We start from the raw sequence: 56,253 nt of genomic DNA, 5'->3' as shown, positions 1-56,253 counted from the left end.
ATAACTCATTGAGTTGAAATCATTTGCTGACAGTTTCGTCCCCCCCAGTTCAAAAATCCCATCTGCGCCCCTGCATTACACAAATGTAATAAACAGTCTAAAAATGAATAAATAGTTTAAAGGTAAAAGATAAAGTGGCAATTGATGTAAATTATGTGTTATTGTCCATTTAGGTTGCCTATTGCTGTGGGAAAGAAAACTGTTCTTTAGTCTGTTTTTCCGTGATTTGTGTGACCTGTAGAATTTTCCTGAAGACAAACAAAATTTTGGCTATTTTAACATGCCAAGATTGTAAAGAAATGGCAAAACAAACAAAAATGACAATATGACGGACAAATACATCTAAAATATTTAATACTTTCAGCACAAAAAAAGTTTTTCAGACATGTACTGTGTCTCCGAAGAGAAATGTGCTCACATTAATAAAAAGGCAAACAATCATAATACCTCTTTGCATGCTGATGTCAAAATAAATATTTGTTTACAGTTTACAACACATGGGAGTCTCACAAACTTAAATACGTATAAATATTGTTTGATACAAAAGATAGGAAACAACTGAATATCAGGAATATCAAGACTTTGCATTTTCTTTAAAGCATCACATAGTGTTTACGTCTGAAATGTTAATCTGATGAATAGGATCCTCCCCCCAAAAAAGATTTTTAATACTTTCAATTGTTGCTTTTGTTTGAGTTGAAGTTGATGGTGCAGCCCGGCGGTATGAGAGGTGCTTTTACTGCTGTTAAAGTCTCACAAATTACTGTAATAAAAGGCTTAACAAGTCAGGCATCTGAAACAATATCTCATTATCTGATACATCATTAGGTCCTCCGTGTGGTTGCCTGTGTTGGAGTTAATTCATCCCAATGCAAGCAGCATCAGAGTGTAACATTTCTGTCCCTGAGTGGATTCAAGACCTGCGGGGCTCGAGTCCATGAGAGAGCTGAGTTAGCGTCCTTTGGTTGTCGATCACGTTGAGCTGACGAACGTAAGTCCGAACTTCTGGGTGGTTCTTGCTGGCCAGAGGAGAATCTGGACCTGGTTAAATTGAAAAAATTAGTAAAAATGTTATAACTAATTCTGTGAAAACTGGAGTCCAATTTAAACGCATTATTTGATATTTTATCTAAATTCTTCTTTTTTTAAGAGAGATTTTATTGATTTTTATCAAAACAAAAACATAAACAACATATAAGTGCTCTCTATGTTCACAGATATCACAAAAGATAGGAAAATAAACCACCATCCAAACCAAAATGACTTCAAGGAGCTCACGACTGACCTCACTCCAAAAAAATAAATTAAGTAAGAAAGGCAGCAAAAAAATAAAAGGGGTTTCAGTCACAGTCACCCCCAGCTGTCGTATCGAAGTAAAATTAGAAATTATACAAATACACAAGACAATAACAGGGTGGATGACATTAATAAGAATAAGAATTAATTATGAATTGATTAAATGAAAAAGACAGATAAAGAGTAAAATTCAATTTCATATACCTAAATAAATTAAATGAAACCATCAGTACAATATATATATACATACACACATATATATACACATTCAAATACATATATATACACATAAATCTAAATTCTAAAATAAACTTTTGGCATTCACACTCACTGAACGGTTGGCTCCGACAGTATCTCACGATCTTCACTGTGTTTGCGATCATCCGCTGAAAGACAAAGAGCTATAATCAGCAACAGATGTCTACTGAATGGATTAAAAAAAAAGATTTACACCAACTGTTAAAATCAATTATTTGTACAATCTTCCGAGTCTCACCATTTTCTCAAAATTGACCAAATAGTCGATAAATGTCTTGTTGCCCTCATGAGTGAATGTCATGTCTGGAGAAAAACAAGTTTAGAAGGTTAAAGCTGTCGAAGAAGCAATTCAACAACAGAACAACTGTGTAGTAAAAGCTCAAATTATGTTGAATTAAAGTGCATTTCTCCACAAAACCACATTTGTCGAGTTTCCTGTAATTCTATTAACCAATCTAGATTGTTTTGGGTGGAGTTGCCAAGAATAATACATTTGAAAAAATGAACACAGGGTCTCTGCAGGTTTCCACAAGTCAAATTTAAGACTTTTAAAGACTTTCTAAGACCATAATGAATACAATTTAAGAACCATTTCACACCCATATAGTCAAAAAAGTACAAAAGACATGAAGGAAAATCGGAGGCCCGGAATTACTTGCAAAGTATATAAATTTATTCACAGCTCTCACTTTGAAGTTTAAGAGCTGATATCTAGACATTTTCCATGTTCTTTTTGATAATGATTTTGGTTATTATCAAGAAAACCATGGAAAATTTTCTTGATAATAACCCAAATCATTATCAAAAAGAACATGGAAAATGTCTAGATATCAGCACTTAAATTAAACTCTAGTGAGTTATTTTTGTTGTTATCATTATATTTGTCCAAACAAATGTACCTTTAGTCGTACCAGGCATTAAAATGAGAAAGAAATTGAAGAAAACAAAGGTGGTCTAATCATTTTTTCCATGACTGTAGATATAGAAAACAGAATAAAGAATATAAAGAATAAGACATATGCATAAATTCTGTACACATCATATACATTATATACATAAATTTCTACTATTTGGCATTTTTGTGTTTGTTTGTTTTCCTGAGAGTACTTTGCATGATCCTGCACCTAAGCCATCTAGATTCATAAAAAGCATTACAGGTAAGAGGCAATATCTGTATATTTTATTGAGGGTGAACTGTGCCTTTAAAAACAAACGGCCATCAAATAAACCGCTCTGACCTTTGATCAGCAGCGGCATGAAGGGAATGATGGGAGGCTCCAGCTTGGCAACTGTCAGTCGGTACGCCCGGTGGTTCCTGGACGGGTCCTGTGGAAACAATCACACTGTTCTGAGATCTGCCGTCGCCGTGTTAAACCGATCCATCACAGCGGCGCCTGAGGATGACGCTGCTAAACCCACACTGGACCAGCTGACAGTGCAAGATGAGCTGAGTTTGCTCATAAGTCACTGAGTACTGCACTATAGCTATAACCCTTATGCCAAATGTGTATTTGTTTTTTTCACTGTTCATTTCATTGTCACTCACACCTTAATGTATTGTAATATATTGTCACCTGCTTACTTGTGCATTAAAAGTTTTTTTTTAAATCTGTAAATTTTACTTTTTTCTATTTTCTATTCTTAACAGGGCGATATGGACCAAAAGTCATATCCCGATACATTTAGGCTGAATATCGATATACGATATATATCCCGATATTTTTATCGCGAAGTGAAAGTAAATGCAAAACAACAGGAGTATCTTTTTTTTTTTTAAATCAAAGCTCCATAATAAATAGGCCAATCTTTTTCTGAAATAAACATATTTATATGAGAAAAGAATAACAAACATTACAAAATAACTAAATATGACAAACCCTAGTAAGGTCAGCATTTCTATATATAAAGAAATAATTTTTTTTAACTATATCGATATATGCGATATAGTCTAATTCCATATCACATTTAAAAATATATCGATATATTTCTTATATCGATATATCGCCCAGCCCTACTTAGTTGTAGTAACTGTAGCAAAACCAAATTTCCCTCCGTGGATCGATAAAGTATTTCTGATTCTGAACCTTTGAAGCAGTGGAAGATGTTACACTTACACACACCTTGATAAAGATTTTGGTTATTATCAAGAAAACCATATAAAATGTCTAGATATCAGCTCTTAAATTAAATTCTTATCAGCTATTTTTGTTGTTATCATTATATTTGTCCAAACAAACGTACCTTTAGTTGTACCAAGCATTAAAATGAACAAGGAATTGAAGAAAACAAGGGGGGTCTAATCATTTTTTCCATGACTGTATATACAATAGGTTTCAATATCAAAATATACCCTGATTTATTGGGAGAAACCAAAATAAATCTAAAATAAATCCAAAATAAATCTAAAATAAATTTAAACTCACCATGAAGTTTTCAAATTCCCCGTAGAACTTCTTAAATTTGCTGGGAAGTTTCTGTGGAAACAGATGATAGTTAACGTTAACTTGTAGTTAAGGATAAGAATGATTTTGACAGAGAAGGTACCCACCTCCCAGGTCTGATTCAGCCTGCACACCGCTGGGTTACTCAGTCCCATCACGATCGCAAAGAAAGCGTTCAGATTCCTGTAATCCTTGCAGCTTTGGTAGAAAATATGAAAAGATATTTTAGAGTTGTGAATACACTCAAATAAATGCAAAATAAAATCTGCAAGTTGAGTCAAATGCTGTGTCTCACACACTTTGAATTTTTTTGCACTGTAACCTGCCTTACTGCTCAAACAAAAGCTACAAAAAACTTTTTAAAAATATATTTTTTACATAAACATGAATTACATCAAATTATTTTTAGCTGAATTTAACAAATTCTAATTTTAACTTTAACGTGAAATCCCTTATGTATTTCAATTAACTTAACAGTCTGTTCTTATTTATTAAACTAGACTAAGATTAATATAACTTGGCTCCCACATGTACTAACACTTGCTATTTAAGTGCATCCATGCTGACAAGTTTGGCATAATAATGTGCACTCTGAGTACCAGTGGTGAAAGGTAACTAAGTGCATTTACTCAAGTACTGTACTTAGGAGCAAATATCATACTTTTTACTCCACTACATTTAGCTGCCAGCTTTAGTTACTTTTCAGATTCAACATGAAAAAATACCATAACTTTAAACGGATTACACGTTTATAAAGTAAACCACATAAAAGTATAGTAAGTAGTTAAAATTGTCCTATCTGGATAACAGTAAAATGCTGCTTAAATAAATGCATCAATACAAATAATCTGATTTAGAATATCTTTAACAATCTGAGTGTGGCTATTCTGCATAACAAGTACTTTTACTTATACTTTAAGTACATTTTGTTGCTGATACTTTTGTACTTTTACTGAAGTAAGTTTTGAATGCAGGACTTTGACTTGTAGTTGAGTAACTTCACAGTGCGGTACTAGTACTTTTACTTTAAGTAAGGGATCTGAATACTTCTCCCACCACTTTGAGTACTCAGATAATGAACTCATAACGGTCAAAAAGTTGAGTGTGGCGGGCTGAACACTTCTCACACTCAGAGGTCACCATCTTGGATAATAGGTTTTCAAATCTGACTAATTTAGAGGCTAGTTAGGCAACAAGTATGATTGGGGCTCAATTCTTACTTTAAATTAAGTTGTTTAGTTGGTTATAGGACATTGTAATATGTAGGCATGTAGTTCTTTTAAAATACATGTTTACAGTGAAATACAAGCATAATTGGTTTGCCCTAAGATTTTCCAATTGTTCATATGTATGTTTTTTTGAAAAGGACTACTCAAATGTAATTTTTGACTAATTGAAAGCCCTGGCACACAGTTTACTGCATGGAAGTGAGCTAACAGAAGTATCTGAATTGAGACACAGGACAAGTAGAGCAGAAATGAAAGAGAAACTAGGTCCACTAACTGTGCAGCAATCTTGATGAATTTCTTGAGAAGCTGCACCCTCTTGCTGAGCTGGGAACACAGACACATCTCTGTGATCACCCAGAACTGAATCTCATTGAACCTCCTCAGGAACAGGTCCAGGTTCACGGTGGTTTTCTTGAGGTTTTGCCTCCCAAATGTGTGGTAGATGAGTTCATGCTGTTGGACAACAAAGAGAAACATTTCTTGTGGAAAGGAAACTAAACCAAATTATCTTTACTTTGTGTTGTAGCTATAAAACAGGTGGACTGGTAATGAATGTGTCATGGCACCTGGTCTCACAGTCATACCTCATGAACACAGTGGAAAAGCTCCCAGTCATAGGAGGTCATGTGGTACGCCACGTCCTTAGAGCTCATTAACTCAAAGCTGGACAACAGCCCTGTGGAGGGACCCTCCTGCTCGGGTAAAGGGGTCTAGAAAATAAAAAATAACAGCCTTTTACAGGTGCATCTCAATACATTAGAATATCATGGAAAAGTCCATTTCCAGTAGTTCAAGTCAAACAGCCCCAACCAAGTATTGAGTCATATAGATGGACAAACTTTTCAAAGGTCAACATTTACATATTAAACATACTTTTTAAGTTGGTCTTTTGTAATATTCACTGTTTTTTTGAGACACTGAATTTTAGGTCTTCATTAAATGTAAGCCATAATCATGATAATTAGAAGAAATTAAATAAATTTAATTTACATTCTGTGTGTAATGGATCTATATAATGTGTTATTTCCACTTTTTGAATTGAATTACTGACATGAATAAACTTTTCTATGATATTCTAATTTATTGAGATGCAGCTGTATATTTGATTATCATTGCATCTACTGTTTCAGGAATTCATGTTGTGTAATGTACAAAAATGATGCTAAGATCAACACAGGCATTTGACATTTTGTGACATAAAAACAAGCCAAAATTCATTAAAATATATATATTAAAAAAAAGAAATGCTAAGACCAGAAGGCAGTTAAGCTTCTTAAAAGAGTAAATACAGTCGTTTGAAAACATTCACATGTAAAGATCTAAAAAAAAAAAAAAAAGGTTTCTTAAAAGCTATAGTTTATGAATTAATGGGAAATCATGGTATGTGTTTAGAGAAACAGATTTCAGGGTTGTACAGCCAGTCATCAGGTTTCAGGGAAGGCTTTTATATGATGACAATGTGCTGTGTAATTAGAGATTAACCCACCAAAGAATCCAGCTGATCCCTCCGGCAGGCAAACAGCCGTCCGTTTATGCTGAGAGTGGAGAACACTGAAACATCATTGGGCTTGAAGATTACTTTCTCTGAAAAACACAAAAAACATAACAAACAAGAGTTAGAAAATATTTGACTTTGTATTTGTCATTATACAGAAAATGTTTCACGCCCTGAATTTAATGTTATGTTAGATCCTTCTATAAAACAACAAGAGGATTACAACCAAATCACATGACAAAGTGAGGACTCGTGCTTTGGTGAGGATAGAAAAATCTCAGTAACTATTCAACGGATTAATAATGTTCTAGATATTCATGGTTCCCAGCAGATGAATCTTACAGACTTTGATGATCCGATTACTTTTCATCCAGTGCCACTATCAGGTCAAAATGTCCAACTTTGTACCATTTGTTAAACTAATCTCAAAACTAAGACATTCCCAGCAACATTAGCTTATGAAAGAGGATTAGGAACAGGTAGGGAACATTTTTTTATAAAGTCACCTTTTTGAGTTTGGTAAGCTACAACCTGATTTTTCTCAATACGTCTAATATATGTCTAAAAAATTCACATAAATTATATCAAAACAGATTTTCCCAAAACAATACTTTACAATAGTAAACTGTCATGCTATGTATATATATATATATATATATTTTAAACTATTTTTCCAAAATTTTGTGCAAACAGAATACAGACAGTACCGCAGCAATAAATAGGTACTCCAATGTAAAATACAATTGTGAAAAAAAAAAAAAAAAAATTGAATTGTGTACGGTACACCCAAGTTACAATTATTATTATCATTATTATTAGTTATAATATCATATACTTTATAGCCTCCTAATTAGGCTGGTTAAAGTAATTAATACAGAGAAAATACAGAAAAACTAAACAAACCGACAAAAATATACTTAAAAAACAAACAGCAACAAACAATCAAACTTAAATGTGGGTACGAGTAGACTATTGCGGTATTATCATTGTTTTCACTAATCACAGCGTATCAAGTGCAAGACAAGTTATCACCTCCTTGTGTGAGGTATGTGTCCCATTTTCCGCAGAAGACATCAGTCACATTTTGCAGTCTTCGCCTACATGTCATACATTCCATACTTTGAATGTTTTTAATCATGGCCACCCATTGGTGAATAGTGTGAGGTTCCCTACATAGTAATCGCCTTGTTATGGCCTTTTTACAAGCTGCCATAAAGATTTTCAAAAGATATCTGTCATTTTTTCCATATTCCCCAGATAGAAGGATAGGCAGGTGAATTCTCTGATAGTTCTTTGTACACTCTCCCAAAAGGGTTTAAGAGCTGGACAGCCCCAGAATAAAGTCATGGAAAAAATTATTAGACCACCCTTTTTCTTCAATTTGTTGTTTATTTTAATGCCTGCTACAACTAGAGGTACATTTGTTTGGACAAATATAATGATAACAACAAAATAACTCATGAGTTTAATTTAAGAGATGATATCTAGACATTTCCATAGTTTTCTTGATAATGATTTTGGTTATTATGAAGAAAACCATGATCTTAAATTTAACTATTAACGCTATTTTTGTTTTCATCATAAAATTTGTCCAAACAAATGTACCTTTAGTTGTAGCAGGCATTAAAATGAACAAGAAAATGAAGAAAACAAGGGTGTTCTAATAATTTTTCCATGACTGTATATATTATATTATGTGTGTATATTGTATATACTTTGTATACAAATTGTATATTTGTTTTAGCTCTTTATTCTTATTTAATTTAATTTATTATCTCATAATTAATATTTTAATATAATATATATATATATACATATATATATATATATAATATAATATTAATATTTTCACACTGGAGTCTCTGTAACGAAAGCAATTTCCCCCTGGAGATTATGAAAGTAATTCTGATTCCGATTCTGATTCTGATTATCCTGTACATATTATATTATTAGTTTGACTTGAGCTCTCTCTTGCTTTACTGTATGTAAAAGCGAGCGGCAGCCTTTCCTTGCCAAGCTAAAGTCCACTGGTTTGAGATACAGTATACAAGCTGTATGATGATAATAATATCTGTTTACTGGACTTTGATAAGGAAAGTGCGAGGTCAGGTGTGAGTTTGGAGCGTTCTGGCAGAGACGATGGAACATCAGCACAGTTCGGAGCAGCCGCTGACACCAACAGCCTCGTGTTGAAAACTGAGCTCAGGTTTTTCTCGAGCGGCTTTAAAAGCCATTCTTTAGCACCTACTGCAGCTGCCATTCACAGCCCACAAAAGGAAGATAATTCCTCACTAAATCACCCAGGGATTCATTAGTATATCACTCCGCTCGGGCTCTCCCTCGTGCCGATTCCAATCATTTGATTAACATGTAGCTGCCGCCGCTCTCACCTCCCGACGAACTGAGGTTGACCAGGAGCAGGTCCTCCGCTGACCCCAGCTTGTCGGCCACAGCACCGATGACCTCCCTGACTGAGGCAGCCACGGGGACGCGGATCGTTGTGTAGGTGTGGTCGCAGCAGTAGACTTTGAACAGAACTGAAGGCATGAATCAGAGCAAATATGGGACTGTCAGCAGGAAGGAAAGAAGGAGCGGAAAACAGTGCTGGAAAGTTGGAGGCAGTCGGATTAATGCAATAGTTCCAGGGTCACTGGGTAAATGTGAGAGGCCATGGGATGATTCACAAGGAAAAACATTCAAATAATCATTGTCCTACATAGTTTTACCTAAATGAAACAACACACAACTTTATTTTAAGAAGTCTTGCAGCAAAAAGGCTTCACCAGGTTAAAGCTTCCATTCAATGAGGACTGACCTTGATAAACCTTATGCAAACAAATATGTACACGTGTGTGAAAGCGAAAGCAGTAAAGTATGCCGGTGAGTCATCTTCTCGTGTTCAAAAATAAAATCCGCATTCCAACAAAGGGAATCTGAACTGGGTGTGTCGTTTCTATTGGTAATCATTAGCAGGTAATGCTACTGAGCCACACAAAAATCCTCTTTTTACATGCTATATTTTCATCTATTTTCTTCTATTTCACTCCATTCTCTCATATTTTTTTTCTCATTACATTTGTGCAATACGGTTTGATAAACCTGTCCCTCTTTCAGATAATCCTCATTTTCATATTTTTCTGTGGCGCTGTCTTCAATTGATGCCATTCCATCTTGATTTACACCTTATTTACACTTTTATTGAACATGTATGATTTAATTTAATCTGTGAAGAGAAATGAACAACTGAGTTGTTGCATGTACAGGTTTGACCTGTTCTTGTTTACTTTCATTTTATTTTTTCTCATTTTTTTCTCTCATTGGATATTTCTTTTCATTTCACTTTTATCTTATCCTATTTTTAATGTTTTTAATGACTTTTACATGTTCAAAATAAAAATCAATCAATTCTCTTTTCAAATAGGGAATATTTTCTTATAATAGTGCTAACCTAGATGTGATGAATAAAAACTGTAAAGTGAAGGTAAATCACCAACCTTAAAACCAACAGGTGTGAGTGTTTGTCTACTTAATGATGTTAAGTCATTGCTAAATATATATTACTCACTTTCATCATTGCTCTTGATCGGCTGACGCTTCTGCAGCTTCTCGTCTCCCATACTGAACTGCCGCAGTAGAACTTTGTGCTGTTTAACAGAGTCAAGCATCATGAAACTTTCACACAATACAACAAAATCTACACATCAACTATCCGGGTGTGTAATTAATGTATAATACCAACAACAACCCTAATACGTGGCAGTAGAAGAGTTGGTATCTTACCTTTTTCTGTGACACTCTGGCATCTTCAGTGCTAAAACGTGAACCAATGAGAAGCAATTAAGCTGAAGGTACGTACAGTATGTTTATTCATCCACCAGTTCAGGCTTCCCATTACTTTCTAATTATGTGCAGGAAGATCGTGGTCATACAAAATGATAAAACAAAACAAAACCAGCAAACAGATTCACTTACTTTTGCTTCAAACTTCTCTCCAGCTCTGTTAGTTGATCCCTGAGGGCTGGAATCACTTTGGCATCATTAGATACCGCCATGAGAAACTCCTGCAAAACACAACAAGCTCTGAATAAATAACAAGTAAACCAAATGTAACATATCCATTCAGTATAACTTCTGGAGTAATATCATTAAAAGAAATCGAAGAAGAGATGCAGCCAATATTCATCTCCAGTCTTATTGCTTAGGGCAGCTGATTAGAATAAACCAGATTAACAGTCAGTGCAACTGTGCATATATTATATCATGTTGGAAATATTTAATAAGAGTCATTCATATTCCCCAAACCAAAGAAGACATAAATCTGTTTTATCGCTGAGAACTATCCACTCTGATCAGGTGTTTATAAATGTACATCTGGAGCAGGTGTTTGTTTGCTGATGTAAATTAAAAGAAGAAGAAAAATCAATCGAAAGACAGTTGGTCAGTGGATGTTTTTTTTCTTAGTCTAGGATTTGTCAGTGATTGGGGAGAAACATTGATTTTAATGCACTGCATCAAACGCTGCAGTAATACAGCAGCAATAACCCAAGAAAACATAGGTCAAACATGACTCACACTTTAAAGTGAGAAAGCTGAGATAGAAAGCCTGCTAAAAACAGAATGGATGGTTTTATGCTGTAATGACCAGGGTTCAGAAAATTGTCGTTTTAATGGGTTTCAATGGGGACATTTTTATCCTTAAGGGTCTGACTGTCTGGATAACAAAAATGTCCCGACTGAGTGTTGAATTGTTGCATGTAGCTGTGCTGTTACCACAACACTTACTTTACATTCTACAGCTTTATTATGGTTATTATTCTGTATCAATACTTATACCTACAGTGGCCCTGCGAGCTCACAACGCTGTAACTTAAGAAAACTCATGCAAATACACAAAACACAAGCCAATTGAGGAAAACATCTTCATGAATTTGACAACACAAGAGCAGCATTTAGAAAACGCGCTGCAAAGACCACAACACAACAGAAGTGTTTCCAGAAGACACTTAAAAGTGATGCACACGTCTGGACACGCTTGTGATATTATCAAGTTATTTCAAGATTATAATAATTTCACGTTATAACGATATAAATTTTAAAAAAATGTATATATTCCATGATAATGATATTTTCATTTTATAATGTGATATATAGTGTTAGCCCATATCAATCACATTGCAGTTCAAAATACAAATAATACATATAAATGAATGATACACGTTTCAGTTGGTCTCTCAACAACACCGAGTTGGTTTTGGTCTTGCTAGCCCGCTAACGCTAGCGCAATATGATCAACCGCTAACGTTAGCACGATATCGATCGGCCGCTATAACAAAATTATCATTATCTTGAAAAAACTTGATAATATCACAAGCGTGTCCAGACGTGTGCATCACTTATAAGTGTCCTCTGGAAACACTTCTGTTGTGTTGTAGTCTTTGCAGCCAATTTTCTAAATGCTGCGCTTGTGTTGTCAAATTGATGAAGATGTTTTCTCAGTTTGCTTGTGTTTTGTGTATTTGCATGTGTTTTCTTAAGCTGCAGCGCTGTGAGCTCTCAGGACCACTGTATATACCAGTGGTTACAATGTTCCTCATAGCTATATATGCTGACCTCTAGGAAGGCCACAGAGACATCCTCCTCCTGCAGTTGCTCCCCATGTACAGCAGCCCACTGCATCACCAGGCGGATCACCCTGCGCTTGTTGTTAAACGTGTAGTCGAGTTTCTCCTGCTCAGAGCCCTGAGAGGCCTGGGCATGGTAGGTGCACAGCAGTTAAAGATCAAAACTATGCAAGCAGAACAGAGAAGGAAGGGTTTTTTTCAACACATGCAACCGTATTACGTAAGATAGCGCTGAAAGGATATTGGGCCATCAACACCGGACACAGCTGACTGTTTGGGATGAAGACTTTGTGCATGAGTACAAAGTCATCTAAGGCCGAGTCTGTGACAAAAAAAAAAGAGAGGCTTATGTCAAACACCTGCGTTAGAGCGGATCAAAGAGCCTTGATCAGGCCTTGATCCTGCATGGCGCTGTCTCTGTCACCTCTGCAGGCAAAAATGAAAACCATATGTATCCACACAAGCGACAGTAATTAGATCAGCTCTGTGACGTGTGGCTAATTATAGATGAGAACAAACAGGTCAGTGCAGAGCAGCAGGCGGAGGACAGAGGAGAGAAACAGAGAGAGAATAAATCCACTGCACAGAAGAAAAACCCCTTCACAGTAAATGATCATCATACTGATAGATTGTATTAAGATGGCACTAATCTGACATGCTGAACGCTGCATGCTGAGCAGTACCTGACTCTGTGAATTGAGAATCCAATCGCATCATTTCGAGGAGGTGCTCCAAAATCTTCTCCGGAGTCCCCGACATTACCTTGTATCTGGAGCAACACAGCATTAAACACACCCTTCACTAATCAAGAAACAGTGGCTCTTAATGCTCCGTGACACCTCCGTGGCCCTCGACTGATTTGTCTTACTTCAATGTGTGTGTGTGTGTGTGTGTGTGTGTGTGTGTGTGTGTGTCAGTATGTGTGTGTGTGATTGCTTCATTTGATAACAATCCTATTTTCAATCACGGGCACTCGGCCCGGCTGAAGGTGAAGGGGAGTCTGGGCTAAGAGCTGTCAGGGAAGCCAAATAAAAATGTAAGGGCATCTTCTGTGTGGAGGAGAATCAACACAATCCAGCCTCGGTTGTTTTCATTACTCGCTAACAGCATCACAAGAGGGAGCTGCACGAGACGCGTCGTGTCCTCCCCTCAGTCTTGACACTCTCATTTGTGAGGAGCCGAGTTGATTAGAGGGCGACCCCGAACAAGTAATTGTGACTTGCCAGGCCTTCTTTTTCCCCCAGGGGCCAGGGCCATCATTACCATTAATGTGTCTCTCTATATTACAGCGACTGTGGTGCAGTGACAGATGCCTCCATTAAGATAACGCTCGTTGGCTGCAGTGCACAGGATCGCTCTGTGCTGCACAGTCGGGAAGCATTTCAATCTGCTGGTCACACTGAAAATTTCTTTTGAAAACTGGATAAGGCTGGGGATATTTTATGTTTTTCTTAGTGTCAACAATCTGTTTTTACACATAAAATAGCCACATTTTTCACTGGGGAACAAGTTCCTTAATTACAGTGAACCTGGGCACTGTAGTTAATTCTGAGTCAATGCAACAAACAACATAAGATATCAGTTAAGCACTAAATATGTATTAATCCACTGCTTAAAATAGACACTAACAAATACAGTTTACTCCTTTTTGGGTAACATTTGCTAAATATGACATTATCAAGCTGTTTTATATTATTCAGCCTTTCAAAATAATTAAACTACAGCCATGGAAAAAAATATTAGACCATTTCTTCAATTTCTTGTTCATTTTACTGCCTGGTACAACTAAAGGTGCATTTGTTTGAACAAATATAATGATAGCAACAAAAATAGCCCAGAGCTTAATTTAAGAGCTGATATCCAGCCATTTTCCATGGTTTTCTTGATAATGATTTTGGTTATTATTAAGAAAACCATGGAAAATGGCTGGATATCAGCTCTTAAATTAAGCTCTGGGCTATTTTTGTTGCTATCATTTTATTTGTCCAAACAAATGTACCTTTAGTTGTACCAGGCATTAAATAAACAAGAAAATGAAAAAAAAAACAATGGTCTAATAATTTTTTCCATGACTGTGTCTGTATCTTGAGCTGCTGTGACAACTAAATTTCCGCACTGCGAGATAAATAAAGTGTATCTTATCTTATCTGTTTCCAGTAGACAAAGGATGTCCTGGATACTGCGAGCTGAGCTGCAGCCAACGTTTGCATTGTGAAGTGCAGTGCAGTGGATTGTGGGTACATTTACTTGTAATGTGAGGATGAGGCTCCGTGGCTGGAGGTTCGGCTGCTGCTGAGACACTTCTCCAACACCAGAACGTCCTGACCGTGCTCCTTCAGACGCACCGTGTTGGCCTCCACGTCCTTCACACAAACACACGCGGTGCATGCACATAAGTTATGCATTTTAATACACAGTATGAGCCGTACAGTGTGTGAGCTGACAATGAATTCACCACGTTTATTTAGAACGTGGTGTTCTATCTGAGCTTATTTCTGTTTTAGTAAACGTGAGCCGTCTCTTCCAAAATGATGAGAATAGCACGTCATAAACTGATGTTTACACAATCACACAATCATCTTTAAACTGCAGAGAGGTTTGGCTCTTCTCTGCTCTTCTCTGAATAGTCGTCAGCCGTCAGTCATGCTCCCTGCAGCAGAGACAGAGGCATGACACTGAGCCCTGGTCACTGAGCAGAGTGGATTAGTCGGCCTGTACGGTGTGGAGTCAGCACACAGCCACGCTCGCCGCCGCAGCATGCAGGAGGCTTAAACAGCTCCTGACACTGCAATGATGCCAAAAAGTATTTTGTAGGTCTTAACACAGTCTAGTGTCTAGTGTGGGGATTGTTTCTTCATATGCAATAAAATAAAGATGAAAAAAAAACTAAATTCTCAACATTTTTCCAAGGAAGTGGATTATTTCTCTGTTATTCTTGCAAACATCCAGTATTACAGCCCTGGTGAGGTAACAGGTTGGCTAACTTTTCGCGAGAAGTCAGTGTTTACAAACTCTTTCTGTGGAGCCAACAATGGTTCAAGTTTCAAAAATTAATGCTTTTGTCTTCCTGAATTATGAAGAATGCAAAATCCTGAGACTTATTATAATAATCTGAGCTGTCAGAGGCTAAAATCAGCATTTTTAGCAGATGTACATTGGCACTGTGCCGTTGTTCCCTCACATTACATTACAGCTTTTTACTGCCTGCTGCAGCTTTCTCCCTCAGTACTGGACCAATTTGACCAATTTTGTTTTCAACCAATTCTCCCCTTTATTCACTTATACAGGAAAACATGGTAAAATATGGTCCAGGTTGAAAAACACCAAAATGCTCCAGTAAACATGTGCTAATAAGAATACATTTTCTGAACAGAACAGGACAGAACAGGACATTGGATAAAGCCAGCTCCAAAATCATCCTTAATTTTGTTGACATATTTGAGTCAAAGGTACACAGGGAATTTTAGATATCTGTTTTAAAAACTCCATAAATAAATAATACATATAATAATACTTTTTTGGTCATTTTGTGTCTTTTTTTTTTACAATTTTGTGGTCAGTTTGTGTCTTTTTCAGTCATTTTGTGTCTTTTTTTGGTCATTTTGTTTCTTTTTTGGGCCATTTTGTGTCTTTTTTTTGGTCATTTTGTGTCATTTTTGGTCAATTTGTGTCTTTTTTTGATCATTTTGTGTCATTTTGTGGTCAATTTGATTCTTTTTTGGGTACTTCTGAGTCTTTTCTGACAAATGCCAAAGTAGCAAGTTATTACTTTACAAGGAGTCTCTGGCTTGAAGCTGACTGTTTTTAGTTGTTGTCTGCGTCATTATTTGTCCAAAATACGTCATATCAACTGAGTTTGTATGATCTGAACTCTGCGTGTGAGATTCTGTTCAGTGAGCGGGGGTCGCGGACAACATGCATGTTAAATTGGGGGTCGCGACTCAAAAAGGTTGAGAACTACTGCTCTAGAAGACATGTTATGGAAGCGAAACAGCCCAAAATGTCAAAAATGACCGATTGTTCTTTAGTAAAGAGCCAATACAGAAAAGGTTTGTGATGCTGTCAGACAGTGATTTTGACTCAAGGAAAAACAAATGTTGAAACTGTACAGGCTGATTAGTTAATGGTAACATATTTATTTTACATATTCAAGCCATTTCAGGTGGATTTTGCTTTTTTTAATTCATTGTTACTGGGTTCCTTATATTATTGCATAACAGCTACTGGAGCATCACATTCATTTACATTCATACTGTTAAATCTCTGCTGTTGTATTTCAGCCTTAAGAGAAGTTTCATGATGGCATCAGAACTTCCAGATGGAAGTTTATCACACAGCAAGTTTGTTTGAAATTTAATTAACCCCAAATGTGCTTTTTATCCCCAGCTCGAAGTAACACAAGTTATTACCACCATATTTTATATTTAGATGGCTAGGTTAATGGGTACAGAGGGCTTAATCTCAAAGGACACATTTAATAACTTTTATGGCTGCATTACTGAAGCTTTGCCAACAGGGGGCAATAGAGTTGTTGGTTTTTTACAGTTTTTCTCAGTCACTTTGGTGCATTTCTGACATCACTATTAACATTTGCACAACAGTTAATACATTTCTCAAAACAATTAGTACAAACTGCAAAACCTAGTTGATAACCTGCAAAAGCGTGTCACTTGTTTAAAATGGAGTAATAGCTCATTCCTCAAAAGCAAGTATTCATGTAAATGAAAGTGTCAGTGTCATCAAGATGAAAAGTCCTGACACCATGTTTATGAACAAAATAGTCAAATGGCTCTGTCATGTTTTCATTATGACAGTTTACTCTGTAAATGTTTTCCAATGCAAGAAAGTCAGATCTTGGTGACGCTTCCTGAAAATGCTCAAGACAGCACTATAAACTATTTACACAGCCATTTACACTACAGTAAAGTTACACATTACTGTATTTAGTGAGGTAACTGTGTACAACACACTGAATATGTATGTTTCACATTTTTTATTGCATATGCTCTTTTCAATTCTAATTTGTTTACAGCATTGTGCAAAAGGAGAGAAAGCCACCCTTATTTCCAACAAACATAAAGTTCCTTTGGGTAGAGCTGTGACAGTACAGTTTCACAGTGTTGTAGAAATGGTCCACACTATGTCCTGCTTGGTTCATACACGCTTGTAAAGTGTTTATGGGTTTATGGGATTCAGCTCTGAGTGATTGTAGAGAAGTGGCTTATCATTGGTTGCAACTAATGCTTCACACAGCCCTTCATCAGTCTCATCAGTGAAAGCTGAGGTTCACCTGAGAGAAATTGTTCAATTCTGGACACCTTTTCAGTAAAAAAAATAAAGATTTTAAAAAATGTATAAAATTTGCTTGACAGATTTTGACAACTAGTTCAACATTTTTGTATGTAATAACTCAAGCAATAAAATTAGGACTATTAGTTTTATATGGAATGACTATCCAGAATTCACAAGTTTAGTTAATTTTGACTGACATGACATAAGCAAATGATAAAGTTACAGCAGAGTTGTATGAAAGCAATTGATGACTGTCCAAAAGCATTTGTAATTTGTTGGAAGGAATGAGAAACTGCTACTATGATGAGCACGAATGACTAAATGTTGTGGAGGTTGAACTAACTGTTGTGCAAATGTTAACAGAGATGTGAGAAATGCACTGAAGTGACTGAGAAACTTTATATGTCACTGTAACAGCATCAACAGAAACTCACGCTCAGAATCCTGTTGAAGTCCTCCTTGTCGACTCTTAGGAAGTGACAGTTGTCCTCTCGCAGGACGATGGAAGCAGCTCGGGGGGCGTCGTTGACAAGAGCAAGCTTTCCAAAGTCGTCTCCCTCATGAAGAGTGCAAACAACACCCTGAGAGACAGCACGGCTCAGTTACTGGCCAATAATCACAAACATCACATCTTATTATTTTTATGACTAATGTGAACTCCTCTTGAGTAATACCAACCTTTCCATAGATGACGACATTGACTGAGCCCTTCAAAATAATGTACCATGATGTGCCCTCCTCCCCCTGACTGAACACTGAGAGAAGAGAAGCAAAGAAAAGCTTTGGTGGTCTGATATATCCTATATCCTATATCCTGTAATGCTTTTATAATATTTAACATAACATCAAAATATTTTTTTGAGAAAACAGTCATGTTTACTTGTTTTCTTGCATTAGAGATACAATAACAATTACATTGATTGATTAATCTGCGGATTATTTTCTAGATTCATCAATTGTTTAGTCTATAAAAAGTCAGAAAATAGTGAAAAAATGTCCTTCCCAGTTGCTCAAAATCAAAGATGATGCCTTTAAAAGTCTTGTTTTGTCATTTCAAAACCCAAAGATATTAATTTGGATATAATAAAACAGAAAAACAAAAAGTATCTATATTTGAGGGGCTGAAAGTAGCATTTTCTACCATTTTCGCATGAAAAATAACTTAACCGATTCATATTTTATTTATAAATATATTAACTTTCAGTCCACTGAATAATCATTACAGCTGTATTACTTACACACTGTTCCTGCCTTTGCATGAGACTCAAAGATCAGCACTCCTGCCAGTTCTCTCTTCACCTGCAGAGGAGAAAGATTTATAGCTCAGGAAGATCAACACTGACACAAATTCCCTTCACTCAAAAGTTCAACAGGGAAAGAGAAGAACCATGAAGTTTACTCTCCTGCTGGTTAATATACCTCATCAGCATAAAAAGATTTTTGCAGTTTGTGAAAATTGTTACATAACTTACTTTTTAACCCTCCTCTACGGTTGCAGGTCAAATTGACCCATTTAAAAAAAAAAAAAAAAAACAACTATGTCTTTCATTTAAAAAAAAAGAAAGAAAATTTAAAATTTAAAATGTATTTAAATGAAGGTCTTTCCAATGTGCATAAAAAAAAAAATATATAAACTATGTAATGTAGCAATGCAAATTAATAATTTTAACATGCATTCAGTTGTTTATAAGTAATAGGTCATCAGTGCTGAATTGACTACACAGGTGGACAGGTGTGTGTGCAGTTTACAGGCTCGAACATGGTTTTACTACAAGAATTTTTAGGATGTATTTTTTGGCCACAAGCTCAAAAAACCATAGGGGGCAGCATTTCATCTTGTGCAAGAATTTAATAATTTACTCGTTGAACTGAAAACCTTGCCATCTTACACATTGCATCTTTATATATTTGCATAGTGACATTATAGTTCATTTGGCCATAAAATAAAAATAATCTGCACTCACAGTGGTGGATAGATGAGATAAAGCCTTTATGTGGAGCAGCTCCTCATAAATGATCTCCAAATCATCTGATATTCTTTCAGACGGACTGAAAAACAGGAAATATTAAATGGAATCATAACATCATCCCACTGATTCATTTTATTCAGAGATTGCTGCTTTATAGCCGTACTGTTTCCTCAGGATCATCCTCATGTGGGCGTCAGGTCCGATCTGTGAGAGGAGCAGCAGGGTGTCCTGCAGCTCCTCTTGGCTCTCCTTCCTCTCCTCCTCGCCGGGTAAAGGGGCGTCTTCCTGCTCGTCATCCAGGAAGCGGTAGAAGAGGTACTTGTCCTGGAAGCTCAGCTCCTGGTCCACTGCGTCAACAACAACACAAACAGACAGCAGGGATTTATTTCAAAATCACGGCTTCCCACGTACGTGTGGTGTGGACACACAGGTCACACGCAGCTCACCGTGGTTGAGAACACCTTCTTCCAGCAGCACCTGCCACATGCCCACAGCCTGGATACGAGAGTGGATGCATGAGCTCTGCTGCATCTGCCAGTCAACCAACTCTGTCCCCACGCAGCACTGCCTGGGGACGACAGGAAAGGTCTACATAGTCAGATTTTATTAATGGAATGTGACTTTTTTTGTTTCACCCTCCTGTTATGTTCATTTCTCAGGAACAGCAATAATGTTCGTCGGTCAGTTTGACCCGGGGCATGTTTAATTATCCAAAAGTGTCAGAAACTCCCAAAATCCTCCCCAAAAATTGTTTATATATTATTAATAACTTAATTACTAACCAATTAAATTAATATTTAGTGCAATGGTGTTCTTTTCCTCTCACAGATCAGGTTCAATGAGGATAATTCACTCATTTTTCATAAAATGCGTGTTAAAACTCTTTTTATGAACAATACAATACAATACAATACAATGTTTTATTACAATTTTTTTTCTTCTTAAAAAACAAACAAAACTATTTTAACTTCAATGGGTCAATTTGACCCGCATAACAGGAGGGTTAACTAAACTGTTAACAGAGAGTTGCCATAAAAGGTGATTAAATAATATAAATATATACCATAAATACCAAGGGGTGATGAAGAAAGTTGAAATTTATTTTATCTATAAGGAATGCAGAGGGGCACATATGCTGAACATTTCAAGGAATTCTAGGAAAGTTAACCTATAATAAAAATATGATGAAAATTATTTTGGGTCAAAAAGGAACACAGAAGGGTTAAAAAGCAAAAACAGAGTCAGGAAACAAACAGTAACTGAAAGACTGTAGAAGTGTAATCAAACGCTTATTCACCCTTTGACCTTAACCTGATATTAAGAGCAGCTTTGAGATGAATTTAAAGATACACAAATATCAAAGACTCAAGAGGCCGACTAACCTGTAGGTCTTCAAATGGTACTTCCTGTCTCGGATCATGTGTGGCGCCCTGGAGAGGATGGCGTTACGGAGAATCTTCCCCGCCCGCAGGATCTTCTCAGAGGGAACCTGCACAGAAGAAATGAGTTAAATCTCAGCCGAGTAGAGTCCTGCTGCGTCCTGCCACATATAAACAGGTAATACTTGGACCCTACATGCACAAGGTTGATTGAGTTTACTACCTGAGAAATGCATTTAAGGTGGGATTTGGCTGGACTTTCAATGAATGACTTCTGCAAAATAAAATGAAAGAAAATATAAGAGGAAGTGAAATAAAAGACATCATAGATGACAATGAAACTGAAGCTCAACATCACAGAAATCGGGTGAAATAATATGGTTTGTTGCAGGAAAAAACAATCCAGTAAGCGGCAATAATAGACATCAGGGGAACAAAAACATGTCAGACAAGTTGAGTGTTTTTCCTCTCACTGGGAGCCACAGGAAGTCTCCCTCACTGACTCACAGCTGACATTAGCTGTCAACTTTAATTTAACTTATGGCTTTCTATATTGCAGCTCTGTTAATATGATACTCTCCTAACACACTCTTTTGACGGTTGCTTTTGTTTGCAAAGATATTGTAAATTACTGTATGGAAATGTGTTTTTGTTTATTTTTCCCCACTGGAGCTATGGGGTGGGCTGCAGGGCTGTGACATTTAAAGTGCATTCTGCACGCCTCAGCAGAGTAACTCGTGCATTTATGTGAAGGCTTAAAGTTCATGATTTATTTACAAGGAAATTAGTCCACTCAGTGCCTACAGAAGCTGGGCTTTCATGCTTATTATTTATACACGGTCGCCCATGAAGTTGGAATATTTACCTCTTTCCATGAAATGATTGTGACAATGTGATTTATTCTTGACAGTCATCATGTCTATACCTGATTTTTTTTTTAAAAAGCAAAACAAACAAAGTAAACTCAGACAAAACCAAATACATGATATTCTCAAGAGCCAGACATATTGCAGAAGATGGTCTACATATTACAACTTTAACAGCATTGAAAGGGTTTCACAGTACAAATACCTGGGTGTCTGGTTAGATCAAAAACGCACATTCAAATATTATATTGACACACTTACAAGTAAATTGAAACAAAAAATTGAATACTTATACAGAAACAAAGCAAACTTCCCTCTTATCTGTAGGAAAAGGATCATTCAGGCTGTCTTTTTATCAGTTCTGTATCATGCTGATGATATCTATAGACATGTTCTGCCTCCACTCTCACCTCACTGGACTCTGTTTATCACTGGTGACAGTTACTCCACCCATCATTGCATCCTATAAAACAAGGTGTGATGGGCACCTTTATCCGTGAGATGAGACATAAACTGGTTCCTTTTCATTTATTAAGTCTTGATAGGCGACATGCCACCATACCTCAGCACTTTATTAAACTGGTCATATAGTAATTATCCAACATGCTCTAGTGATGCTTAATGCTCAATGTTCCCCGGACAAATACTGACTTTGGAAAAACTGCTTTCAGTTTTACTGCTGCATCTACCTGGAACATCTTACAACATTCACTCAAACTCAACACAATTAAAACTATGGGACAGTTTAAAACTATGATAACCAATAACCATTTCACTGCAATTGTTTTTAATGTTTTTCATGTGTTTGTCTGTGCTGTTTGTTCTTCATTGTGTTTTCTCTGTACTCTCCACATCATTGTAAATGAGGGCTTGCCCTCAATGATTCCTCGAGAAATAAATAAAGGAAAGAAGAACTTGTGATTTTGACTACAGCTATTGCAGCCAAAAAAAAGTATTTTTTAGCATCTGTGGCTATTTGCCATAAACCTAATTTGACTAATGTAACACAAATGTGACAATTCATGGGTAATTAACAGGTTAGCCTCAGCTGTGTTATGTACACGGTCGCTCATGAAGTTAGAATAAAATATTTTCTACCTCTTTCCATGAAATGATTGTGACAATGTGGTTTATTATTTTCAGATAAAGTGTATATCTTCTCAAAACTTCTCAAAACAAATCAATCTATTCTAGACATAACACAATGAAAATGAAATCACAATTAATAGAGGATTGTGTCTGAAAACAAGATTATTCCAACTATATGGGCAACCGTGTAGATGTTAAAGTAAATTTGAGCTGTTTGTTTGCCACATGAAAAGAAAACAAACTATGTTAATTAACAGAACATTCCTGTGACCATGTTGCAATAAAAAAACTGATTCCACACATGAGATTAAGTTCCTATTGAGATAAGATATGATAAGACAAAGATCCATAAAAACAAGGACAAACAGGTTCAAGAACAGTTTTTTCTAACTGCGAGACAAAGAATTAACCAACAAAAAAAATGACAAAAGTTTTTGTGATCATGGTTGTGCAATAACAAAAAGAATGTCGGTATGAATGCTGCTTCTATTTTTTATTTATTATTAAGTTTTATCTATTTTTTTATTACCTTCTGGCATTTTAGTTATTTTAAATATTTAGGGATTTTATTTATTTTTATGGGATTCGCACTGACTGGGGAGCATGTTTACAAATTTAATTGTACTGGTGACAGTCACAAATCAATCAATCAATCAATCAATCAATCAATCAATCAATCAATCAATCTATCTATCTATCTATCTATCTATCTATCTATCTATCTATCTATCTATCTATCTATCTATCTATCTATCTATCTATCTATCTTTTTATTTTACCCCCAAGAAAAGAATATATATATATATGTGTATATATATATATATATGTATGTATGTATATATATATATATATATATATATATATATATATATATATATATATATATATATTTTCATCCCCTGCCAATAGTCGTGTTTCCATCAATGAGTTTCTATCCACATTTTGAAGATTTGCATGAGAAAAGCTTGATGGAATGGAATCAATGGGATTCAATAAAACTTATATATATATATATATATATACACACATATATGTTAACTGGATTATTATCTAGTGAGTGGACGTGTTCTCCTGCTCAGCATCTAGTATTTATCATCTGCATGAGAGTACTTTTGTTTACTTTATTTAAAATTTGTGACTAAACTCTAGGTAGAAACAGAACACAGGGGGCACCATAAATCTGCCACGTTATCAACCCAGCAGTCAGGAAACGAAAACAGGAGAAAGGTGGGACAGGAACTGTTACGGATGGAGACAAACCCTTCAGTCATCTTGTTTATATTTAGAGAGATTTTAAACAAACTTCACATTCCACGCTCTTTTCCATCCTCTGTTTGAGAGGCGAGTAAAGGATGCCGTTACGTCAGGAGACGGAACAGGAGCACAGGATGAGTTATTGCCTCTGGGTTTAAGTGCCAAACAGTTCACTTACAGTAACACTCTGCTCGACAGGAACAAGCCGAAATCATATCTGTCACTCTCCGTCTTTCATAACATGTGGCAACAATAAATCATAGAAATAGTTCACGTGTTTTATGAAAACTACCTTATTCTGATGCTTGGAGACTGAAACATACGAGTTGTTGCTTATGTTCTCTTTGTCCGGCATTCCTGTTGGGAGGAAACAGAGAGTATATTCATTAAGTGACCTGGAATGTGTGAGAGATCATTGAGAAGAAAGTCCGATTCTCTAACGAACCCCAGAGGAGATGTGCAGTGCAGAGCCTGCAGGTCCACGTGTTGGGGAAAAAACAGGAACATGCATAAAGCATAAAGCAAATATGCCAATGAGTAAAGTTTCCTGTCGTAAACACATAAACAATGAGGTGCATTTAACTGTGAATGTGCAAAGCTCACTGAAGTGACTAAATACAAATAAGATACTGTACTATATAAAGAAACACATTTAGTGTGACTGTAAAACACCATAAATTAACTTTAAAGTATAAAATACTTTGCTGCATGTGCTTTTTGTATTTTCTTGAAAAGTTTTGTCCTCATTCTCCTCTTGTACATATGTCCTCCTCAAATATGTTTTTTTGGCAAAACAATCTTGTTTAGGTGAACCACAAAAGATAACTAACTTCCAAAAAAATTTGTAAACATTTTTTTATATTATATACAGTGTCAAATCTTATCCTGAAGAAATAAAAGTAAATTAATTTAGTTCCCTTCTACCACTGTTCATAACTATATCAGTCTGCAATTTAATCTAATACCATTCACTATTTTACACATAAACTCACATAATCTTAAATTATTTCAATTAATGTTCTGACTTATTAAATAATTTAAGCTTCCATGTGCTTGTTTTTGGGAAAATGAGGGAATAGCTTTTCCTAACAAATTTATATTGATTCTTTCTCATTTACATATCTCCTTAAATAAACATGATAACGGACTTTATTACTCTAAATTGTTTCTGTACACTGGCAGCAGAGTGATAACATTAAAAGAAAACTGGAAACCAAAGAGGAAATGTGAGCGTCCTGCAGAGAGTTTGCAGGGTGTGGTTTTCTTCTCTGTTAGGAGCTTTAAGCTGTTACAGTTCCCCTTCGGAACAAATAGCATAATCAGTCAGAGCTGCTCAGTCACAACTGTATCTGCAGGGAAAAACTCTGAAGGGAAAAGCTATTCTTAGACTGCTGATACCACAAAACAGATACTCAATCCACAGAATACATAGAAAGTGGAACATGGCTTAAAGTGTAACATTATGCTTCAGGAGGAAATCATATCTGTATCCGTATAACTTTAACTGTATAACCGTGTCATTTCTCTTAATGTAGCTTGTAAATGTTCTTTGCTGTAAAGGTTTTACTCTTGTTACCTCAGTGTTGCATAATATGTGTTGGACCACCTAACCACTGGGCAAACAATGTCCAAAAAAAGAGTGTGATACAAATGTAAAAAAAGAAAAGTGGGTGAACTGCTGTCAAAATCAGATCGGTTGCCATTTTTTTAGTAAAAGTTTTTAAATTTTTTCTCAGTCACTTTAGTGCATTTCTCACATCAATATTAATATTTGCACAACCGTTAGTTCAACCTCCACAACATTTAGTCATTTGTGCTCATCATAGTAGCAGTTTCTTTTTACAACTTTATCATTGCTTATGTCATGTCAGTCAAAATTAACTATACTTGTGAATGCTGAATAGTCATTCCATATAAAACTAATAGTCCTCATTTCATTGCTTGAGTAATTACATACAAAAATGTTGAACTAGTTGTCAGAATCTGTCAAGCAAATGTTATACATTTTTTTAAATCTTTATTTTTTACTGAAAAGGTGTCCAGAATTGAATAATTTCTCTCAGGTGAACCTCAGCTTTCACTGATGAGAAGGGCTGTGTGAAGCATTAGTTGCAACCAATGATAAGTCACTTCTCTACAATCACTCAGAGCTGAATCCCATAAACCCATAAACACTTTACAAGCATGTATGAACCAAGCAGGACATAGTGTGGACCATTTCTACAATACTGTGACACTGTACTGTTACAGCTCTACCCAAAGGGACTTCATGTTTGTTGTAAATAAGGGTGTTTTTTTTCCTTTTGCATCAACTCCTAATAAAAATATCTGGCACGTTAGCTACTAAATGTTTCACTATGTTCACTAGTTAGTCATTAATTGTGTCTGTTTGGTCCTGATAATTATCTGTAGGTTATCACATTGTTTACACATCATCTTTACATATATTGTTATTATAAAACAGCGATTATAGCCTATTAGAAGAAGAGTTTCAATTTGGTGTCAGTCATCTTTCTATTTCTATTTATAAGCTGTGGGTCTGTTCAGAATCTGTGCTTGTTTATTGTTTGTTTTTAAGAAGTTAACACAGCTGTCAATCATTTTGTTTGTGATGCTGCCGCGCTGCTCCATGTGACATCACGTTGCTAATTCAACTGTCACATCAATTCAACCGCACAAATAGAAATTAAGTATTCAGTAAACACACGAGAGATGCATCAAGTTTGAGGTACTTTACTTCAGTATTTCCATTTTATAATTTATGCTTATCTCTGCAATCTATGTATACTTTCTACTCCACTACATGTAGCTGACATCTTTAGTTACTTTTCAGGTGAAGATTTATCATAAAAACATGATAAATTTAAAGTGTTTAGATTGACCTCAGTGCAGTATTAAAATGAGCCCTACCTTGAGAAAATTTAAATTCTACTTATATAAAGCATCAATAATAATAATCCAATAATATGTATGTATAAAACAATCTGAGTGGGTCCATTCTGCATAAGAAGTACTTTTACTTTGATACTTTAAGTACATTTTGATGCTGGTACTTTTGTACTTTTACTTAAGTAAGTTTTGAATGCAGGACTTTTACTTGTAGTGGAGTTATTCTGCAGTGTGGTATTAGTACTTTTACTTAAGAATTAAGGATTTAACTGAAATAGTTAGCTGAGTACAATATTACCCAACTATATAACTTTATACTTCACCACATTTTCTCTCTACATTATCTACACTCTACCTTTTAGAGTACTTTTTACTTCACTACATTTAGCTGCCAGCTTTAGTTGAAATTTAACACCAAAGCATGATCAATTTAAAGTGTTTAGACTTTTTTTTTTTATTAAATCTCATAACTTTCCTTTTTTATGTGAAGTGCTTTTTGTTATATTTCTCTTGTATGAAAAGTGATATACAAATAAGGTCAGATTGATTGATTGGTTGAAATGATGATGATGACAAGAAATCTTAGAATTAAATTTGATGGTAAAGATCTGGTTTTGGTTTGAGTATCACAAGAATGTCAGAGTTGGGAGCAAAGTGTTTTGTTTTATTGAGTAACTCGTGAAAAACGAGTGTGCTTTAAAGGTTCTCAGGTAGAGAGTGACTGAATGAAACAATGCTGACTCTAGAAGCTGCACCTGACTGCACCAAAGTGCTGTAAAAGCGCAGCGTTGTTGTAACAAAGAAAACTATTTAAAATATGTTTTATTCATTCGACTTCAGCGCTACAGTTACAGAAGCACTAAGCTGCTGTTGATGTACAGTACAGCAGAGTGCATCAGCCTCCAGCTGCTTGATGCTCGTGTGATTTCTCTTATGGTGTATTCATGCATAGAGTACATACTGTAAAGCCCTAAGTACTGCACTGTATACTACAGTAAAATACTCAAGAGTGCTGCTCTTACTGTGTTGCTCCACAGTGATGAATACCAAAGCAGACACATCAACTAAAAGCAGCATAAAAATGGCTACAGAAGTCAATAAATTCCTTTTTGATTGTAACAGAAACCAGAGAAACATTTTCTTTAAAATATGTCCATCATTTATGGCCTCTTTAAAAAAAATACATTACAACATACAGCTGCCAGTAAGCCCAGAGACTCTCTGGGTTTTCTCACTGCTGTCGATCATGTTTATGGTACATGACTTTGAAACAAGTTAAGTGCTCTGTTTGAGCAAAGCAAAGTCAATATTGAGTTAACTTGCAACAGGAAAGCAGAAATTAAAGTCTCAGCCTTTGTCACAATGCGAGAGTATGAAGGACAGTCAGGCAGTAATGGAGTTAGGCAGGCAAAAGTAATGTTATATATTGTACAACATAAGATGATCTATGGTATATTACACTAAAAAAGCCTAAAGGCTGTGAAATCACATTATACTAACAAAATCAAAGAGTTAGTTCTGGGATTATTTATAAAGTAAAGCCATTTACTTCAAACAGCAATTTTATCTGATACATTCTTACACTAAACAAGACGCTGCATACAAAACTTCAAATACAATTTAAATATTTTTTCAAGGTTTTTTCTTATGTGTTAGCATCACCTTCTGCACATCTGACCCCCGGGCAGAGTATTAGACGACAAGCCAAAATATGTTTAAATGATAACAATTTTATTTATCATGTAACTATGGTAACTACTTATAAGTTGTATTGTTAGTGATGTAATTCAGTAAGTAGTTTGTTGCACTTGATCCCATTCAAGGGTCAACCACAAACATTTACAGGTGCATCACAATAAATTAGAATATCATAGAAAAGTTTATTTATGTCAGTAATTCAATTCAGAAAGTGGAAATAATGCATTATATAGATCCATTACACATGGAATGAAACATTTCATGCCATCATTTATTTAATTTCTTCTAATTATAAAGATTATGGCTTACATTTAATGAAGACCTAAAATGAATTGTCTCAAACATGTTTTAATATAACAAAAGACAAATTTTAAAAAGTATATTTGCCTCAATTTTAAAAAGAATTTTGGCAGCTGAAAAGTATGTACATCTGTATGACTCAATACTTGGTTGGGGCCATTTGACTTGAACTACTGGAAATGGACTTTTCCATCATATTCTAATTTATTGAGATGCCCCCTCTGGGCAGGGGTCATCTGTGCCCTTTGACCCCCGCCCCTGACCCACGGGCCTCACCTGACCACCCACCATCACTGAACATCTTACCAAAATGATTTGTTTGAACATTTGGGAGCTCCTGCGTTGTAATCTTTTACAATCAAATATTGTCTTGAATTGTTTAAGGTCAGGTTGCCCTGCTCTCCTACTACACTCATTTTTAATGATTTGTCTGGGTTTGAAACTGGACATGAGAAGAGCATCATTGGTTTGACTTACGGCTGGTTTTCTTTATTGCATTTGTTCATTTTAATGCCTGGTACAACTAAAGGTACATTTGTTTGGACAAATATAATGATAAAAACAAAAATAGCTCATAAGAGTTCAATTATAGAGCTGATTTCTAGATATTTTCCATGGTTTTATTGATAACAACCAAAATCATTATCAAGAAATCATGGAAAATGGCTAGATATCATCTCTTAAATTTAGAAAACAAGGTTGGTATAATATTTTTTTCCATGACTGTATACTGTCTTGAAGATCTTGTTACATCAAATATAGTTCAAATTTCAAATAATGCTTTCAAATCTCCCACGGACAGTGTCACAGTTACTTTTTAGTTGTTGTATTAACTTGGCAAACTTGTGAATAATAAATGTGTGATAGCTTAGCATAAACCACTCAGAAAAATGTGAACAATAACTTAGGGCGACTTACTGTCAGCACTACAGCCGCTTTCCATCACTCCATAGGGTGGGGCGAGTAGGCCAGCCATGCACTGATGATATTTCTATAAAAATAAAGAAAGTACAAGAGCAAATCAGTCATAGCAGTCAACAGCTGACAAACATTGTCTATTTTACAGCGATGTGTGATTTAATCCACAGAATCAGGCTGGGCGATATATATCAAATGTCATATCACGATATATTTAGGCTGAATATCGATATATGATATATATCCCGATATTTTTATTACAAAATGAGAGCAAATGTTCAGTCAAAGTAGTTTTATTGAAACCGTTTATTTAGCCTAAGTGAGCATAAATACTATATAACAACAGGCGTACCTTCTTTTTTTTTAAATCAACGCTCCATAAAGTGCACATTTAAATAAAAACCTATCTTAAATAAAAATAGCCTATGAAATAAAATAGTCCAATCTTTTTCTGAAATAAATATATTTAGATAAGAAAAGAATGACAAACATTACAAAAGACTAAATATGACAAACCCTAGTAAGTATTTTTTTAAACTATATCAATATACGCGATATGGTTTAATTCGATATCACATTAAAAAATATATCAATATATTTTTTATATCGGTATATCGCCCAGCCCTACCACAGAATAAAAAAATGCAAGCATATCACCTTGCAATGTGATTTCATTATGTTTCAATAAGAAGACAAAAGCCGTTTTATTACTGGATAAAGAAATCTTTGTCCTTGTGTCGCATCACTTTATCATCTTGGCCGTGGAAGGCCAAGGTAATGTCCCATGGCCAAGAGAGTGTGAGGTTAACGTGCTGTAACTCAACAGCTGACATTCACAGCTGGTACTTTAGATAAATACTCGGATTTTTGCCTTTTTCATCAAACTGCTCACACTGAGGTTCTACAGGGCCGAATCACCATCAGTTTATGTTAGTATAAGTACCAATATAACAATAATATATAATAGAAAGTGAGCTTATATGAGGTACTTGTCCATCCTGAGTGTATTACCTACAGGAGATGGCAGTTGGCACATCCCCAGTTTGAAAATCAATATCAGTTTATGTTTCATTCACGATCTTTTCACAACTCTACCTTGCTGTAACAGCTCTTTCAGGAGCTGGTGACAGGGAACTGAAGCTGTTTTCAATCCTCTCTTCAAAGCCACCAGAGTCCATTGACAAAAACAGTAATTTTGCCTCACAGATCACAGGACTTTCTGGTCTATCGCTGCCTCAATCTATTAGTTTGTTTGCATTATTGTGCGACTTTGGTCAATATGAATTAACCCTTTTAAACAACGTAGCCACGCAGTAACAGAAATAAAATAATTAATCAAGGCAGCGGTGGATCAGCAACTCCTGTGATCTGCGTGGTAAAATTATCATCTTCTGGTTGTTGATTGTGTTACGTCACTGCGACTTGAGATAATATCAAACACGTTTGATATGATCGCAAACCCAAGACTAGGAAAAGACTGATATGAAACAGTGCAGATTATACCTTAAACTTAACGATGGAGATGAAGGGAGCGTACCGTGACTCCAGTAAAACTCCTAGATTTACTAAAGACTTTGAGTTTTTAGTCTGGGACTGTGGAAATCATTTGGTGTAAGCCCAGCATTAGACACACACTGTGGAACTGAAACGGTTTGATTCTGACTGGGAATAAACAGCAATAAATGTTATTTCCCTGGTTGTCGTCCAACATTTCCTGCCTCTGCCGCTCATTAATGTGCTGCTGTCTGTAAAACACAATGCCCCCAACCCCCCGATAAACCATCAATTATCAACATCAGTTGTCCCCAGGCTGTGAGGACAAAGAACAAAGTCACAGAGAGTTTGGACAACAAGACTTTGGGCGGTTTGTTGATATTTCAAGCTCATTAGGACTAACATGCAAATGATGATGATCACAAAGAAAATCATTATACTCATTTCAAAACAAAAAATTGTGAAAATGAGCTAATACAGCATAGTTATTAAAAATCTGAACATCTTAAATAATGCATTAAATATAACTTTGGCTCAACTCTGAATCACAGTGTTTCTTCGAGTCCCTTTCTCGTTCTGATTTGTCATAAAGTATTTACTCCTTAATGCTGTGCAAGATGCAGAGAGCCACAGAGCAAACAGAGCATGACATGTAACTGTACATGACTGATACTGTACCATCAGTGTGCCCTGCAGCATCGCAGATGTTACGTAATGTACATCATACTGCACCCATGCACTCTTGTTAATGTCATGTTCGTGACACTTGTGTACAAAGAGGTCAATGCAACCACATAGCCAATGAGCCGTGAGAAAATATATATATTGCTTTACACACTAGCATTGATGGCAGCATTTAAAAAGATGGGTTAAGCATACATTACACCACTAAATACATCAAATATTTGGATTTTGCAACATTTAAATGCAATTAAATGTTGAATGTTTATTAAAATGTTTTTTTTTTATATTTTTAAAATATTGTTTGTATGCTTACTTTTTCAATTCTTCATATTTTCTATTCAAGCTGCTGTTTTTTGACTCAAATTAATTGTTTCCCTAATCCATATTTGACTTTTGCATTTATGTTGTTTTGCACCAATACTCTACAACAAATTCCTTGTATATGAAAACCCTCTGATTCTGATGATCTAATAAGGTCTCTCCACTTCATATGCTCTTTTTATTCCAGAATACATGCCATCCCTGCAGGGAAATCTAACAAATCTGTGCATTAGTATTTCTCCTAAGACATACAGTAACTATTTTTACAGTATCCTAAAACAATGTTGTTAATTCTACAGAAACCTCAGAACTCTTTCGGGACGGACAATATTTCAGGGGTTTGGTTGCTTTCCACCACAGATTGGGTAAAAGAAGTGGACATAACCACTGTGATCCATCCATTTTTGGGTGGACCAAGAAAAAATACAGTGCACCGTGGTGCCGACCTGTGCATATGCTGCTTTATAGTCTATTTTACTCTAAATGGGACTTAAATTTACAAATTGAATGTCCTGTTGCATATTCCTGTTGTAATCCTGTTGTCCTGTTGCGAGAAAATAAACTCATTAGGGAAACATTTACTGAGGTAATAAATCAACTGAGAAGTAAAGTAATTTTCTCATAGAATTCTATACAAATTCAGATTGAAAAAAAATTACTGAAAGAATTTTTTTTGCAAACCAGCTTTCTGTGTAGGCTGATATATAATCAAAACTACTGAGTAAAATGAATTAGGGTAAGTTTGTTGAGTCTTATGAGATCTATAAATGTATATGTATATTGACATATAACTTTAAATGTATATTGATATATTGCAAATGTATATATAACTAATCATTTGATGGAAAAAGCCATATGTTAGAGAGACTGCTAATTTGAACTAGGTCCTATTATATGAATGTCGTTTGTTTTGTGTTTTTTGTTGTTTCTTTAATTGTTGTGAGTTGTTTAAATTGTTGATTCTGTTGCTTTGTTGTGTGGTGTGTTTTATGTAATTGTGTAATGCAGTGATAAGACAATTGTGTTGAGTCTGAACTCCAGGAAGAGTAGCAATGGCCATAACCAAAGCTAATGGAGATCCAAATAAATGAAATGAAATGAAATACATTGTAGAATCAACCGACCAATCAGCCGAGTCGCCTCCTGCTGGTCATTTAAAAGAATGCAGGTTTATGACACTTCTGCATTGGCTTCACTTTTCAGGCCTGGAGGTTGCCGTTTACCTGCATTAAACCAAAGCTCGTTGTAACGTGATTGGCCAGTAATACTCGGACTACAAACCACAACACTTCCAATAACAAAATCTAGTCTCATTGCGTACAGATTCTGCCTTAATATGCAGATATCTGATTATAGGGATTAATTCTACAGTTACTTTACTTTAATTTACTTACTGACCTTTAGCGACTGCCTGGCTAATTGTTTCCACTAAGTGGAGAAAAATTCTAAATCTATCTTATTTTTCCTTTTAAAAAAATGCATGTTAAAACTTGTTTCCACTAAGTGATTTTAATGTCAACAATAAACCTTTAACAGTACCCAACTCTGTATCTTAAAAAAACAAAAAAACAATTCCCCGCCACATTTAGTATCTCTTCCAATAGAGCTGACTTTTTAAATTGTATTTGCTATCTGATTTTTAAACAACTTGACAAGTAGAATGATGGTTCCAGATTAGTTTGAGGTAACAGACAAACAAAAACTGATTATGTGTCGAAACAGCTTCGCTCCGAGTCGATAAAAAGCTGATTGAGAACCACTTAGTGACCACCCAGTTCTCTCTACCTTCCCATCATCTGGTCAGAGGAGACCGAACGAAAGCTAGAACTTCAGAGCCATTTGTTCCTGCATGTGTAATGTACTCTCAGAGGTCATGTTTTAAATCTAATTCTGCCCCCTGAAGTCAGTTAATCACTTTAGCAACCCTTTAGGGGCATACAGCTTTCTCCCTCAATTAAGAAGCAGTGACCTCAGTTTTTAAACCACTCCAAAATGAGCATTGACTTTCTGCCCATTAACATACTAAAAGACACAGATTAATGTCAACTAACGCCACAGTCGAATTATTAAAATGTGTCTTTTGTGGAGGGGATTTTGTACACATGCAACAGATTTAAATATTTAAAGTTAATCAAAAGAACTGAAGCCTCCTGAGCCACTTGAATAAGTGTATCTTTGTTGACAATTAAAGGATTTAGGATTAGGGAGGAGCACTTAAATTGAGCAGCACATGAACAAATGATCTTAACCCATCTGAGCCAATAAAGCCACGCTCCCTGAGGAGAGGAATCCAGTACGCAGGTTGGGGGTGTTGTTTTAGACGACACTTAGGATTGTCAGGTGTGTAAGCAGCATTCTGTTTATTTGGTTAGTAATGACGTCTCCGACTCTAATGACACACAGGCTGTTTGTTCCTTTTACAGCCCCCAGATTACCATTGAGTCACAGACTTTTAAAGGTTTTGTTTTTTACTTTGTCTGCATATTAGCATATTTCATCTAAGCTGAAACCATTAGTCGAATAATCTATTAAACAATCAACAGAATATTTATCAGCTCCAATTTTGGGACAAATTTGATGACTGATTCATCTTTCTAGTAATTTTTTTAAGCAGTATAGCATACGGGGTCACAGACATTTTGATATATGTTTTTATCATATGTCTTTTATAACAGAACACACTGAATGTAATGAATAAATAAGCCTAACAAAAGAGAAAAAATCTAAAAGAAAATATATTTACTGTTAATATTACTGCTGAATATTAACCCTCCTGTTATGTTAATTTCTCACAAACAGTTATAATGTTCCTGGGTCAAATGGATTTCAGGGCATGTTAAATTATCCAAAAATGTCAGAAACCAAAAAAATCACAATAAAAAATGTTTATATTTAATGATTTACTCCATAACTAACCATTTCAATCATGATTTAGTGCAATGCTTCTCACATATCTCATTTTTCATTTAAAAAGAATGCATGTTAAAACTTTTTGTAGGTACATTGGAAAAACCTACATATAAAATACAATAGTTATACATTTTTTCAGTGATGTTGATAAATGAACACACCACACTTCTTCTGTCCAGGGTCAAATTGACCCACTGACTTAAAATCAAGACAAATGAGACAAGAGGATTTGTATTGAAAGGAAAGGACTGTTTTTGAACCAGAAATGGACAAAATGATAAAGCAAAAAAATAAGAGATGGGGTTGCAAATACGTGAAATGAAACATTTCCATTTTATATGTTGATTGACCTGCATTTATGTGCATTTATTTTACTTTATGATTTACTTTTATGATGCATAACCATGTATTCTTTTGCCCTAACCTTAGGGAAGTAGATTTGTTGCCTAACCCTAAAGAAACCGCTGTTTCTTTAGGGTTAGGCAACTGTTCTGTTCACAGAACTGTTTCACAGAATAAACAACTTTTAAAATAACCGTTAAGCTTATGTATGAAGTTGTGTTGATCTACTGCAACCGGTAAATTTATTCATTTATAAAACGCTCCTGTGTGTCCTATTTGAGGGAAGCAACAAACAATATATGAGGTTGTCTGGTTTTGAGGACATGTTGGAACACAGACACTCAAATGTAAAAGCTTTCATCAGTGGTCCATAAACTCAATCACCATTGTGGCGCTGATTATTCCCACATTAGCCTTCATCATTTGAATCCCGGAAGATTATTAGAGCATTAAATCATTTCACACACCAACTAGAGAAACTTAAACTGCAGATGTACTGGAGTTGAGACAAAATGTTATAATAAATACATTAAAGGCCCAAATTAAAAATACATAAGCCTTGTTAAGAACTAAATGTGTCATGTTCCCTCGAAATGCATTCTCAAATATTCATGACAACACTTCATGTCACAATAAAACAACCATTGGGTGTGATTCATGCAGCTGCTTCCCCATAGTCTCTCATTTTATAAACAGAGATGTCCTTTTTCAGCTGCAGCAGAAGACAACCCTGTAAAATTTGTTACTACAAATCAGCATTTACTGACGGTCAATAGTCATAAGGCACAAACAAGCTCCGCCGGGACTCTAAACAGCTCTGAACAGAACATCCACTTATCTGTTAGTGGTGCGAATGTTTCTGACTGCACACACTGTGTAAAGCACGGGTACACCTTTAGGCGTGTTCGACTGGGTCCAATAATCTCTCACGATCTGACATCCAGACGGCAGCACAATGGTGAAGTCAGACAGCTTACAGCGTCTGATTCAGTCCCTTACCAATGATTGTTTCTCTTCTATGAACCGATTCCATCAGACGAGATCATGATCTGTTGTTTCAAGCGGATTTATTCTGAGAAACTGAGAGGTGTTACAAACACTTTCACAATGAGAAGGAGTCTAAATCTATGACTTCCAATAAAAGGTCTTTGACCCCCAGAAGGCTTAAAGGCTTAAGAGGCTCTTTTGACAAATTTCAACCTGACACAAAATCCATCAACAGACGGCAGAAACATTTTCCTCATTTAGAGGTATTTCCAAAGGGGAATTAAGGAATCTTTTAATCTGGATTCACAGCAAAACAACACACAGGAAACTTTTGGTTTAGAACATTTAGTCATATGTCGTCATGTTTTTACATAATCAAATTACTTTTTGGTTATTTGACTGATAAAATAAAAGCTGTTTTGTAGTTTGTGGACCTGGACCTGAACAGGGTTAAATGGAAGTGTTTTTTATTTCTCTATAGTTCACATCAGGTGTTCTCACCAACTTTATGCAGGCAACCTGAACAGCTGTTTAAGAGTTACCTGACCAGTTTGCAAGTAAAAAGTAGTTTTTGAATGATATGAATGCACTATACTGTTGTTTTCTGGCTGTTATAAATATTTAAGCTTCATTTCCAAGAAAACATTTTTTATTGTTTAGTTTGAACAGCAAATGACTCTAAATACAGACTCCATTAACAGCAGCATGGCAAATGAGCCAGCCAGACACGTGAGTCAGAGCTTTGGCAAATTCAGCAAATTCAGAATAATAATCAGTGACAAGTCACTGCACCGTAGCTGCTACATTCACCCACAGCTGCCCCAAAAGCAAATTGATTTAAAAGAGCTGAATGTACTTACAGGGTTCTAAGGTAACCCCAGAATTTATTATTTAAACTTAGTGACTTGAGGTTTCTTAGTTTTCCTTTTTTTTTCTTATTTATTTCTCCTGTAGATTCTTGGTTGACTTCAGTCCTTGTTAGCACACAGTCTAAACTAAACTTTTTAATCTCAGATCCAATGTTTTGTTCTCATTGGGGTTTCTCATTTCAAATAACAAAGAGTTAAACAGCAAAATGTCACAGTCATCCAAGAATTGCACAAACTACCGAGCCAATGCCAGCCACGTACTTCTGTTACAGTGGAGATAACTGGCAGCACGTGGCTGTGCTGACATTAGAAAAGTACACTGAAGGGGTCGTGGGTGTTGTTATAATAACTGAAAAGCATTAGAACTTGACCCATTTTCTGGTCTACAAAATACTTATAGTTGCACAATTGGCCAGTGGTGTTTTTTCCATAATAATTTCAAATAGAAACAAATACAGTCATGGAAAAAAAATTTAGACCACCCTTGTTTTCTTCAGTTTCTTGTTCATTTTAATGCCTGGTACAACTAAAGGTACATTTGTTTGGACAAATATAATGATAACAACCAAAATAGCTCATAAGAGTTTAATTTAAGAGCTGATATCCAGACATGGTTTCCTTGATAATGATTTTGGTTATAATCACACCAACACCTAGATGGCTAGATATCAGCTCTTAAATTAAACTCTTATGAGCTATTTTGGTTGTTATCATTTTATCTATCCAAACAAATGTACATTTAGTTGTACCAGGCATTAAAATGAGCAAGAAATTGAAGAAAAAGGGCAGTCTCATAATTTTTTTCATGACTGTATGAATTTTATTAACTGAAAGTGATATTTTCTGAAACATGGGGGTTTCACAGAGTTTGGATAAGTGATATTTGAAGTCTTTGACTAAAAATTGGGTAAATGAAGCATATACAGACATCTCAGAGTCATTTGAGCACATGATCCTGTATTCATCACCACAAGGCTTTTATCCTTACATGACAGGGAGGTTTACAAATGTCTGCAATAACAGATGTGCCATTATGTATTCCTCCAGTGAAGCTCGGCCAACTATTCATGCTTATCTGATCTCATGCACTGGCCTCGCTGTTATAGCAGCAGGAGAGCTTTTACATATCCCTCAAGTTCTTTGATATAAAGAGTAATTTTTGTTGTTTATGTTTGAAAAAAAAAAAAAACAGTGTAAAGATTGTCACCATGGAGTGAGTCCAGGTTTCTCTCTGATGCAGGTGGTTGCTATGCTTTCAAGAGTCCACAGATAAGTTTAATCTTATCTGTGTCATAACAGCACATCAGTGAAGATATTATCCTTGCAGCTCGAGCTCCGCCTCTGTCTTTCATGCTTGACCACGTTATTGCATTGTGAGCATCATTGTGCATGAATGCACTGCTGTATTTTGAATAATTCACCCCAAGATTACATAATAGTGCAAACTGTTCTCAAAGCAGTCGCTGATTATTCTGAACTCTGACAGGCACACTTCAGGCCACTTGGGGGGAACAATTTGGAGGAAAACCCCTCCCAAGAGTTCACTTCCCAGCTGCTCCTCCCAAACAGAAACAGTTGGAAATGAACTGTAAATATTAATGCTTTTAGTAGGAATGAAAATAAAGATTTGACATTTTGATTGCACATTCTGAAAGTCTAAATAGTTCTGCAGCACCAGCAAAAACAATTCTGTACAAATGCATATCTAGAAATGTTTCACTTTCCCCTTATAACATTAAGTGTTTCTCATGCAAGAAAGTTGAAAAGTTTTGCAAAGATTACCTAAAGATGCTACCAGCGTCCCATGCAGCCAATTATTGTTGTTAATGACTGGAAGTTCCTCCACACAATCTCAATCCAGGCGTTAACAAACTAGCGGAGCATGTAAGTCCAGTTCTCAGAGTCATGGGTCCAGCATGATCCAGCAGCTCAGTCACCGCAGCCTGCACGCTACTCTGAGAGCAGAGTGAGCAGACTGTGTCAGCCCAGCAGAGTGCCAGTCAGCCGCTGACTTCTCCTGAGCAGCAGTTGCTAGGTGATTACTCAACTCCAGTCAGTGAGCACACAGGGGAGCATGCTCGCTCTCTCTCGCTCTCTCGCTCTCTCTCCGTCTCTCTCTCTATCACAAGCCTCAGCTAATCTTCACACATAATACAGAGTAGTTGCTCATTTTCAGCTGGGCCACTGTCAGAAAGGAAGTCTCACAGTATGTGAAGAACAACAATCAGAGATTTTAAAAAAATATGTAGATATATTGCAAAAATGTCCCTGCTGTTTGTCCTCCATGCAGAATCAAGTTAAATGTGTAAATTTTCCATTGTGCATCCCATCCAACTCTGAAATGTACAGACAGTTCCATCAAGTATCCTGTTCCTATCACTGAGCTCCTTCCTCCCAAGGACACAGACCAGATGGCGTCTTATCTTTGACCTTGTTACTTATCAAAGCAACAAGACAGCTGCATTGAACTCCCTGAGCATCTTCCAACCAAGAAATGAATCACACCACCAACAGTTCTTAATATGTATGCTACTGCAAAATTAAGTCTTAATGCACTATAAATGTATATGTAGGGCTGGGCATCGCTATAAAAAAAGTTACGATACCGATACCAATGTCAGGAAAGTTACAGATGCATCTCAATACATTAGAATATGATGGAAAAGTCAATTTCCAGTAGTTCAAGTCAAATAGCCCCAACCAAGTATTGAGTCATATAGATGGACATACTTTTCAGAGGCCAACAATTCCATACCAAACATACATTTTTAAAATTGGTCTTTTGTAATGTGAATTTTTTTTGAGACAGTGAATTTTAGGTCTTCATTAAATGTAAACCATAATCATTATAATAAGAGTAAATTAAATAAATGAAGACATGAAATGTTTCATTCTGTGTGTAATGGATCTATATCATGTGTTATTTCCACTTTTTGAATTGAATCACTGACATAAAACAAACTTTCTATGATATTCTAATTTATTGAGATGCATCTGTAAAGTTAAACTGATATAACCCTGAATTACCCAATAACATAGCACTGAAACTTCTCCAGTCAAATGGTACCATTGATCCTTTTTGTAACAAGATGAAGAAAAGCTGACGATTTCTATGGTTTTGCTTGGTATCTGATGAGAATGTGTTTCGGTTTGTATATTAGATATATTTTTATTGTCTCAGGTGTTTTAGATATGCCTTTATTCTAAAGCCACAGGCAACAACCAATCAAAGATAAAGATTTTGTTGTTTCATTTTGTCAATTTGATGCCTGACGAAATGTCCATGTTGGAATGTTTAATTTCTCACAAAAAAGAGTGAATGTTGAGACAGCGTCTCACCACTGTGTTTTGGATTTGAAGCAAAAAGGAAACTTCACACTGTAACTTAATTCTGCTGGTACGTCCACTGAGGAAAATGTCTCCCTTAAGAGTTATACGTTTATGAAAGCAGCAGATACATTTTTGCAATATTTTTTTAGATTTTTGCTTCGAAACAGTTCCAAAAGACTCACAGACTCACATGCACGTGCAGCCCGACCAGCAACAAAAACAAAGCTTAGGCTTACAACACACACAGAGGGAGTGTGACTTCATTCTCTGCCCAGGACTCAATCAATCGCATAAACAGCTTCATCAGCTCATTTCACTGCTGCTCGTTTGTAAAAATAAACAGCTGATAAAAGTTGTAAGCGAATTTAATAATGGAAAATGCTTGCTGGCTTAATTTTATCTAAAATAACACATTTTGTGGCTCTGGTTAATTTCTTTCCACAGCTGATCAGCATGGTGTCTCAGGGTGTATAAAAATACATGAATGTCCTTATAAATGACATTTGAAGTTCAATTTTTTTTCAATTTGTTCTATGTGGATGTCCACAGTGGAATGGATGTGACTAAGAAACAGAGAGACGGTGCTGAGCAGGTGTGGATGTGTCTCTGAATCACCGTGTCAAACATGACTCCCAGTCATTTAACACTCCCGACTGACAGAGCAGACAGAAACAGCTCAGCTGCTACGATTTCAGCAAAACGAGACGCAATGGAAAATAAAGTCTCATTGTGGATGTGACATTGGTCATCCTGATTTTGATGGAATAAAGGATAGCACTGAACAGGCACAAATTTAAACCAATTTCACAAAATGTATTTTGGACGTCATTATGATGGACTGAGACACTGGAAGGAGAATATTTTCCTATGCCAGTAACAAATATGATATTTTAACATGATATGACATTTCAAATTGATTTACTCTTTTTCTGCCTATTTGAATTCAGTTTAGTCAGCTCCATGCTGTGGTTTAACTTAAAGATGCAGATCAACAAACTACAAAGACATATTTTTCACATGTGCAAATGCATAAACTCTTTTCCACCTTCAGGCTAATGACGTGAAGGTTGAGAGAAATATAGTCTGTGATTTTAGGTCAGCATTGTTTTTTCTACTGGACATGTTATAATGCACTGCAGAGATGTGATTTTTGAGTTTACAGTGGCTGTAACTCTTAACTGTGACTCTGGATCTTTCTCACTAAAGTCTTAACCCTTTGGCCCACTTTATTTACCCTTTCAGACCCTTCGGGGGTGAAAATGACCACTTCCAAAAAACGCAATAAAAACTTTACAGATCAATATTTTTTTCTGCATAAACCGCTTAAACAACTTCCGCTCTGCTCAAAACTACCAAATGTTCAAACATGTTTGGCATTTTAACCCTTTAAATGCCAGTTTGATTGCACAATGTCACGGATGTTTTTTATGAAAACTGACACTACACAACTAGTAAAAACTAAAAATGCATCTAAATCCATTTTTTTCTTAATCTTTGACATATCCAAGGCTGTAACAAAAACCAATGCCCCAGCCAAAAATTATTCATTATATGGAAAATAACTTGGTTGTTTTTGTTTGGTAGTTTTGAACAGGGTGGAAGTTGTTTAGAAGGTTTATGCAGAAAAAAGTAGAAAAAAATTTTGATCTGTGAAGTATTATAGCATTTTCTGAAAGTGGAAATTTTCAGCTTTAAGGGTCTGAAAGGGCAGTAGATTTGTATACAGTGTATTATTGACAAATTAGAAAAAATGAAATTTGTATTTCAAAATATAGCAAAAAAAAAAACCTTCATCCAAAAATCATGTAATTTGCAGAATCACAGCAAAAACAATGGCCAAGTGAAAAATGATATATATATGATATAAATCCTATAAAAGCAGTTACGACGAGGAGCAGAAGCAAAAATCGAGCTGATAATAAAATTCTGCAGGGCCAGTTGCAGCGTACATGTTTAATTTTCCAGGTTAGAAGTTCAGATTCTGGCCTTTTTGATGATGTAACGACTCTGTGAGCAGAGATAAGAGAATAAAACAAATGTTTTGATATAATCTTCCTGTTCTCTCCGCGCACATATCCGCTGTGCACTTGGAGGGACTCCGGCCCTGGATGTGGCACTTGGATGCTGAACCACAAGAGGATCTACTATGTGGCCTCGTTTTTTCCAACCCCCCTCCGCCCAATCCTCAGACACCAGAGGGCACGCTGCGTCCCTGCCACTTCCTGTTCATCAGCCTTCTCCACTGACTGCCCACCAGGCTCCTTCTATGGACTGATGACACACCGATCCCACCCACCCACTCTCTCTGCTCAGCACCCAACAGATACGCCTCCAGCCTGAACGTGCATGCAAAACACATACAACTAAAAGCATCTATGAAACAGTTTTGCTCACAGCATGTGATGTGCTTATAAAACTGTCCTCCTAACGTGTAATTTGTCACGCCAAATCCAAAATGACGTGACTGTACCAGAGCCGTCTTGACCCTTTAAACAAAAATCACAACTCTGTTGTTTTAACCGCAGCGCCCATCGGAAGCGGGAAACAAAGAGAAGAGCAGATTGATGATCAGGCCGTCTAAGCTTCGGTCAGCGTGTCCGTGTGTGCTGAGCTCGGCTCATGTCTGCTCTGTTAAACAAACAGCACGCGGCTGCTCGCTCACACTGGTTGTAGCAGTCAGCAGCAAAAGAAAACAAATGTTTAAGCTGCATGCATGAGAGGAACCCATAGACACCGAAAGATCTGTAACTCAACTTTAGAGCAACATTTTTAAAACCAATGACTTGTGAATTGAAAATATATGATACTTTGCCTCAAGCACAAAGATTTAAAAGTAAGTTATCGAACCAATCCAACAGCAACATCCAATCAAGCAGCAGGAGAGAACCGTATGGAACTAGTAATAAAAAAATGTTAATTAATTCATGCATAATATGCATTATGACTTTATTATGACTTTAGGACTAAAAAAGTTTAGGACTTGGAACTTTTCAGTCTTGACTTTGGGCTATTATCATTATTTAATCACTGACTTTATTGTATTTATGTCCTATAATTTTGCCCCATTTTATTTCATGTTAGTTTTTGTCTTATTATATATTTGAGCTATTTTTTTTTTTACTTACTTAGCTTTTTGGCCCTTATTGTACATACATACATTGCATTAATAATTTATTTTTATGCATTTTTTTATTTTTATATTTTTTTCATTTTATATTTATTTTATTCTTTATCTATTCTAAGCTATAGTCTTGTATGCGTTGGTCTCTTATTGTTATTTTTTTTCAGTTTTTTGTCTTTTATGATTTTTATTGTTTTCATCTTATTTCCTGCTTGTCATCTGTGAAGCAGGTTTTAACTGCACTAACCTGTATAAAAGTTGCTGCACCAAAAAAGTTTGATTTATTGACTGATTGATTGATAGACTAGCTTGTCTTGACTTGAGTGCAAAGACTTGAGACTTACCTGTGACTTTAAGATTTTAGGAGAAAGACCGAAAACTGCAGAATGATATACACTGAATAATTGACGGATAATGGACAGTCATGAATAAATAATACTATCCGTTTGGTTCATTAGGACAAATCTGTGCTTACTCTGGCACAGTTCTGTAAGAGAGCTCGGCCACAGGAGGACAGATGTGTGTGGAGGAGGAGGAGGAGGAGGAGGTGTGTAACTTCAGGGCTTCGTCCTCAGCTTGAAACAGGGGAGGTGCTAACTCCCCTAAACATCTTTGCCGTCTCCCCACATCAGCCCACATCAAAAAATCCAGTATCTCTCTGTTCTCCCTTTAAGCAATAAAACAGTGATCTCATGCAGCTCAAACTTCATGCACTGCTTTAATAAAAACTTTTATTCCAGCAGTTAGGGGGACACCGGGGGAAATTGGAGGCAGTTTGTCCCACTGTGCATCAGAATTGGCAGATAAAGTCTGAAGTCTGATGCCACCAGTAACAAGATACTACACATAAGCAATTGTTCTGCATTGCGGCAATACTTGGAGGAATAAATGAGCGCCAGTGACAGGCAAAATAATTAGGTGAAGCTGTTGTACTAACAACAAATTGTAAAATACTGGGAGCTAGTGTAATGATTATGTGTCAACAAGCTGATTATGTGAATGTTAACTCGATAGCCCTTCAGTCACAGCTTGGCCGACTTGCAAGGCAAAGCCAGCTCAGCAGATCCAACAACAGAAGATCCATGTATTGATGCTGATGCTGTAAATAGTTGTCATGGTTTTTGGCCAAGCACATCTGGAAACAGTGCACAGGGCAAACAGTAATTTGGAGAGCTGCAGGAGTGATGGAGCTGATGCAAACATATGTTTTAAGACTGTTTGGAATAATGATTTCTGGAGGGGTTTCCATCAAAAAGTTGAATTAACTTGTTAAAACAATTCTTAAAATGACATTGACTCCTTCTCCATCCTTAAAAAATGAGGCAATGTTAACAAAAAATTAACAATTATTTGTGCATCTGCCCAGGGGCGCAGATGGGATTTTTGAACTGGGGGGGATGAAGCTGTCAGCAAATGATTTCAACTCAATTAGTTATTTTTCCACTCCATGCCTTAACCCAAATATTTTTTATTTAAACATTTTTAAATAAACTGTCGTGTAAACAACAACCAATATATTAACAAAAAATAAATGGAAGTTTGTACATGAAATTCCCAGTGCAGCCAAACAAATTTTGCTGACTTGAAACTGACTCAATGATGACCAAAAAAACATCTCTCCTGCTTTCATTACCCTGAACATATTGCTGTACAGTCCGTCAAGCCTTTAGCTTTTCCCACAAGATTTTCTGAGACTGATGGGGGGACCCAAACAAAGAAGGGGGGTCCGGGGGCATGCTCCCCTGGAGAACATTTTTGCCTTAAAAGCCTAAATTCTGTGCCTCTCGCACATTCTAATGCCACTATTCCATCTAAATCATTGCATATTTTAGAGAATTGTTGTAAAGGAGAATAAGGATTCCTCTATGTTTTATTTAAGGCATCTTATTTTCGAGTCTGTGGTGGACTCTGCTAACACATCCATGTGCTCTTATTTTGAAAGCTACATGTGTCCATATGTGCGGGTCTAACACATTCTTGACGTAACGCCTTATGGTGTGTTTTATTTACACTCAAAGTCAGAACTTGAAAGTCAGAACTTGGAGCTCGGAACAACCTCAAAAAATTCTGACATTCGTGTAGACCTTAAACACACCATTAACTGCCGGACTCTCTGTGAGTGCTGCAATGTAAATAGTCTAACTAACCGAACATTAATCCTCTGTTCTACCAGCGATGTTTGTTGCCGAAAGTGGGGGGGACGGATCGGGATTACTATGAATCTGGGAGGGACATATCCCCCTGTCCCTAGTGCCATCTGCGCACATGCATCCGCCCTGTAACTGGGTCCCGCTCTACAATTTAATGGGTTCCTTCACAGCCCATGATACATTCCTCCACAAAGTTTCTTGAAAATCTGGCCAGTAGTTTTTCTGTAATCCTGCTGACAAACTAACCAACCAACCAACCCAAACAGAAACATAAGTCAGAAAAAACTGCAGCTACATTAGTGAAAATTTGTGATTCAAAGAGGGCTTTTTGCTTCTTCAAGGTTTTACAGATAAAACTGCAACAACATCAGATACTTTCAAAAGAAAAGGATTCCCATCATAAGCCCAAACTCCATCCTAACACAGTCAGTAACTTCACTCTGTCATCACATCACAAAACAACCAGGACGAGAGCGATCAGAAGCCAAACACACCTTACTGAAGAGGTCGTCTGAGGGCAGAGGTGAACTGTGCAGCTTAGTAATACTTTCACGTGTTCCTCAGCGTGCTCACATCCAGACAGGGTTAAGTATCCGGTCACACTGCTGCTGGCCGGTGCACTGACACAGACACACAGCACATAATCTAGCAGCCCCTTATGCCCTTCGGTCCCAGAGGAAATGGGCTGTCTCTCGCAGTAAACCAGCCCATTGCAGCGGCTCCAGCAGAGGGGGAGCTGGGAGAGGAGAGGGGCGTCTACACAGCATGACTCCCAACAGCCAACATGCAGGAGATGGAGGGACGAGTGGCTCACAGTCATAAAATACTGTTTCTCTTTAGTGTCTTGTCACAGTCAGCCTGTACTCCTATAAATTCCATGTGTGTCCTGATACAGTGAGGTGAATATAATGTTATCCCAAGTAATAAAAAACCAGGATAAAACACTTAATTTAACTACACTTCATGTACTTCCATGTGCACTTGATTGGGCTATTTTTTTTATCAAAATCCAATAGATTTATCTGTCAGTCGATTTTATCAGCTGATATTGCCCAGTTACAGACATATAAATGTCCAATATGGCCCAATATGAAAACCTTTTCTACAGAACATATAATAAAACAGAAAAACAATGTTTCGGGTGATTTAGGAAAGGTGTCATATGTCTATTTATTTAATTTTTATACTTTATTTAAATGATTAGCAGTTGACTGATACTGAATATATATTACTGATGTTTGTTTATTTATTTGTTTATTTATTTATTTACTTACTTATCTATTTAATTATTATTTGTAGACATGGATAGGAATATACTTTAAGTACAGCATTAGTAAAAATAAGAATAAATTTGTATATTTACGTAAATCTTAATCAAAATAGTTTAGTCAAATACACTTAATTGTATTTTTGTATTTTTTTGGGAAGCACTTATGATAACCTGTTACTACACATACTTAGCATATTGTTTGTACATCAGAAATAGCACAGTACATCAATCATGACTTAAATTAGTTAATATTTAAATAAAGTCTCCATTACTGTGATTTTCTTTAACCTGGGACTACTTCAGTGTCCTTTTTCCTTTTACCTGTGATGTTATCTGATAGTTGGTCTGTGTTACGCTTGTGTTCAGTTACTGAATAAGTGCTTAAAATAAAGACACCAGAAAACAAACAGATCCAGAAGGAATCGGTTTCTCCTCAGCACTGCACTCCCATCTAGTGGTCAAATAGCGTACATTTGTGCACTCTGATAAAATCAGATGATAAAATGCTTACACACAAATTTGGGAGCTGATGGTTAGAGTATAATAGGTGGACAGGTCACATAATTCCTGCAGGGGGTCCAACAGTAAACTTCCAATCCAACCTTACACATACGTAAGGCACTCTGTCAATACGGCACCTACACTTTTTTGGTTTCTGCTCTGCTCAATTTGTCACCATTTTTCACATTTTAATCCAAACGAGAACAAATCCAGACAGGCGGCTGTTCCATGACTCATAGCAGCCAGCTCAGTGGGTCAGAAGTGAAAGCATGACTGGGCAAGAGTACATGTTTCCTTTAATACGCCCACTCTGCTGTTTAAGAATCTTCATTATGTGTGCAATCAATGACTTTAACAATAGGGGTATAAGAAAATATTGATACTTGAGTATCGTCATATTAAGTGTATCGATCCTCAAAAACAATGCATGGATTTTAAGTTAATAGTTTACATGCAAAGATTCGTAGCAGACAGAAATCACTGCTGGATGTTATAAGGACTTGAATAATTGCAAATGCAGACCCCACTGTTCTGATGGCATAACTACCAAACTTTTTTACTCAGACAGATCAGTTCATTAGAATATGTTGGCATAGAATCACTTACTTTACCTGGTAAAATATTGCAATTTTTAAATTTTCTACAATAAAAAGTGACTTTTTTTACTTTGTTCTACAGGACTGTGCATGCACAATAATCTGTTGATACTATTCTTATTGTGACAAAGGGGTTACGATATTTTTTATATTTTTTATATAGTGTATATAGTACACCTCAAAACTTAAAAAAAATAAATAAATAAATAAAAACCTTTATCGCAGGTTGTGTATAAGCCAAACGACCGCTGTTTTAGACACATTAGTAACATTGTGATAAAAAAAAACTACTTGTTTTGGTTAGGGGAAAAAACAGGGTTTAAAATAACTACTTGCATAGAGAAATACCTGACACAGTTACATCGATGACAGAACATTAATAAAGACGGCCTCATAATCAGGCTGAATTTTGTTCTCATCTCATTATTTGAATTGCCAAAAAAGGGGTAGTAAGCAGATATTCAGCAGTCTGGGGCCAGGCTAGTTTCATTCAAAGTTAAGTGCATACTTGTCATTTTTGTTTTTAGAATTGTGTAAAATGTATGTAGTGTCTCTGTGTTTAGTCCTATGACTAAAAGATTGAAGAACAAAAGAAAAACAACAAAAAGACATGCTTGGCTTGGTTTGCCTGCAGCCCTTTCAGATCTCTTGATACAAACACCTACCTTGAGTTAATCTCAGAGATGTGTCACATGTTGTCTGTGCAGATGAAGCAGATAGAGGAACTCACCTCCCACAGAGACCTGAACTCCCTCTGCTCAATGCGAAGGAGCTCGCTGAATTCCCGTGTGACGATGGTGGCGTGCCGCGGGGTGTTATCCAGGATCGACTCCCCGAATGCCGTGCCAGTGCCCAGCGTGCATATAATAACAGCATCCTGTAACAGAAACAGAAATGGTGCTCCACATTGATTATTCCTGCATAACGATAAAACAGCAACCCAGCTAGACAAAAAAGCAGTAAAATGCTAATGAAATATTGTTATTCTGCTGGAAAAAAGGGGCTTTTGTGTGAAGCACTTGAGTAGCAACGATCAGATCACTTTCAAGGCTACAGGCAATCACCTGAACACTTGTAGATTTACACACTCCATTCTGCAAAGAAATTACTCCAATCAGCACCCTGACAAACTGACTGACGGAGCTGCAGTATTAAAAACTAATCAGTAATGTCCCCTAATGTAAGAAGCAAAATGCTCATATCAGCCCACACTCCAAGTAAGCTTGAGGTTGGTTATTAATTATTTGGCATGCATTATGACTTTCAAGTGCATGCTGACTGGCAAAATCATTCAAATATGCACAGAAACATTGTCAAATTAAGCAGACAATGCATATTTAGTAAATTAGAACATTAAAATTACAAATGATTATACCATCCATTAGAGGTGAGGGGAAAAATGCTGATACAGCATAGTATCACTCACTTTTAGGGATATACTAGAGATACTGGTATCATATGAAACTAGAAGATCTAAGGAATCTAGGATATCGTGTCAGGAATTTGTTTAAATAATGCTGCAAAGTTAGGCTTTTTTTTATGTTTCATTCAAAAAAATTCAGAGCAGAGAAGCTTAAAGTTAAGGAAAGTTTGAGAAAATGCTGCAGTTGTTGTCGTCCAACATGTTTGATATCAGTTCAGTTCAGTTTGACTGAATTCTTTGTTGGTCAGTCTGTGGGTTTGACTCTCATTGTGGAGAAATAAAAAGACTGAAGTGAGATGAATAGACTGAGAATTTTCTCTGATTTGACAAAAAAAAATCTTGATTTAATTTTAAATTTGTGGACACAAAATGCAATCAATCAGTTAAATTGCAATAATTACCATCCGCAAAATGCTTAAAATTGAAAAAATATCGTATTCTGACTCAAGTAACGGGATAAAATGGTATGGTGGGGCCTCCATACCTGATAACATGCTGTCTCTGAAACTTTGACGTCCAGAGACCCAGAGAGGACGGCATACCAGCTGGTGCCTATGTCTCCTTGGCGATACACTAAAAGACAAAAAAAGCAATTATGTTTTTAAAAAAAGAAACATCCTTCTATTTTGGTGCTAGATATACGATCTGACTATTTCAAAGCCCGTATTTTGACCTACAGGTGATTCCTTTCTCCAGGCATTCGTAGAATCCACACAGGCAAATCTGCTGCAGCAAACTGGGGTGGAATCTCTCAAAGGCCTTCACATTTTTCAGACGTGACAGGATTATGTCGACATCTTCCCCAGAGCGCTCTGCTGGTCTGGAAAAATGACAAAGAAAAGGGTGAATGTAAAGGTAACTGAGAAAATAAATGTACGTGATATCTAGGCTGCAGAGCTTGAGTCAGCGTAAAAGAGCATCTTGGCCTGGATTCTGACTGAAGCTCTGCAGGATGGATGTGACACCAACTTTATCCCTGAGGAACACCTGTCCTCTGCTTTCACGCTGCTGCTCTCATGTCTTAGCTTCAACTCACAGTTGTACAACAGCAGTGGCCTGGACCGGAGGTCAGAATCCACAGCTGTACTGATGTAATATTCATGAAGGTAGACAGTAAACATGTGCAGACAGGGACAATGGTAACAGTGTTTTTATCATTTTTATTAGCTTGTCACTTCTTGTGCAGCATTGCAGTTATTACTTCCATCAATCACCATCCTCATCATTTATTAATACCTGAGAGATCACTGAGGGGTGAGCCTCATTTACAGTTACATTGAGTGATTATTATTATTATTATTATTATTATTATATTTTCTCCAATGTGCAATATCTGAAAAATGCAAAGTACTTTCAGGAAAACATACAAACACAAAATATATATATTAATAATAAATGCCAAAAAGCAGATAGAATGTGTATAGAATGTATGTATAGGCCTATGTCTTATTTTTCATATTCTTTATTCTGTTTTTTTATCTATATGTCTGTATCTTGAGCTGCTGTGATAACTAAATTTCCCCACTGCAGGATAAATGAAGTCATATCTTATTTCTTATCTTATCTAATTAAAAATAAAAATAAAAAAGTGAGAAACAAAGATATTTGAGAGGCAATAAAGTTATAAATATAATGTTTAGAAAAGTAATCTTTTCAAATAGAGAAAATTGTTTGACAGATAAATTAGTATAAACTACAATTTTGCAAGTGGGTAGGATAACTTGATAGATATTAATTAAAATACAAAATAAAAGTCTTAGGTATACAGATTAAAGAAGACAGGAGAGTAAAGCCAGAGGGGAGTATGGATATACAATTTATTTACAATTTTGTATTTACGTTTTTAGTTTCTTTCTGTGGTCTTCAGTGAGCATAAATGGAAACATGAATGTGGACTGTTAAATGTATGATGGACTTGTGAATACTTTCTTAATAAAAAAAGTAATCGAAAAGAAAAAGTTTCTTGCAGAAATGTTAAAGGAATGATGTAAGTTATTTGACTGCTAGCAAATCAGAATTCACCATAATCTGTGAGCCAGTAATGCTGCCGCTCCAAAATGGGAAATTATGTCACAAAATGCATCAAATTGGAAAGACTCCCTGTGATAGATGCAAGCAAGCTTGTGCAACTCTATTACACATGTTTTGGACATGTCCAAAACTACATCACTTCTGGCAGTCAATTTTCAATACTCTCTCTAAAATATTACTGGAGCAGAGAGATCCATCTCCTCTCACTGCTTTATTTGATGTCACTCCACAGGCTGTGAATTTAAGTAATTGTAAGTCCAATGTGGTGGCCATTCATACACAACTGGCCAGACATTTGATCCTGTTCAGATGGAAAGACCCTCTTCTCCTTTCATATTCCCACTGGATTAGAGAGACTATGCAACATCTGAAGCTAGAAAAAAGGTTTTGAATTTCTGTTTTGAAATTCTATGCCACCTGGCAGCCTTTATTGGCCTTTGTGGATCAAATGGAAGTAGAAAATGTAATGCTGTAATATATGTGAACCCCTTACTTGTATGGTCACAAAGATGTTTTTTGTCTGCTATATTTGTTTATGTGACTCACCTTACCAACAAGTACATAAAATGACTATCTTTGATTTAGCAGCACAGGTCTGGTTGGGGTGATGTTTGTATTTTGTATTTTGCATATAGTGAAAATCTCAAATAAAAAGAGCTTGTTCAAAAAAATTGCCAAAGACTAACAGGCCCCTTCACCTTCTGCTTTAGTATACATGGTCACATTGGAACATCACAAAGAGCTTTGCAAACATTTTTTACTGTAATCTGGAAAACTGACTGGTTTGGCTCTTGCTCACTGACCATTTATTTCAGGTGTTCCATGCAAAAAAAAGACATGTTTATTTCCTTGCTTAAAAGAATACATTTCATCCCCTTGAGCTCAAATGTCATCAAACATGCCGATGACAGTGTCACAGATGTGTCTGTGTGTGTTTGATCCCTCTCGCTCCTGTGCTGCCTGTATCACACTGCCCAAAATTTGTTAAACTGAATGTGGAGCCTCTGATGTAACATGTGGGTGGATGGGCTGAAGCTTACATCACCTTTGAATCCATAACCATCCTTTAAAGACATGAAACCAAAACAGTATCAATAATTCAGAAAGGGAAACAAGTGGTCTCTTCATCACTGCAACAATCCTCTGACTTAATGTAGCTTTAAAGATGATTCATTGTATGTTGATATATATGCTGTCACAGTACAATAAAAGTGTTATCACCAAGCTTCCTTGTGTATTCCCTGGCAACCTTTCAACTCACCACAATCACATTAAAGTATCTCCTTGCCATGCCTATTCTGATTGGACTGAATAATAACACCTGAGAGACCATTCCCATTCCATTCAGTGAGGAGGTCTACCCTGCATCATTTCAGCACTGCGTACTTTATCAAAAACACGACACAGCGAGGACAACAAGCAGCAGAGAGATGTGTGGGAGCCTCAGCTTCAAAGCCAAGGTGTCTATTTGGAAACCATCCAAGTCGACAACAAAAAAGCTTTCAAAAAGGTGCTGATTCTGAGTCCAAGTGAGGATAGAATGTTTTCATCACGAGGCAGCTTGTTGCAGTATGAACACGACAAACAGTGACGAGCTTAATGTAGCAACTGTTCCTTATTTACAGTCCATTTACAGAGCGTGAGACTTCAAAGTGTACAGAGGGAGAGCCCCAAAGCTGTGTGACAGTATAAACAGTTTAAGTGAAAACTGTGTTCTTGTGCATTTTGTATCAAATGTAGCATACATTTCTATGTTTTCATAAGGACTGAGGATGCACATGGACACATTTTGCATTTCAAAAGTAGCAACAGAACAATAAAGTGAAGCTTACATGCTACAGGTATTGGAAAAGGTGAGTCATACTGCAACCGTTTGATTTAAGCGACACAGGTGGCTCCTCGGGGCTAACCGGAGGATATTACTGTGTAAACACGTCCGACACACTGCGTCACTTCGCTGTTTATAGCTGATGCACTTTGGACCTTTTCTTTGTCACAGCCTCTCTTTCCCGTCACCAACATCCCTGACTCCTAAAGCACTAAAGATCCACCTTACACTATTTTGAGTCTGAGTGTGTGAATTCAGTGTGAAGAATTGTGTGAAATGTACACATTAGGAAGTGCTATAACAAATGAATGAATAAATCCTGTCAGCGGTGATGCAAAAATGATGATTCATAAATATCTAAAAGACAGTTAGATTTTTATAGCTTTCAAAATCAGGTTTTGTTATTAGATGACTTCTTAAAGCAGTCCCTTGCCATGGACTAATTACTGAATGAGCCTACTGGGCCCTGACCATAAAGAGATGTAGAATGACCACGAAGAAACATAAAAAAACTACAAAGAGACACAAAAAGGCCACTAAGAGAACAAAATGGTGCAAAACAGCCACAAAGAGACCCAAAATCATCTATGAAAAGGGGGAAACAACCACAAAGAAACACATGACCACAGAAAAAAATGGACAAACTAAAAATAAACATCTATAAAGGCTGTCTTTCTGCAATGCAGGGGAGGGGGGGCTCCTGCATGTCTGTGCCCAGGGGTCTATTGTCTGATAATCTGCCCATGTCCCATGCAGCTGCTTGGTGGTTTTAATAGCTTCTCTAGCAGGTGTTCATGCAGCAGTTTCACCTGCTGGTCAAGTGTTGTTCAGTGATTTGGGTCAGTATTTAGTCTAAAGCTAAGGCACCACAAAATAGTATTCTTCATTATAATCTCAGAGCAATCTACACGGCATGTTAAGTTAATCTTGTGGTGTATTAAATCAGAAATCTGCAGGGCTGTTATGTTGAATTGCATTAGATTATACATAATGTGCCAAACAATCTGGTGGCTCAGGGTACATGCATTATCCAAACAACAGTATCAGCTTGGCTCACTTTCTGCTTATTACAGAGTATACAAAGGGACTTTTGTTTTTTACATGTCTTTTTGAAACTCTCACTTGCCCTTGTTAATCCATATTGAGCATGTACTGTGCAGTGAAGGAAGTACCTAAATCCTTTACTTAAGTAAAAGGAGAGATACCACAGTCAAAAAATACTCAGTTACAAGTAAAAGCCTTTAATTCAAAAGTGCAGAGGCATTATCAGCAAAATGTACTTACTATTTAAAGTACAGAATAGTAAAAGTAGTCAGTGTGCAGAACGGCACAGTGTTATGTTATAATAAAGTATAAAATGATTCTGTTTTCATCACTAGCAAATACATGTAAGAATGAAAATTTAGTGGCACAGAAGTACAATATTTGCCTCTGAAAGGTGGTGGAGAAGAAGTAGAAAGAAGCTTTGAATGGAAATACTCTAGTGAATGTCAACATTGTACTTAAATACATTTAATCTACCACTGTTACTGTGTGCAAACAGTTTAAGGCATGAACCATCACGTCCTACACAGTGATAATTATCACAGTAATTGAGTACCTGAAACAGCTGGTCAGTTGTGGAAAAAAACAGCAGATCAGATTCATGTCTAAACTTAGTAGCCTTGTTTGTTAGGTTATTGTTCTTAGCTTTGTCCTAATATAGTTTGTCCAGAACTACAGTTGCACGTAGTAAAAGCTGAGCCTTTAGTCCTGATATGAAGGCTTATTGGAGCCTATGCTGCACATGGCGCTATAAAGGATGCCCTAATTCAAGCGCTGAAGCATTAAGTCTCAGTTCCGTTGGGAAATCAGAACTATAAAGCAGAGAATGTTTTAATTTAGCTAATGAAACACAACGCCTCAGCTCTAGTGGAGAAAAAAATCGCGTTAATATTCCGTCGTCGCACGCATAGTCGCCTATATTGACTTGCAAGGACATTATATGATAAATACCTCTTATCCAGGCAAATAATCCACTCGGCAGATTCCGACGAGTGTGAAGAAGTGTGCGCTGCTACCATCTTGAGATCCTGCTGCTGCTGCTGCTGCTGCGGAGGTGGAGAGGGCTGGACCAGCACTTCATCTGCCTTCACTCATTCACTGACAGTCGATATACCTCCAGCCCTGCTGCTGCTGCTGCTGCTGCTGAGGCTGCTCACCTGACAGGAGCAGCACTGACAGGAAATACATTAGAGGCACTGAATGTGAAGCGTGTAAAAGTAAGGATGCTCAGCTTGTTTTGAGGGGGAATAAAACGTGACTCACTTTGTAGTGCTGAAAAATGCGTTACATGCGTAAAATATATCCAGTTTTTGAACTTATTCAGTTTGTCCTGATCTGCATGTCTGACGAACTTGTG

At 36.4% G+C, this 56,253-nt stretch overlaps 1 protein-coding gene across 2 annotated transcripts; it reads right to left on the bottom strand.

Moving 5' to 3' along the window:
• Window positions 1-337: 337 nt before the first annotated feature.
• Window positions 338-55,929, bottom strand: rapgef4a (Rap guanine nucleotide exchange factor 4a). Of its 2 annotated transcripts, XM_059342954.1 has the most exons (31): window positions 55,848-55,929; window positions 50,671-50,813; window positions 50,478-50,566; window positions 49,301-49,447; window positions 29,996-30,068; window positions 24,483-24,547; window positions 21,205-21,255; window positions 20,985-21,091; window positions 20,049-20,170; window positions 19,766-19,949; window positions 19,597-19,681; window positions 18,871-18,931; window positions 18,311-18,387; window positions 18,067-18,213; window positions 14,588-14,703; window positions 13,024-13,109; window positions 12,584-12,662; window positions 12,330-12,480; window positions 10,692-10,780; window positions 10,500-10,530; window positions 10,285-10,363; window positions 9,110-9,256; window positions 6,711-6,808; window positions 5,809-5,934; window positions 5,499-5,677; window positions 4,103-4,193; window positions 3,978-4,028; window positions 2,793-2,880; window positions 1,793-1,857; window positions 1,628-1,682; window positions 338-1,041 (listed from the first exon to the last, which is right to left on the bottom strand). In XM_059342954.1, exons 1-31 carry the CDS (start codon window positions 55,913-55,915, stop codon window positions 914-916), a joined length of 3,078 nt encoding a protein of 1,025 aa, XP_059198937.1. In that variant the 5' UTR covers window positions 55,916-55,929; the 3' UTR covers window positions 338-913. The 2 variants fall into 2 exon arrangements, with proteins under 2 accessions (XP_059198937.1, XP_059198938.1); XM_059342955.1 differs by lacking the exons at window positions 10,500-10,530; window positions 21,205-21,255 and having other exon boundaries at window positions 10,285-10,391.
• Window positions 55,930-56,253: the final 324 nt, after the last annotated feature.

This window comes from Centropristis striata, chromosome 10 (assembly GCF_030273125.1).
Source record: "Centropristis striata isolate RG_2023a ecotype Rhode Island chromosome 10, C.striata_1.0, whole genome shotgun sequence".
NCBI classification, from domain to species: Eukaryota; Metazoa; Chordata; class Actinopteri; order Perciformes; family Serranidae; genus Centropristis; species Centropristis striata.
Note: the sequence above shows the minus strand (reverse complement) of the source record. Positions and strands in the feature narration are given on the sequence as shown.

Bases quoted from the DNA above. Each gene is read 5' to 3' on its own strand.
- rapgef4a (XM_059342954.1), bottom strand. From the start codon at position 55,915: ATGGTAGCAGCGCACACTTCTTCACACTCGTCGGAATCTGCCGAGTGG. The intron at 30,069-49,300 runs GTGAGTTCCTCT...TTATTTTTATAG, and splicing joins AGTTCAGGTCTCTGTGGGAG to AAATATCATCAGTGCATGGC. The intron at 5,935-6,710 runs GTGGGTTAATCT...TTTATTTTCTAG, and splicing joins GGGATCAGCTGGATTCTTTG to ACCCCTTTACCCGAGCAGGA.